General features: G+C 46.8%; 1 protein-coding gene across 1 annotated transcript; it reads right to left on the bottom strand.

Annotated features, from left to right (window-relative positions):
- Positions 1-18,474: 18,474 nt before the first annotated feature.
- LOC142764939 (R.appendiculatus Kunitz/BPTI-like protein) lies at positions 18,475-52,774 on the bottom strand. Its single transcript, XM_075865479.1, has 3 exons — positions 52,618-52,774; positions 23,039-23,077; positions 18,475-18,699 (listed from the first exon to the last, which is right to left on the bottom strand). The coding sequence occupies exons 1-3, from the start codon at positions 52,730-52,732 to the stop codon at positions 18,536-18,538; spliced, it is 318 nt and encodes a 105-aa protein (XP_075721594.1). The 5' UTR covers positions 52,733-52,774; the 3' UTR covers positions 18,475-18,535.
- Between the last annotated feature and the right edge of the window lie 19,315 nt (positions 52,775-72,089).

Raw genomic sequence — 72,089 nt, 5'->3', positions numbered from 1 at the left:
GCAGACATACGACGTCCCGCTGGGATAAAATAATTTAAAGTAGGTGAAGATAGCTTTTAAAATATTTAGTTATGCTTGACCATCTTTAGTGCGCGCGCGGAACACGTTTCCGCGTGGATGACGCCAATACATCGTGGCACCGCCAAGTTAAAATAGGGTTGAAGGAGGCACTACATTTAAGAAACAATGGCCGGCTCTTACAGAAACTGCGCAATGTGTTTCCGGTTCTGATAGTAGCTCTGCTTGCTTTTATGCACCGCCTATGATCGCGGTGCCACGAGCGGCGTTCGCCCTTGCCGTGAGCGGCATTCGAAGGCAAGCCCATGGCGGCGAAGATCCACGGAACGCACTTATGCTTCGTAGGTCGTATAGACTGCACCATTGTAGAGGAATTAGACAGATTTAACGCATTTGCTGCAGGCCGGTTGTTCTTTATCAGCCTCGTATTTCTCGTCTTCATCGAGGCATGCGTTCTTCCGGGCGTATACAAAACTAACCCAGCCGTAGTATGCAGATCACCTCGCTCTCAACGGCTGATGTAAATCTGTTGCAGTTTCTGTTATATCCACCTGGACGGCACTGATTTGTCCTGCCATTGAAGAGTGAGTGAGTGAAACAACTTTATTCGGTCCACAATAGACGCGAGTAAACTCAGCGTCACCTGGCTAGGCCCAGTCGGGGACCATCAGGTTAGACCTGACGGCCCACGCGCGGGCCCTCTGGACGGCCAGGATTTGAGAGGTCTGGTCCTGGGCCTTAATGAGTCGCTTCATTTCCTCTTGGGTGAAAGAGGGACCGGCAGGGGCGCAGCCCCACAGTACGTGCTCAAAGTCCGCATAACCACCACACAGGGGGCAGTCCGGGCTTGGAAACCGTTCAGGGTACATTGTGTGCAGTGCCGCAGGGCTCGGGTAAGTGTTTGTTTGTAGCAGTCGGAGAGTAACAGCTTGGGCCCTGCATAGCGAGGAGTGTGGTAGAGGCAGCAGTCTTCTTGACAGATAGTGGTGCTTGCATACCTCGTTGTACGAGCAGAGAGGCTCAGGTCGCCCAGGAGATGACGCGTTACCCGGCACACGGTCAGTCAAACCTCGTGCAGCCGAGTGCGCCTCCTCGTTGGGATTGAGCGAGGCACCCTCAATGGTTCCAAGGTGCACAGGAAACCAGACCAATGAGTGATCTTTGAGGTCTTTGACTTTTTGAATAATCTGTAGGACCTGGGGAGCCACCATGCCCATCTGGAAGGCCTTGATAGCGGCCTTGGAGTCTGAATAAATTGTATTCAATAAACAGCTATTGTAGAGAAAATAGTTTCGAGGATGCATTCCAAAACGAAGTGTCGGATTGCATCCACGGGCTGCCATGTAAAAACATTCTAGAAAAAAATTCTTTTACAAGACTGCGCCTAAGCGCGTTGGTAACACAATCAGAAAAGATAAATGACGACACATTGGCATAATGACCACATCCCATATGTTACCAGCCGGCCACCGCACTTCTCAAAAAAAAATCCAAACTCCTTTTTTTGTCACTTCCACTAATTTTGGTGTTGGTAAATTTTTTTCCGTCTTCTCAGAGTTCCAAGACTGACCATTACCATATGAAACCGCTGCGTATGGCTCATGTAGATAAAAAAACAGGTGGTTCTCACTCTTACTACTGCCAACATTTATTCGGAACTCGTACACGATAATGCGCGAATATTTTCATTTAGCTCATGTGCTCCCTCGTACAGTACTGAGCTGCAGAAGTTTCGTTGAATAATAGACTGCTGTAGTGTCCATGCGAAATGTAATGATAATTTTAGTACATGCATGTTTCCTCTTCATACAGCCTTTTATTTATATCTGAAGCAAATTCTTAGGCCAGCGGCCTCTGTTTCAGTTCAGCCCCACCGCGGTGGTCTAGTGGCTAAAGTACTCGGCTGCTGACCCGCAGGTCGCGGGATCAAGTCCTGGCTGTGGCGGCTGCATTTCCGATGGAGGCGGAAATGGTGTAGGCCCGTGTACTCAGATTTGGGTGCACGTTAAGGAACCCTAAGTGGTCGAAATTTCCGGAGCCCTCCACTACGGCGTCTCTCATAATCATATGGTGGTTTTGGGACGTTAAACTCCACAAATCAATCAATTAAATCATCAATCTGTTTCAGTTCATGAACGAAGAGATTTGTCACCCCTGTTCTAGGCTCAGTGGCTACTTTTGTATTGTCTTTTTTATCCCCAAGCCTCCTGTTCAGGTGTAAATAAATCTCTCAGTGACCTATTCTATGGACATTTACGCACAAGTACCATGACCTTTTTTCGTTGCTCTCTTCCTGAGAAGATTTTGCTAGCACACAAATTCGAGCTAATGGTGTTTAACAATCAAAAGGCATGGAGCGAACAATATTTATATGTATTTTTAATATTTGTACTTCGTAGTTGATGAAGTGTTAGGTCTCGGGTGAAATATGTAGCGCAGACACTAAAATAATCAACGAATTCGAGCACGATGCACACAAGCTTCATAGATGGCGCCCTCAGTTGTCATGTTCAGGATTGAAAAGAAAAAAATGTAAAAAAAATGACTGGTAAACTACCCCTTGCGGAAGCATGGAATCTAAGGTCCAGTGGACGCTTCGTGCAAAACTGCGGGTGAACTGATGTTCAAAAGTATTTTCAAATGTGTGTGCAAACATGTTTATTGGAGTTACTATTGTTTTTCTTGCTCAGCGATGACTGCTTAACGAAAAAAAGTGGAGTTGTTTATTTTTTGTGAGTGTATATTTCATTAGATCCTAGATGTAGATGTTTTAAGAAGTGGTTACCTCTGTGATCCCCTCCTGCAAAAATACGTACGTAAAGAAACTTCGCATTGCTTGAATACGGTATGCTGTATTTTTCGAGGCTGCAAAAACTTGTTCTGCCTTTTCTCCATATGCAAAAACACTCCACATGAAGAGTAGGGCGCAGCAAACGTTTAGCATATATTTTATCTCAATTACATGGAGTACCTCAATGCTCATTCTCCCGTTCGAGACCGATCGCTAGCGCGCCCAATACTGACGTAGCTCAAGAGTAAGTGCAGCGAAAGTTGTAGTGACGTCACACCAGATCTGTATAGTGATTGATGTGAGGGACCTCCAGAACTTCGCAACGTACGCACCGGCAAGGCATCGTTTGCTACACCGCTCGCGGCGGCTGCAGCTAGCCTTGACAACTTTGTTTAGCTGGCGCTTGTGTTATGTTTTGCTGGTGCTCATGTGGCACGCCGCATGGTGTGTGCGAAAGCAGACATTACACAGCACGACGTGCGTCGCAGCCTAGTGGGGTCTCGTGACAAAGCCACCTTAATTGTGCGTCACTGCCCTGCTCAACGCCCAGTAACTAAAACCCAGTGTTTCCCGCAAAAAGAGGGTGATAATAAAATATTTAGTGAGAATACTAGAGTCATGGTGCGTGTACCATGCTTTTTTGGAGCAATAAAAGACTATTGCACCAAAGGTAGCAATTTAGGTGCACTACTCCTTCACAGAGATGTGTTTCAACCTTCTGCAGAATATTCTCTGTAAAAGAGCCTCACAATTCTTTGAAAATGCGTGTTTTACAACAAGCAAAGCAAAAAAAAATAAAGGCTGTATATCCACGGGTTGAATGATGTAGAGAGGGGCGAAGCATCCGTCCGTCCACTCGTTCTTGCTTCCGTCCGTCCATGCGTCCATCTGTGTGACCGTCGGTGCATCCATCCGCCCGTCCGTGCGTGCGTCTGTTCGTGCGTCCGTCTCTGTGTTCGTCCACGCATCCGCCCCTGCGTCCGTCCATGCGTCCATCCGTCGGTGCAGCCATCGGTGAGTGCATCCATGCATCTGTCTGTGCGTCCATTCGTCCATCTATTCAACACTCCAAGTACCACCATCTCGTATCTTTTTATAATATATTCCGCACATGCACCGTCATCCACCCGACATTCCAAGGACTAAACGAGAGGTGGCACTAGCACACTTTATTATGGCTTGCGCTTCGTGTCAGCTTCCCACCTTTAACCACCTCGAGTTCATGGTATATACTAGTTCTTTGTATTCGTGGCACTGCGGCCCAACGCTCGCTAAACCTTTTTAAAACCAAGGAGGTTACGCCCAGCGAGTATAACGTAGCAAACATTTCTTGTTAGATAGTGCGCCATGTACATGCCAATGGCTGCTAATGGGGAATCAGAGACAAAAGAATTAGGCTTTTTGTTAACGCTCACGCTGCGAATTTTTCATTGCTCAACAACGCACAGGAGAAATCTCCCACCGGCACCATCTTGCAGGTCAAAGCGTAAGACATGTTACGTACTACGACGAAGGACGAACGGGTGCCGCTTTGAAGAGCTTCGCCCTTACAGAATAAGTGTCCCCAATGGTGGAACAATCAGGGCCAAGTAACATGAATGCCAACAAGTGCGTACCTTCGGAATAAATGCACACGCCATGACTTCTTTTGCACTCTGTAAAGTAATTTACTGTTATTTAGCAAGTTAGTCATTCGTTTATTCATTTATTCATTTAATTACCTCTAATGCCTAAAGGCCTTTCAGAATAATAGCTGTGAAAAACACAGATGTCCAATGATGATAAAAACTCATGGTAAGAGAAAATAAAAAGCGACAGCTAGTGGCTAATATGCACACTAATGATTCTCGACATGGGACTTGTATGGAGATACATTAAGAGTACTGATGTTGGAGGTGGACATGTGGTTCCGCTTTTTGGCTCTATGCGGCATAAGTGAAGGACTAATAACGTTAGTGTGACATCTTATAAAATAACTTGACCGTTGTGTCGTTCATTAGGATGACGTGCTAACTAGATGGCTCACGAACACTTTAACCTTCCATCTGGGCAATTAGAAAAATCTTGGGGAAAAGCAATAGACTAGCCATTTTCACTACACAAACAGTGAATGCACTTTGAAAAGTGAGTTCAATCTATCATGCATTCTAAAAGATGGATTAGTTCAACAGAATTCAGCGCGAACATTGGAATCATGTGTTTCTAGTCAATAAAGGGGTTAGTTACTTTCGAGCCTTAAAGCGTATGCATATTTGAAATGAAGCCGCCCTGTTGCTTTCTGTAATGTTGACTCAAAGGAACCTACGAATGGCCAGCACGAGTGATTATACCCTAGTGTAAATTAAAGTACGATGCAATGTAGAAACGCCTTCAAGTGCTCTTTTTCCGTCGTGACAAAAACTTATATTTTTAAACGCTGCTTCAAGATAAGAAGAACCATGATGTCGGGCAGCTTTGACGAAGAATCTTGAAGATTTCATATAATATTAGGTCACAATGCTGCGCGTAGTCTGGTAGCCTGATACTCCCATGTGAGCCAGCCTTCAAAACTACAGTATCTACGACCAGTGTCAAATGATACCTGAACAATGGCAAGCCTTCGCTATGGCATAGTGCGCACCTTCCAGTTATCACCCTGGGCAAGCACGCATATATGCGCAGAGCTGGGTGCAAGAGTCAATGAGACAACTGGGCGCTGTTCACTATACTAGCAAATCAAATCAAATCAAAATGAGTTTATTAAGAGGTGTACACAAAAGATGCGTGCATAATAGGTGTACCAATAACCTACGTGGCTAGTAGCTGGTGCAATACAGAAAATACATAAAAGTTCGCAGCACAGATGATTGGTCATGAAAATGATCGATTTATAGGTTTCAACGATGTACAATCTGCGTATGAAAGGTTATTACAAATAACTAGACAAAAAAGGATTCGCAAGAAGTGTTGAAGTTACGCATAGCTTTTATTTACAGAGGTACAGTATTGCAGGTTTCAGCTCCGTGAATTCTATCAATCGTACACCAAAAACATTGTGGTGCGCTGGAAGAGTTTAACTGACTTGTGTGCCTGGAGTTTCCACGCGGGAAGTTGATTGATAGATTGGTACGTTCGGGTTAACATTCCAAAACCACCATATGTATATGAGAGACGCTGTAGGGAAAGGCTCCCGAAATTTCCACCACCTGGGGTTCTTTAACGTGCGCCCAAATCTGATCATACGGGCCTACACCATTTTCGCCTTCGTCGAAAATGCTGCCACCGCAGCCAGGATTAGATCCCGCGACCTGCGGGTCAGCAGCCGAGTACTTTAGCCACTAGAGCACCGCGGCAGGGCACGTGGGAAGTCGAAGCGACGTCAGACTCTGCCCAGGCAGCGCTGCGAAGAACGCCGCCACCAGTGGCCCATCACCACGCTGGCGTTAAATGGGTAGTGCAAAAAGGGCCGTTTACAAGCGAACGTACATAAGGCCCTCCTGGTTTAGTGGTATTGAGGCACGGTTTTTAAAAATAGAAGACCTGGCAAGTTTCTTACATCAATCCAACCTCGCTTTAGAAAAGTTGGGAGCGCATCGAAGATGCTTCTGCTATTTCGGTGTGCTGCAATTCAATTGCAAGCGAGCACTGCATGACATCAAGTTTGATACAAGCGCTCTGACGTGCGATATTTAACGCCTAAATGCGGTAAACTAGGGCATACACGTAAATCATGATGCCGAAACGATGCAGTGCCAATACGAGCAATCTGTCTTACTATCAGTGGTATGAAGCTCGCTTCATCTGGAAGGAATAGCCATGACTATTTTTGCCTTTCCAGTTGCATTCTCTATCCATATCTCGCTTCCCGTGCTTTGAACTGTTTGATCACGCATGCTAGAATCTTCTGTTGACATTTGTCTCCCGCTTTTATATACTGCGAATTGGGATACATGCGTGCCCACTTTTTCATCAACAAACGGCCAAACAAAGGTCTCCGTGATAGTTCCATCAATCGTGTAGACCAACGGCAAAAAAAACGTGATTGTGGTTGCGCTAATTTTTCGATTAACCTGCATGACGTATGTGTATCGCATTTCCTTGTTAAAGCGCGAACCTATAGCCTTCAAAGCCCTACGTGCGTAATACTGTGTGACGACGAGTTGAGATTATCGGTGGTCACGGCATGTACGATGCTCATCGTGCGCCTCACCTGTGTAGTGTTGCATGGCGCGCATTATCATCAGAGGCTTAATAATACAAGTTACCACGGTTCTCCGTCAAGACTACTGAGAATAATAACAGGAGACCTACATTATCGCGCTTTATGATGCGACCAGCTGTGGAGTACGCGAGCAATTCGCTTGCCCAACACGTTTACAACACCTCGTATCCAGCGCTTTTGCTGTTCTCATCAAGATATTTTTGAGATGGCTGCTGAATATCTGTGCGTTCAGATTTATACATGATCGTACGCCAACTTTCAGAAAAAAATTTCTCAGTGTGGATTTGCCGTATGCCCCAAAACGTAACATGCATACATTCTGGCGTGTGGCTAAGAGAGTACGCTATGGGCACCGCACACTGACCAGAGAGAGCTGCGTTGCTCACATTGCGCCGTCTAAAAGTCATTGACTTTAACCGTCAGGAACATGCAGAAAACAGAAGCGCGCTCGCGTCTCCCATGTATCCCGGCCACAATCCGCCGCCAGGTGCTGGGCACAAGAGGCACGTGCGGCGTTCCTTTTTTGTTCAGGCCGTCTCGAAGTTGCTTTTTTTATGTGCTAGGCTACGGATTCTGGCGCTGCAGTCAGACAGGAAAACTCAGGTGAACGGTGGCACCATTCAGTCGAGTTTTCCCGCCTGACTGCAGCGCAACAACACATAGCCTAGCGGATAATAAAAGCAGCCTTGAGATGGCATCGGTGAAAACTTGAACATGACGCGCGCGTCTCGCGCCCTGTATCTGTCAGCAAATTGTGGCCCAGATACACGGGGAACGCGCGCACACGTCTACTTTCTGCATGCCCCTGACGGTTAAAGTCAAAGACTTTTAGACGGCGCAATGTGAGCAACGCAGCTCTCTCTGGTCAGTGTACGGTGTCCATGTTATGTCACCATGAGAGTGTCGTAGCCCACGGCTGTATGGCGGAGGAGCATATAGCGACGTAGCGTTTCCTAATAGGCACCCGATAGTGGACCAGAGGGCGCGACAAAGCTTTTTGGGCCGCCTCAGCATTGTTGGTACCGACCGCCAGGGGCACTAAGAAAATGGAACGCTCGCTGAACACAGTGACAGGTTGAATTATCAGTGCCCTTTTTAGCACCTTTTTCAAACAACGCTTCTTGGGCACTTACATAATCAGCCGTGACCCCCTTGCTCACAACTCAAAAATGATATGCTCGTGTAAGTCCGATTTTGCTTCTTCTATTTGTTAGGCTACGCATTTGACTACTCGGTTTTACGGCGCCTACTCGCTAGGCTGTGTTCTGGCGCTACCATTAGATCTCGTAAACTGCATTGTCGGGTGCATATATACACTAGAGGGAACACTGGCACTAGTGTCTATGAAAGCTGCAACGCACGGCGCTTGAGCGAGCGAGGGAATGATGGGTAGTACACACATTTGTCTAATCTTCGAACTTCTCGCCTACTATTGCCTTTGTGTGTGCTCGTGTGGCTTGGAGCTGCTCTCTTATGAAACAAAAATCTGCAAATGTTCAGTGTTTGCGCTTCACCACCTTATTCTTTTAAACTTAGCTTTCCAATTCATGTCTTGAAGATTAAGATAGTTGAATCTTTTCTTTCAAAACAAAACCAAAACACAGCAATAAACGAAGCCGCAAGTACGAATTGGACCCACACGTACGAAGACTAGACAGATAGATAGATATGTGGGGTTTAACGTCCCAAAACCACCATCCCGCAAACCACCGTCCCGCAAGCCTCATCCGAAATCTATCAGTCTGTATGATAAAGGAAACTACGAGGCAATAAATAACGAACTTCAAAATTTTTTTCTGGACTTCGAAGCAGACTTTTGGAACAGATCAGTAAAGAACAACTGGACGATTTTCAAAAACAAAATATGGGAACTGACAACAAAGTACATACCGAAAACCACAATTCGCGCATCTTGTCAAAAACCATGGTTCACAAAAACCCTGAAAAAGCTATGTAATAAGAAGAAACAATTATTTTGGGCTGCCAAGATAAAACCTATAGCTCAGAACTGGGATAAATACTACGCGGCCGAAAAAGCGTATTTCCTCGCCATACGCAGCGCAAAACAATCGTTTTTTCACACTGATTTACCCAAGATTCTAACCAATAATCCCAGGAAATTTTGGAAAATCATTAACCTTCAGGAATCCCATACGGTTGCATTGAAAAATGAAGCTGGCGATGATATGAGTACCACTGACGTCGTTGAACTTTTCAATGCTGCCTTTTCATCTGTTTTTACCAACGAAACCCACATACCGTTTCCTGCGTTACCGAAATGTATCCAGTCTTTTATGTCGCCTATCACATTTATTTCATCGGGTGTTTTGTCTGTTATCAAAAAATGGAAACTGTCTTCCTCAGCAGGTGTGGACGAAATCAATACTAAAATTCTTAAAAACACGAAATCTATTTCTTCAGTGATTTTGTCATTAATATTCTCACAGTCACTTCGCACAGGCATCTTGCCAGACGACTGGAAGGTGGGGAAGGTCACTTCGGTCTTCAAATGAGGTAACAAAGACAGCCCCCTAAATTATCGCCCAATCTCTCTAACAAGCGTATCCTGTAAAATCATGGAACACGTCATCTACACCAAATTCATACACTTTCTTGATGCCAATAACTTCTTCCATCCTGCCCGGCACGGGTTCCATAAGGGTTACTCTTGCGAAACCCAATTAGCCCTTTTTGTCCAGGATCTGCACACAAGTCTAGATACTAACCTGCCGACTGACGTAATATTTCTGGATTTCTCGAAAGCGTTTGACAAGGTACCTCATAAGCAACTGCTAATAAAACTTAGATCTTCAAATTTACACCCCGATGTTTTAGCTTGGAATGAGGAATTTCTAACTAACCGCTCCCAGTTTGTTTCAATTGATGACGTGCCCTCTAACCCCCTTCCAGTAACATCAGGTGTCCCCCAAGGCTCCGTTCTCGGTGCCCTTCTGTTCTTAATTTATATTAATGATTTAGCTTCGGATATCTCCTTTAGTATCCATTTGTTTGCTGATGACTGTGTAATCTATCACTCAATCACTAACCCGACATATCAAACCGCTATTCAAGATGACCTTAACCACGTGCAGGACTGGTGTGAAAGCTGGCTTATGAAACTTGACGCTAAGAAATGTAAAATAGTCTCTTTCCCCCGCCGTAGCAACCCTTCTTTGTTCCCTTACTCAATCGCTAACGTCACCCTCGAACACGTGCAATCATATAAGTATCTCGGTGTCACCCTGTGCAATGATCTTAACTGGCACCTGCATACTACTAACATTATATCATCTGCAAACATATCCCTAGGTTTTCTGAAACGTCACCTTCGGCACGCCCCGCAGGACGTCAAGTTACAGGCCTACAAATTCCTTATTCGCTCTAAATTGGAATAGGCCTCTGCAATCCGGAACCCACACCAAGCATATCTCATCGACTCACTTGAGGCAGTTCAAAACCGTGCTACTAGGTTTATTCATTCTTCGTATTCGGATATTATTAGTGTATCAACCCTCAAAAAAGAATCTGCTCTTTTGAACCTTGACGTTCGCTGTCGCATTTCCAGCCTCTGCCTGTTTCAGAAAATTTTTCACAGCCCATTCCGTCATCCCTACATTGTTGCACCAGCCCGCATATCTAACCGAACTAGACATCCACTTCAAGTTGCCCGTCCACGCATTAGAACGACCACTTTTTCTATGTCCTTTTTTGTACGGACTGCAAACAACTGGAATAATCTTCCCCACGACGTCGTGGCCATTTCCTGTCCATCAACATTTTTTGACCAACTGTCTGCACGTCTTTCGCAGTGAAAACACGTGTCAATAAAAAAAATAACAGAACCTTATTTGTTAAGCCACCCCTTATGTAATACCCCCTCGGGGGTCTTTAAGGAAATAAAGTGAAGTGATATGACTATGAGAGACGCCATAGTGGAGGGCTCCGGAAATTTCAACCACCTGGGGTTCTTTAACGACAAAGACTAGACAAATGTGTGTACTATACCTGCCGTTTCCATGGTCGCTGAACGATCGCAACGACAGAGTCCCCTCTAGTTAATTTTAGGAAACTCACAACTTCTCAAGATGGGTGTCCACAACACGTGGCAAAAGCTCGTGGAGGCTCACAAGAACAGCCAGCCGGAACGACTCAAACTCACGCCAAATGGGAAGTCGGTACTCCGGTATCTCAACTACAATGAATCGTACATTGCGGATGCAGACCGGAAAATGTGCAACCCGGTGGACGATCGAGAGTCCCTGTTCATCACGCCTATTCCACGCTACATGCACGCCACACGAGCTTGGCATTCACAACACGCTCGAATAAATAGCAGAAGCCCAAGAGAGAGAGCACAGTTTGCAAGGTTATCTACAACAAGATCGGGTAGAATGATCCGGCAGGAGCTGGGCCAACACGCAATATCAATTAGACACAATTACAATGATGTCCCCGACAACATCAGGGAGAATATCACGGTGTCTTCTACACCACCAAGCAGGCATCCAAAACACAACATCGGAAGAAGAGTAGCGAGGGCCAGGACTATGTGAAGTCTCGAACGAGGAACTAGGGGTTATATTTGTTGACGTGGCTTCCTACGCCAATGGGAAAGCTTTTGTGGCAGTGGTGGTCCATGGGGCTGGCCGTGTCGTAAACTCAGCGACAGTCAGGACGAAAGACCCAATCATTGCGGAACAAGTGGCCATCGCATTAGCACTGATGATGGATAACATTGAAGTCGTCTACAGTGATTCCATGGCAGCACTACGGGCCTTCGCAAAGGGGACGGTCTCAGAACAAACGCTGAGAATACTACATGGCAAGGGAGGTCCCGCCTGCGGTTCTTACCTTGGGACCTCCCAGTGAATCTGTACCCATGCACTTTTCCATGTTCACGCTTGATGATGATGATAAATTGAAAAGAACATAACGCATCTTCTGAGTTGGTTCTCAGCTCACCTTGGACAAATCAACGACTCCCCTCCCAATCTCAATGAAGCAGCACACGAGGCGGCGCGAGACCTCTCCAACCGCGCCTCCCCGGGTATGCATTCTACCGGTGAAAGGGATAACCGAAAATTCATACAACATACAACGACCTTACTAAACATTTCTACCTGTCTAGAAGGATATCCCCTCCACCTCACAAAAATCTAACTTGGCCCCAAACACTTACAATAAGGCTTTTGCAAACGCGGATGGACCCTACTTTGAAAATGTTACACATCATGTACCCTGACCTATACCCAAGTAATCTTTGCCAACATTTTGGTGAAATAGAGTCATTAGAACATATGCTCCGGCAGTGTACCAAATTCGCTCATTTATTGAACATCACCTCTGCCAGATGAGAGGCGGCAATCCGCAGCTCATCTTTGGCAGATCAGCTCTGGACTGTCCACCAAGCCCGCGCGGCGGCTGAATCGGCATCTGAGTCCCCACGTGGGAGCTGCACGCAACACAGTGATCTGTGTTTTGGAGGACCAAATAGAAGTTTATCTAATTCAATACACGCACATTCCACAAACGTAGATGAAAGGCTAGAGCAGAAGCTTTTCAACGAAAGTTCAGGCAAGACCCGAACGCCCGCTATACCGACGCGGCCAAGTACCCCCGTAGAAACGCGTATGCTATCAGCGTCGTCGACTCTCAAGGCCGAGAGTTAGCGTCGTCCACAGTCAAGGCACGCAACTAAGACGCAGCGGCAGAAGCGACAATCGCTCTCGCCACCACCACATGTAAAGACGCCGTGGTTATTTTCACTGACTCGCAAGCCGCTTGCTGAAATTATGAGAAGGGCCGCGTCTCAGCCGACGCAATTCACACCCTGCAGTGGCGAAGCTCTTCACTTCCATATACCTGCGTAATCTGGGTTCCTGAACACGTGAGTCTACAGGGAAATGGAGCAGCTCATGTCACTGCCCGCGAGCACGTCAGCCGGGCTGCCCTGGGACCAAAAGATACCTGATTCGTGGCTGCAGAGATGGAGGTAGTAGAAAACACCTACTCGTCGCTACTTCTACACTACAAACTGGAGCGATCAGTGTACCCTCCACCCCACCGAAGACTGACCAAAGAAGAGAGCGTGATTTTCAGACGCCTACAAAGCAGTACTTACATACATGGCATATTAATGCGTCGTCTCAACCCGACGACATATGGCTACATGTGCCCGCTTTGCAGCGTACCGGACACCCTGGCACACTTGCTCCTGGAATGCCAGTGCCACGCTAACCACAGCGCACAACTTGAGTGAGACCAAGCCTCAAGAATAAACTACGACCACATAATGGAAACGTGGGAGGCCAAGCTCGTCCTCGAGGACCTGGAAGACCAGCGATAACACGTCGCCAGGGCCAAGAGGGCAGTCGAAGCCAATGGATTCCTGGACTAGGGAACCTTCCCACCTAAGGGTGACACCGGGTCTCGCTCGGAACACTGTATTCTAAATAAACGTTTATTTCTCTCTTTCTCTCTCTCTACGCATAGCGACGAGAGGACGCGCAGAGTAATGAAACGAGACGACGCTTACTGCAAAGTGTGTTCAGGGCATTTCTTGTATCGCGTTTTAAGGACAGAGTTTGAGGTGATTGGCCGATGCAGAGAGGTGTTACGCGGATCTCGGGATGTACAATCTAAGGCAAAAGGGTGTTAAAAGGGTGTGTGATTTGTTTTTTTTTTTTGGGGGGGGGGGACTAATGGAGCAGCCACAACCATTATACTTTTAAGGACTAACGGCACCGGGTCTAACAGTTAGTCTCCACAGACGAGCTCAAGGAACTAATATTTAGTCTTCACATTTACACTTTAATGAGTAACCATTAGTCTCACAATTCACCTCAAAGGATTAACATTTAGTCCTCACATTTGCACCTTATAGGGCAACTGTTAATTCCAACATTTACTTCTTACCGGGCAACCGTTAGTCCTCACATGCACCTCGCCGGACAAACGGTTGATTCACTCCAATACTCCAATCGGATGAACTTTTTATTCCCAGTTGAAACGTTGTTTTTTGTACACTATTTTCCGGTAGGCCTTATACTTTTTGCGCCTGTTTTCCTGCGCAGTGAGCAACAAATGGTGCAGAAAAGAACAAGCGAAAAAGTAGTTAGCCACCTACGTGTGACTGCTTTCGCAGTCACGGCAACAACGAAAGACAAAAGTGAGACATCGGAATCTTTTATTTTTCTACATACACATGAAGTTTCTCCGTTCTTTTGGGTGAATTCATTGTGAAGTGTACAAGTCCAGTCTCGTGCTCACATCTTGTTCACTTCTTGTGGAGCTCCTCCGACGGAAGTGATAGATGACAGGCATTGCAGACGCCAGCGCACGCAGCCTTCTGCCTGTAGTGTTCCCACGGCTGTAGGTACAATAATATAGTAAAAGTAGTTGGACACACGTGACAGAAGATGGCTATGCACGCATATGACAAGTACATGCAAGTTACTATAAAAACATGCGTCTAAAATAAGACACAAATAAATTTACCTTCACATCTCGCACAGTCCTTCTGAAGCTGCTCTGACGAAAAAGATGGATGACAGGCATCGCAGACGCCAGCGCGCAGAGCCTTTAAGCACGTTGTATGCCCACGGCCGCACAATAGGTATGTAAAATTGTGAGTTCCACGTGACAGAGGATGAATACGAATTCATATAGGAAATACGTGCAAGGTTAAATAAAAAAATTGGCAGATCCCACGTACAGTGGGAATCGATGATATGCGAAGCACGAATAAAAAAGGCTTACATGTCACTTTAAAATCAGCACAACGTTACGAGGTAGAGGTATATGATGCCGTACATGACTTCCGTGTCCTGAGTGTCATGTTTGGATGTGTCGTTCACCTTCGTCATCTATTCACGTCACGTGATACCAAATTTCGTAAATGTGGAGCTAGCGAAACGGCCGTGAGCACGCTATTAGCGTGGTACGTTGTCATCCTTTTACAAGACACGCGTGTCAGGATTGACACGTTCCTAGCAGTGATATATTTCGTCATCCACTGACGTCCCCTAACACCGAATTTAGTATATGTGGAGCAAGCAAAACGGCCGCGAGCGCATCATGAAGGACCAAATGTACTCCAATGTAGCGTTGACGCGCACGCTGGGCGCAGCGACGCTACGTTATCAAAACGTGACAACTCTATATTCTGACGCCCGGCGTAACCGGCGCTACCAGTGTGCGTGGGCGTGGCCCCATGGCAACCAGCGGGAAATTCGCGCCGATGCACTACCCAGACAACACTGCGTACCACTCTTTTCGTGACGGAGGGACGCCGGAGGAGGAGGATTGAAAGAGGAAGGACAGGGAGGTTAGCCGGGACGCCGGACGCGCTGAAACGCGCATGCGTCAAAGCAACGCAGCGTGGCGCACACCTACGAGTATATGGCAAAACCAGCGCCTGGCGACGCAACGCCAGTGTGACGCGACAAACTGAACGTCGGTAAGCACGCACAGCGCCTCACGTCGAAATGCATTGGCGTCTTTACTGTGGCAAGTAGTCATGTTCTCACATCACACGCATCTCATGATTATCATGTTTGCCCCAGTCACATACCTTCTTCATCCACTGATGTCACGTAATGTCAAATTTGGCATTCTGAAGCTAGCGAAATGGCCTCGAGCGCATCATGAGTGTGGCATGTAGTCATGTTGTAACATGACACGCATGTCGTGATTATCATGTTTGGATGTGTCATTTACCTATGTCATCTATGCGCGTCGCGTAATACCGAGTTTGTACATGGGAAGCTAGCGAAACGGCCGCGAGCGCACAATGAGCGTAGCATGTAGTCATGTTGGTACAAGACACGCATATCATGGTTATCATGTTTGCACCAGTATCATACCTTCATCATCCATTCACGTTCTGTAATACCGAATTCGTTATGAATTAATCTAGCGAAACAACCAAAGCACATCATGAGCGTGGCATGTAGACATGTTGTTACATGACTCGCATCTCATGATTATCATGCTTGCACCAGTCACATACCTTCGTCATCCATTCACGCACTGTAATACCAAATTAGGCATATGTGACGCTAGCGAAACGGCTGCGAGCGCATCATGAGCGTGGCATGTAGTTATGTTGTTACTTGACACGCATGCCATGATTTTTATGTTAGGGTCTGTCGCTTGTGTTTGCCATGCAATCATGTCATACCATACTAATTTTGCAACATGTCATGTGAACGAAACCACCGCAAGAGCTGCAGGACCATGAAATGTAAATAATGACATTCATGACATATATGTCATGATTTTCATGTTATGAATAGTCATATATGTTCTTCATACAGTCATGTTATGACATACCAAGTTTGGCATTAACACTATTATCGAAACGGCCAGGAGAGCTAAAAGTCGTAGGCGGCTAGATAGATAGATAGATAGATAGATAGATAGATAGATAGATAGATAGATAGATAGATAGATAGATAGATAGATAGATAGAAAGATAGATAGATAGATAGACAGACAGACAGACAGACAGACAGACAGATAGACAGATAGATAGATAGATAGATAGATAGATAGATAGATAGATAGATAGATAGATAGATAGATAGATAGATAGATAGATAGATAGATAGATAGATAGATAGATAGATAGATAGATAGATAGATAGATAGATAGATAGATAGATAGATAGATAGGATGGATGGATGGATGGATGGATGGATGGATGGATGGATGGATGGATGGATGGATGGATGGATGGATGGATGGATGGACGGATGGATGGATGGATGGATGGATGGATACGCTGAAAGTCGCCAAAGTTTGCTAAGAAATACTTCGCATTTAACATACGCGAGATATGACATGCTAATAATTTCACCGTGAACCACACGTCGTCAAAGACTCATTTTGATTCTCCGTAGCGCAACAGCTTAGGAGTGACGGCCGCAGCCACAGCTCTGTGAGCCACCGTGCCGCCAACAAGTCGGCAAGTCTTAAGCGAGCGACGTCGTTCAGCTCGAGCAAGCGAACGCGAGACCAAACACGGCGCTGCACGCGGAGTGTCTGCCGCCGGCGAACTTCGAACAGGAGAGCGAGCTTGCGCTAGGCCGCCGCCAGGAACAGCGCCGAGATGGTTTGGAGCTAGCGCCGAAGAAATCGACGGTAATGCGGCCCCTTTCCACAAACTCGAGCGAGTGCAGCGCGCAAACGCGAGTCCACCGCCGCGGCCAACGGACTGTGCCGAGCTGCTTGCTACCGACTGACGGGAAAGCCAACTGTAATGGCGGCCAATTTTCACTGAGTTCCGACGCTAGCGAAAGCCCCGCCAGCCCGTGCTGGTGCACTTACAGCGCGCGACATACCACAACCAAGCTCATTACGAGAACCCGCAATGTGTTCTCGACGACTCCCAACACAGCGACGAGGTCTCAGCCAAATATTGTGAGCCCGGAGCTCATCGCGGTGGCGAAGACAGGCGAGCACTCGATGAGCGAGCGTACGGGAGGCCGACGGCAATGGCAGCCAATTTCCAGGCGGTCGCAAAGCCGAACTGCAGACGCCCAAGTTCACCTTCGCGGGGCATTTCGTGCGTGCGATATACAACATCACCGAGCCCGTTGCAGGCAAACGCGATTCGTATCAAACACGTGACGAGTAGAGTAGAATAAAGAATGATAACCTACTTGCGAAAGAATGCCGCGCTGATTTCTGCCCTGAGTCGGACTGAAATATATATTCGATAGGCTTGCTGTCTTCTAAGCGGCCATGTGCTGTCGTGTGTTGGTTCTGACTGTCTTGAAGCCAGAGATACACAACGCGGCGTGGTGGCGTATCGAGACTTGCTCCAGACTTCATGGGTGCAGCGAAACGTAAAAGCAGCAGCCCACACTCATTCAAGCGTACACACAAGCACCACGTCCTAATTCCTATGTCGTCGAATCCAGGCGGCTGTGGTCGAGCACTCCGAGCACGACGCAACGCGAACCATCGCCAGCAAAATACGGGGAAAGACTGAGCCAGGAGAGAAGGAGGACGGCTAGTGACCTTGGCAACGCTTTTGCGAACTGCCTGCATTAAGGGGTGTTTCATCCCTTTGGAGCGTGTTTGGAGACTAAGTGCGTTGCACACGGCACGCTTCCCTCTGTGGTTGCTCCTCAATGGTCTATCCGTTCATCGTGCACGCCTATTGGGCTCCGTTACTCCTTTTTAGGGTAACTTTGCCTTAGAGTGTACGTGGACATGACTGCTTGCCTACAGAATTCAAAAAGGCACCAGATAGTGAAGACTTGGCTCAATCACGTTTCACTAAAGTGTAACACAAATGCGCTCGTTCATTTACAAAGCGCTAGGATTCGGCACGGAACAATTTTTCCTTACAACAACGTTATACTTACATAGCATCAATTGCGCAGCACCTTCTATAAGGTAATTCGCTTCAGCTATTTTCCGCCGCCGAAAGAACGAGTCTGGCGCAGACAATACTTGTATTCGCAAATAACAACTTTATTACCGCGTGTGATTCCGTACGTGCGATCCTACTCTCTTAACGCTGAAAACGTGAGCACCTCACCAGGCACTCGAACATAGTTGTAAAACTGTTGCAATTGCCGCTGTTCCCGCCGGGCAGACACTGGTTCAGCCTGCCATGATAATGGAACAGGCTCAGAGAGCGTCGTCCATAGCGAAGCCTGGGGTTGCAGCTGCAGGCTTCAATAAAAAAGGAAAAATAAATCATATAGACAAGGTAACGGTAAGATGAAACATCGTTGCTATATTACGATTTTCGATTAAAATCATTCCGATCACCCACACGGCAGCAATACATTTTATGTGAAGCAGTCAGCCAGCAGCAGCCACGCCAGCTTTTCGCTTGGAGTCAAGCGTTAAGAGCTGGCTGAACAACTTCGTTTAAAGGCCCCTAAATCACTTCGATTTCAATGGCAAGAGAGTAGTTTCGTTCTCGCCTTTACAACCCTTCCTGCAAGTGCTATAACCTCCTCGTCACGCATTCCTTCATAAAGCATGTGAAATATCCACACAAATCGTTGAGACAATCAGTATTTCGCGCTTCTCGACAAAGTGCTGCTCTTTCTGCTGGCGGCGCAGTCACAAGCGCAGAACGTGATAGGAAATCAGTTTATTGAGCACGATAGTCATGTAATACAACGCGGAACGGGCGCGCGACTCCATTGCAAAGCAGAGTATGAAACAATTCACAAAAGCTACCTCGTATATTCACCAATCAAGAGGTTGTTTCATGCTCACGCCGTGTCGGTAAACTGCCTACATCACGAAAGGTGCCGCAAGAACACGAAACACCGGAACAAAATGAAACGCCGTTCTTTCTTTTGTATTTTCAGAGGCTGTGTTTGGTTGGTTAGAAAATAAGAATAAATTCAAGCACCACTCCCAACACTGCGGATGACCTGTCATTCGTCTGCACAAGAGAGTCGTTGTACAAGTTTTCCGTGGCAACCATAAGTACGTTTTAGCTGGTAAGAGAAGTGCAATGCGCAATAGTAATCAAAAGCTTGTCGTCTCTAAGCTGAAACATTACGTTTTACGTGGGCAATGTCCAAATCTTTGCGGAAATCGCACCGAAAGTTAGCGTGTTTTTACCTAAAACCAGCGGCACCAACATGTCTCTTTGAATTAATCCCATATCTACAATATGGTTAGAACCTTCGCATCATACAAATGTGTAAATGTGGATTCTATGCAAGTGTTTGCGGGGTGGCACAGTTATGCTTGTGGGTGGAGCTTGAACTTATTCTTAGGCTGTAAACGACTATAGGGGCTCTTTAAACTGAGCAGTTCTGCACGTATCGAGCGCTTACAGGACACGCCGATGGTTCTGGCGTGTAAACCTATCATTCACGATCTGATGCAACGTCGGGACTCGCGTCAAGGCAGTAATCTCAGATTTATCCTGACAAAGTGCATGACATCGAGTGGTGATATTGTCACAACTAAAAGCCCTCAGGATTGCAGAGGACAACGAGGTCGCGAGTACGAGCAACAACCACCACTGAGATCTGAGGAAGAGGACGTTGAGTCTTTTGTTCTTGTTTGCAATCTGTAAATACAGACTTTGGTAGTTCCGACCATAGTCTTGTCTCCAGTTATTTCCGTGTCGCGGCATTGGTGGAGGTGCTGGACTTAAGCTCAACACTCCTCTATGGAGCGGCACTACCTTTCCGATCCCGCAACCCATCTCTTCAGTGCACACGCCTCCCCACGCCTACAGTCGCCGACTGCAAGGCCTTAGCCCCAAGGTAATCATAGTGTAGTCTCAGCAGCCAAGGACTTCATCTGGAGAAATGAGAACCACCAGCGCTTCGCAGTCGACCGTTGAGCCACCCTGGGTTCCAGAGATGTTCCACAGAGAAGCTTATGGAGGCGTCGAAGATTGGCTCAAGCAGTATGAGTCAGTCGCCAACTAGAATCATAAACCAATAGACCAGAAGCTCTCGCGTGCTTTCTTTACCCTGGCAGACAGCGCTGGTATGTAGTAAGAGAAAAGGGAAGCCACATTGACTTCCTGGCATGAGTTTCGTAAACAGCTCATCTAAACCGCCCAAACGCGATCGTCGTGATTTTGCTCAGCAGCTGATCCAGTCACGCATACAGATGCCTAATGAAAGTTTCGCCAAGTTGGCGGAGGATATAACCCACCTGTTCCGTCGAGCTGACCTTGAGATGCCTGAAGCTAAGTGCGGCGCCAAATGAGAGACGCCAAAGAACAAATGTATGCTGGCCTTCTTCGCAACCCACCAAAAGCTGTAGTGGAATTCATCAGAGAGATTTCAATTATCTAGTTGAAGCCCCCACGCTCGATCGAACAACGCATGCATCAGCGTTTCTGCTTTGACGGCCGGCAGTGAGTGCTCTTCCGTGAGCTAATTCATGAGGTCGTTCGTGAGGAGATCCGCAATTTGCTTGTTTTTCCACAAGAGCCCGCAGTGGATTCCGTAGCAGAAGGTGTGCGGCAAGAAGTCCTCCAGGGCTAGGCATTATCCCTGCCCGTATAACTACCAGACAAGCGGTCTGTAAGCTGCCCGTCAGCTGTTCGTCGCAATAGTGACACAAAATTCATCGCATCGTGCATGTTACAATGCTACCACTGGGACTTAACCCGAGCCATTGACCTCAGCCCACAATGCAGAGCTGCCAACTCCACGGCCTGTTCTGCCTACGGAACCACTATCGAAGCTCCACCCTCCGCCAACATCCGCAACTTGGTCGCATATAAGGCACACCAGAGGAGATGTCATTCGATAGACGATACGATGGACGACACGCTGGACGATATGACGTCACTGACTTCAAAGTAAATCGTAAGAGCAAACGTAGACGTTCACATAGACGAGTATCCAATAACAGCACTAGTAGATACTGGCGTGGAATATTTTACTATTAGCCGGAAACTCGCCGACTGCCCAAAATGAAGTAAAAACCTTACGGACCGAGCCCAACAGGAAAACCGCGGGGGGGGGGGGGGGCAATTGGTAATGCTGACAGGGAAATGCACCGCTCGAGTCAATATCGGCAGTTCGGATTTTGTTGCTACATTTGTAATTTTACCGCAGTGCGGCAAGGACCTGATCTTGAGGATTGATTTCTGCGTGAATACGGCACCATTATAAACAATAATGACCGATCATTTGCGTTTTGGATCACACCAGGTCCGGTTTTGAAAGTACCCTACAACGATCAGCAACGTAAACCTCTGCGTGTCTTCGAAGATGACGTGATGATCTCGCCACGCCCAAGCGCGCGCTTGAGGCCGTGAAATGTGACATGTCCGGTAGCTCTGAGAACCTCACCGAGCGAATTTCGACGGTTTTTCGTATTTCCTAGCCATGTACAGCTTCCGTTGTAAAATGTCGGGGCCGATTTACTGGCCCTTCAAACACTATATTTTGGTGCGGTAGCACGCATGCACTGCGGTTCTGTAGCCATTCCAGTGCTGTCAAGAAAATTGGACGTCGACTGTAGCACTGATCGCGCAACCAAGTCAGTCGCCAAGCGATCGACTGGTCGCAAATTCTCGTAGATGGCCGCATTTGTCTCATGCTACAGCCTGGTCGCTTGCTGCACTATTCTTCAGTTCCGCGACACACTCACAAGCCTCTGAACTAATTTGATGTGGCGGTACAGTTGTCGGCGTAGTTTGCGGAACAACATAAATGTGAACGTGCAAAAATGTTATTTGTTCACGAGGATCAGCCGCACGTTAGTGCGAACATTCATCGCGTAGAGTCGCCATTTGGTTGTAATTGGATTATGACCGGAAGCGCGGTGTTGGTCTCAAAGAGTTTTGTATACATACAGGCGAAGAAACTCTGGCGCTAGTGTCTGTAGGCGCTGCAACGCATGGCGCTTCACCTAGCGTGCGATTCATGACAGTGTGGAATTAAAGGAAGTTCATGGATTCGCTTAATCCTCGTACTTTGCGTTCCGTTTAGCTTCGTATTGCCTGCAGCTGTTTTTGTTTTTCCGAAGGAACAATCAGCAACAGTTTGTTAGTTACGCTTCACAACCTTAATCTTTTAGGCTCACCATAACAAATCAGGTCACATAGTTTCAAATGGTTTGTTCTTTTATTGGAAACAAAACCGAAACACAGCAATAAACGAAGCCACAACTACGTTCGAAGCCCGAAAGTATGAAGACTATGCGATTCCATATAATAAGCATCATTCTCATCATCGCCAGACGATCGCAGCGCCAGAGTCCTCTCTCGTTAATTTTAGGAAACTATATGGTTCGTCTCACATGTGAACGTTTTTTTTTCTGTGTTATCCCCCTCCCCATTTCATTTTATAAGTTCTGTCGTATTTTAGCTAAATAGCATGCACATGATAGAAGATAGTACACTGCTGCTAATCTTTTTAAATAACTATATTGACTTTTACGTGTCATTAATTGATCCACAGCCTATTTACTTTAAATCACGACACCACACCGCACGTGCAGACTAGAAAGGAGATTTGCCCAATGAACAACAAGTCATAAGTACCTTGTATGCAAAATAAGTGCCTACCTGTAGGATAACGACATCGGCCTTGTCTTCTGTCGCACTCTGAAAAAGAAAATCGGAGCATATCCACGGAGTGAATAATGATGAGTGGGGTGAAGCGCTGAAGGCTTCATTGCTAAGTAATGGACCATCTGCGAAGATCACCCACTACGTCAACAAAGACGTGACAAACACTGTATATAATTTTACAAAAACCATTATTATACGTAAGTGGTACCTATACGTCGCTTCCGTTCCCCCTTCAATATAACAGCTTTATGGCCAGTGAAGTGGTGGATCGGTGATGGGGCGTAGAGAGATGTTTGCAACGACAAACAAAGTAGAGAGAGGGAAGTTTGCAAAGGTTGCACTATAGGTGGTAAAATACAAACAAGGAATGGACACAGTCTGACAATCTATGGTTCTTTAACACGCACGGGGATACAAGTACACGACCATCTTGCATTTCATATTGGCTGCCTCTCAACTGTATTTGCTGTATGGTCCCAGTCTAGTGGTGGATTGGTGATGGGAGGTAGTGGGATGCTTGCAAGGACAAATTAGTGTGGGCAGGTGGCAAAGGAGGGACTATAGGCGGTCACATACATACATACATGCATGCATACATACATACATACATACATACATACATACATACATACATACATACATACATACATACATACATACATACATACATACATACATACATACATACATACGTACATACATACATACATACATACATACATACATACATACATACATACATACATACATACATACATACATACATACATACATACATACATACATACATACATACATACATACATACATACATACATACTTACATACATACATACATACATACATACATACATACATACATACATACATACATACATACATACATACATACATACATACATACATACATACATACATACATACATACAAGGGATGGACAGAACCACGCCTTTAAAAGCTTCGGCCCTAAAAGCTCACCCTTCGTAGTGTTTTTAGCTGCAATAGTAATTTCGAAAAGCTCGTAGTTATTTTATAAGCAGTATATTGTGATCTGAAATGCTTTAAACGCAAATTTATCTTTCCTACAGCAATGCGGAAAACTGATAGTGATTCCACCAGCCCTGTTAGTGTTTAGTGAAAGCTGTTGTCGTTCTCCTTTCGCAAGAGTTCTTGAAACTATGCTTGACCACCTTTATTTTTAGTTCAAATGTTGTTAAGATAACAAGCACTTACAATGGGATGTGATACACCTTCACTCTATTTATTCCACGTTGACTACGCCTGCACCTAAGGTTGATTGATTTGGTTTGTGGGATTTACCGTCCCAAAACCACCATATGCTTATGAGAGACGCTTTAGAGGAGGGCTCGAGAAAATGGGATCACCTGGGGTTCTTTAACGTGCACGAAAATCTGAGCACGCAGGCCGACATTTTCGCCTTCATCCGAGTTTCGCCAGCAGCCGAGTACCTTAGCGACTAGACCACCGTGGTGGGGCTGCACCTAATGTTTCTTGTGGTTCTGTCGCAGGTGGCTTGTCCCGGCGTCGTTACTCCCTGGACGCACGAGCCAAGCTAAGTAATCGAAAATATCACTATGCTTATGCACAGCCGTACCGAGTAGCGTATACGTCACTTAGGAGATAAGTTGTAGGTAGCAAAACTACTTCGCTCTAAAAGCTTAACGACGTCCAAACTGCGTCCACGGTTTCATGACACCCTGGAAAGTTGTTCAAGGCGCGCTGACGAGCATGGAACTATTACGATACTAACAAAACATCATCGACCACGTACAGCAATCGATAGTCACGTGGACAAGTACATCAAATCGTTCATTTTTTTTGCTGCCAGGGGCACCACGGTTCAATTTTCGTCACTTTCAAGGAAAAAGTGAAGTTATAAATCTACCTCTAACGATAAAAATAGGGTTGGTTTGAGTCAACACATCGAACAATCTTTCCATCAGCGAAGTCATCTCACTTCATGTTTCGGGCAGATTTTAGTCTCTTTAAGGGTCTGACGAAGGAAAGAAAGAAGCCCTCGAAACTTTCTTCCTTTATTCAAAAGCCCAAATGCGTATTTGGTATACATGCTCAGATGGATTCTTCTCTGAACAAGACTTGTATATCTGTTGAGTAAAATAACTGCACATTGACACGACGAAGTCCGAGTTTGCAGTAGTGGAACGTATTCTGCCTGTACATATCCTATCATGTCTTAAAAATTATTGTGGCCATCCCAACACCCCGCCACGGTGGTCTAGTGGCTAAGGTACTCGGCTGCTGACCCGCAGGGCGCGGGTTCGAATCCCGGCTGCGGCGGCTGCATTTCCGATGGAGGCGGAAATGTTGTAGGCCCGTGTGCTCAGATTTGGGTGCACGTTAACAACCCCAGGTGGTCTAAATTTCCGGAGCCCTCCACTACGGCGTCTCTCATAATCATATAGTGGTTTTGGGACGTTAAACCCCACATATCAATCAATCATCCCAACAGCGTAGCTGTTCAGCAAATTGTTCTTTGTTCACCCCTTGCCAAAAAATTATCGTCATCATAATCGCCCACGTGCTGCAGAAATTGGGCAAATGTCTCTAGTAGATTCTTGTCGAGTAAAATTGAACAAAGCAACAATTATCCAAAGAAAAAGGTATGTGTAACAGAAATATCTCTTGCCCATAAGAATGCTATTATTGTCATCATCAAAACGTAAGTGCCAAAAATGGGGTAAATGAATACTGCGTCACTTGTAATCATATCAGAATTTTTGAAAGTTAAAATGCAAGAATCATAATTATGATTGCGCGCGGTACGCATGTGCTCTAGTTCGTTCGGGAGCTTATGTGTGCACATGTAAGAACGAACATCAAAATGCTTTGCTTGTTCAAGAAGAACGTGACACGCGTTCAGAGTTAGCTGCATATAGTATGAAACAATGCGCGTTACATAGCAAAGAAAACTTGCACTATTTGGGTCGAAGCTCTTTAAGCCTTGGGTTTGTACATGCATCTCTCTCTTGGTAGGTGACCACCTAGTTCTATGACTCGCTCAGCGAGTGCGGACGGAGAGGTGAATAGACAGACAGACGGACGGACGAATGGACACAGTTTATCTCTATGACTCACTCAGCACTGAGATGATTGATTTATATGTGGGGTTTAACGTCCCAAAACCACAGTACGTTTATGAGAGACGCCGTAGTGAAGGGCTACGGAAATGTGGACCACATGGGGTTATTTAGCATGCAGCCAAATCTGAGCACACAGGCCTACAACATTTCCGCCTCCATCGGAAACGCAGCCACCGCCACCGGGATTCGATCCCGCACCATGCGGGTCACTCAGCACTGCGTGAGACGAACGATTGTATGAACGAGCGAACAGACGGACGGACCGACAAATTGGACGCGTGCACTAGATTCCGTGCCGACCGGTTGTGCCCTCGCGATCTCCGACGTCAGCGTCGCCCGACGCTGACGTCGGAGATCGGACGCCCTCTTGACGCTCCGACGCCCTCTCTTAGAATCACTTAGGACCAGAAAATGGACTGACAAACACACAAACAGACAGACAGCCGGACAGATGGCCGGACAGACAGCCAGACAGACGGTCCGACAGACGGCTGGATAGACAGTCGGTTATACAGACGAACAGACGGATGAACGGACAAACAAACAGACGGATGGACGGGACAGACGGACAAACAGATGGACACAATATAGGCTGTGTTCCAATTCTTAGACAGCACGTAGACAGTCTACGCATTGTTAGAAGACCGCACCAAGCCCATGCTGTCCGAGAATTGGAACACGTTTAGACAGCTTCTACGCGACGATGCGCCATCTCGCGTCAAAAAGAAAAAGCTGAGCTAAAAGAAACAAACGTAACAGTCATAATTTCTGGTTTATTTCATGTTGAAATCAAAAACAAATAAACGTTACTCACATTGAGCGTCTGGGGAAGCGTCTGATTGTGTGCAGACAGCCATTCTGGCGAGATTAGATCTATATGAGGGGTTCATCGAGTTGCCATCTTGTTTAGACAGTAAGGCAGCCGGCATCGTATTTGTCTACGATGCGGTGTTTTCGGAGCTGTTTTTTGCTGGCTACGTGAGAATTGTAATGGGACTGAAGGTGGCCGCCGTCCATTTAACTGTCTATTTAGCCGTCTACGGTGAGTATTGGAACACAGGCCTAGTTCTATGACTCATGGCTGAGTATTACGAACGGGCGGACGGATGGATGGACAGACAGACAGACAGACAGACAGACAGACATATAGACAGACAGACAGACAGACAGACAGACAGACAGACAGACAGACAGACAGACAGACAGACAGACAGACAGAGGATTCATTGTTTTCTGATAAAACCCTTCGGAGCTTCGCCCCGCTCATCATGCACCCCGTGTATATGCTGTAATTTTTTTCTTTCTTCTGTAGTTTGCGACAACGAATACTTTTCTTCAAAAATACGCCGTTCAGCTGCCTCTGCGACCCTTTGGTTTGGATCTAGTCGAGAGATTGATTGATATGTGGGGTTTAACGTCCCAAAACCACCATATGATTATGAGAGACTCCGTAAAGGAGGGCTCGGGAAATTACAACTTCCCGGGGTTCTTTAACGTGCACCCAAATCTGAGCACACGGGCCCACACCATTGCCGCCTCCGTCGAAAATGCAGCCGCCACAGCCGGGATTCGATTCCGCGACCTGCGGGTCAGAAGCCGTGTACCTTAGCCACTAGACCACCGCGGCGGGGCATCCAGTCGAGAGTATCGTAAATGAACATGATACGAGCATTGTCATTCTGATATCATAACATAATTAAAATGCAGATTACTAAAAGGGAGACGATGAGACTTCAGGCACTCTCACTGTGAAAGAAGTGTAGAGTAACTGTTGGTTGCCTAATCGAAGCCTTCTAGAATATTCCGGAACAATTACTTACCATTTTATTTGAGTGACACGGCCAGGGCACTGAATTATCTGAAGCGTGACTGTTCTTCGATTGACCACCTCATAAATATCCGTACGCAATAACATAGTAGAACAATGTGTCACAATATGGGGCTAATCTGATTAATTGAAGATAATTAGCCCAGTTTTCGCTCATACACATCTCAAGAAAACAGGAATGCTAGAATGCTTCTATAATTCTCAAATCCAGGTATTTCACACCGAGTCAAAACGAGCCGTAATGAAGAAGAAATTAATACTGCCAGAGACGAGTTGATACCTTTTTACAATGATCTATACCAGGAAAACTCAGCAGTTGTCAGTTTTTTTTTTTGAAATTTAGACTAAAGTAAAAAGAATAACAGAAAAATTCTTGTCTTCAGTGCAGTCATAAAGTTCTGGCGGTGATTCTTTCTCGTACACGAAAAAAAATATTCTTACTGAATAATCCCTTGCGCTCTGCTGTCTGCCGCGTTCTCCACTGCCGCCAGAATCCACAGTGCATGCATGCACCCTCCTACGGTAGACGGGTGTGAAAGGCAATGCTCGTTGGTTTGCGGGGGAGCACGGCGATTGGGACGCCAACAGAGAGCCCCGATGCGCACCCACCATCTCGGAGGCCAAGGGTACGTCATCTTTGACTGGTCATTTTGGAGCACTCTTCTAAGAGAGAGAAGTGCGTCTTTTCTTTCCTCAGCCTCCCTTTCTTTCCCAAAAGAGAACTCTAGACTGCTCCGAAACGACCAATCAAAGGTGGCAGTAGTAATATAAGGTCCCCGAGAATTAAGCCACCACGCGTCACATTTTCGCAGCTTGGCAGGCTCTAAACTGCTGGCGGGATCTACTGTGCAAGTCGCGCGTTTCTCTTATGCACTGGGTTGTGCTTATTAACGCTCGGGCGGGAATTACGGAGGTTTCCTACATCCATCACACCTCGGGATCTCCATCTAAAATAGTCGAGTTGGCGAGTGCGGAACCAAGAAAAATTTGTCAGTGGCTTGCAGAACCCCTGTGGAAGCCACTTAAAACCCTTGCCCTAATAAGTTCTTCTGAAAGTGAACTTATCTGCTGTGACCAAGAAGGCCAAAACTATTGAAATACTAGCAGAGATTATAATAAAATCGAGTGAGATTTGTCGCATATAGGCAAATTCAAGCAGGTAATCTTGGGCATAGGCATTCGCTTCTATAAATTAGGAAGGAATAAAACTACAAGTTTCAAAATGTGTAAAAGCATCTTAACATACAATTAGTGACAACATATCGGATATAATATTTGTGGCAGTATTTGCATAAGTATCTTCTATACGCCTTGCCCAACTATCTTGTATATCCTATTGCAATACAAGTTGAAAGTGCCCTTGCTCAGCCCTAACATCACACAGGCAAAACAAGATGTATCACAACCGCGCATACAAGTGGGCAGGGAATGATAATAAGGAGGAGCTGTTTTAGGATGAGGATATTGAGAAGCAAAAAAGGAGGGTAAAGCATAGAATGGCCAAGTATTGCGATAGGCGGGCATAACTTTATAAAGTATGCCTATGTGACGCTACTTGCGGGAGACGTGGCCTGGCTCATACGCCATGTTTATTCTCAAGCACTTCTTCTTCATCGACTTCTACCATGCCTTCATACGTCACATGATTCCCCCTCCCCCCCAAAAAAATGCGCGAGTTACAATCAACAAAACAACAAAAAGCATAAAGTGAAGAATGTCAAAATGCGCGGTAGTTCGATTTCAGGAGGGAGTTGCTTAACTCGCACAAAAGCTTCACAGTATAGGGCAGCAGTCCGGTCATATTTAGGGTGGTGGACGAGGCTGGCTGTTGTGCCCTGGATAGCATAACCCTGCCCTGCACATCTCCACTGATGATGACACGACTTGAGGTCTTGTGAAGAACAAACAAGGCTTGAAATCTGTGTAGCATTGGATTGATGGATGTCTTTGGCATCGGATCCAGCACCGTCGTGGCAATAGATGCTTTGCTTCTAGTCGGCGCGCGTGAGAACCGAGGACGATGGGACGATGTCTTTTTTTTTCCGTTGTATACGTAGTAGCTTCATGTCTCTTTCGTAACTTTCTGTGGCGTTCTCTCAGTTTGTTGGAACGCAGACATGGCTTTGAGAACTGGTGCAGAAAATTTTGTCGACGTTGCTTTCTGCGAAGATGGCTTAGGCATCGACTTTGTCTTTGCTTCTTTATTTGATGTTGTCTCTGATGACCTTTCAGCCACAAGTGTACTCGTGAGGCGGTTTCACTTGGTCGTTGTTCTTGTTCGAGTAGCCGTTGCAGTTCTTGGAGTTCGTGAAGTTGCCTTTGTTGAAATTGCTCGTCTTCTTGTGAAAGTTCGTCAGATGGGCCTCTTTCAGGAACATGAGTCTGCTTTTCTTTAGATGCTGATGTGATCAGTCGATTGTCGGTAGTCGATACTGTACTGCTGGGCTTGTCTTGCGATGAAAGCAGCGTGACAGGCTGATGAGAAAGCTTCCAAGATGGTTGTGAGTCATCCTTGATTGTAAATGCTTTTGTCAGTTGACAATGCGCGGGCGTTGGTGGATTCGAAATTCTTGGAGGGCTTTGACTCACTTGTGTGTTATCACTTGACGATCAGAGCACAACAGACATGGCTTCAGGTGGTTCTGATGGCGTATGTTTTTCTTTGTAGGTTGACGTGACCAGCAAATAGTTGATACTTGTTAGGGTGTCGCGATTTGTGCCAGGCAATGAAGATAGTGCGCCAGAATTGGCAGAAAAATCTGCTGAGGATCTTGCAACGCCTTTTTGATGGATGTTTCTGGTACAGGGCAGTGCTTGAAAGTTGATCCTTCTGAGCCTCCTGTGTCGGTTGGGCTCTCAGTTGGCAGGGAATTCGACAGCGACACTGCGGAAGGATTGGTTTGGTACATATTTTAATTGTGAATGACTGTCTTTCTGTGGAACGAACGATGCGAGCTCTTCTGGCACATGAAACTGAACCGTAGGTGACGGGCTTGACTGAGTACGCTCGGACCTTCTCCGCTCTATTCCGACCACAGTGAACGCGTGACACGCGAGGTGGGCGTTGTGAGCGACCGAAGATCCACGCTACGGAAAAGCAGGAGGTTGGTCAATGCGTGAAGGCTGCTTTTGACTGTGACGACTGGGTGCGGTTGTCTGTGGATGGTTTGAAGTTTTCGTTCGTCGTCGTCTTTTCTTGGTGTGGTGATGACGCTGAGAAAATTGTGGTTGGTCATCGTCGTTGAAGGAGGAGACGCTGTCGGTAGTCCCAGCGTTATTTACGAGTGCATTGCAAGCATCATTTGTGTCAAGGAAAGCAGTAGATGCATTTTCGTTTTTATCAACGAGACTTGCATTCAATGGTGACTCCATACTGTTTCGACTTTGGGTTGGTTCAGTTCCCGAGGATGACATCGCCGCAAGCATGGCTTGACGTTGATTGATATGCGGGGTTTAACGTCCTAAAACCACTATATGATTATGAGAGACGCCGTAGTGAAGGGCTCCGGAAATTTAGACCACCTAGGGTTCTTTAACGTGCACACAAATCTGAGCACACAGGCCTACAACATTTCCGCCTCCATCGGAAATGCAGCCGCCGCAGCCGGGATTCGAACCCGCGCCCTGCTGGTCAGCAGCCGAGTACCTTAGCCACTAGACCACCGCGGCGGGGCATGGCTTGACGTGGTTGCGATTCCGTATGTTTGTTTCTTTGCGGCAGAGTTGAGCTACGCGTTCCTGAAGTACAGTGGCTTTCGGAACGGCAGTGGCTTGACAAGGTATTTTCTCGATGCGCCAGGTCATCTACCATGAATACGGCGTCCTTATAAGGCAAGTGGTGAGTATTAGGAGTGCTTGAAGAACCGCGTGATGAAAACCTAGGTGGTGGACCACGCATGCGAGACGAACAGTGAAGGACATCAGGTGGTTGAGAAACGTCTCGTGTCAAGTGCTGGAGCGATGACTTCGAAAATGCCGATTTTCGTGCAGAAGGGAGTCCCGCTCGATGGTTTTGTTTTTCCCAAAATACGCATGGTCTTCTGTAAGTAAACTCATGTGCGACTTCGTCTTGTGGCAGTTGTCTATTCACGCTGGGCTTTCGAATGGTTGAGGACCGCTTAAAGAATTAACGGTAGTGTGCGGTTGTCTCTAGATGGTTGGCATTGAGCAGGTCTTGGTCATAGTCGTTAAAACAGATAAACATCTCCTCTTTGATTTTTCGCCATGACTCGTCGTTTTCGAATATGTGTATCAGGTAAAACATAAATGCCTCACCGGTGACGTAGTCGCCGAAGTTCGTAACCATCTCCCGTTCCGACCAAGATGCAGCGGTAGCGTGGAGTCCGAACAGGTTGAACCAGTCCTGTACGGGTCCGTCGTCCGCTGATCCGGTGTACTTGGGGATGTCGAGGTCAGCCGATGGTTCTGTCATGGTGCTGGTCGTTGTCCTCCTAAGCGATGATTCGGTAGTCAATGTACGGTCAGGGCGTCTTCTGGGGAACTGCGTCGATGATTAGTGACTGATGAAGGGGCAGGCAGGTCTACATCCTGTCGACTCGTGTGACGCTACATGCGGGAGACGTGCCCTGGCTCATACGCCATGTTTATTCTCAAGCACTTCTTCTTCATCGGCTTCTACCATGCCTTCATACGTCACACCTATATACAGCCGCGGCCTCGTCTGTGTAGAGCGCGTGAGGTGCCGGTTTTCGCTCAGTGGGGTGAAACCCCGAGGTAGTTTCAGGCTCTGATGCAGTGAGCCTGACAGCTAGGCCACACGTGCTTGTGATACAACACTTCAGAGCCCAAAACTGCCTCGAGGTTTCACCCCGCTGAGCGAAAACCGGCTCCTCAAGCCCTCTACACAGACATGACCGTGGCTGTACATCGTCATCATCATCATCATCAGCCTGGCTACGCCCACAGCAGCGCAAATGCCTTTCCGATGATCTGCCAATCAACCTGGTATTGGGCTTTCTGTTGCCACGTTATACCCGCAAACGTTTCATTCTCATCACCCCACTTAACTTTCGGTCTCCCCTTCGTGCGTCTGCCTTTTCTAGGGATCCAGTTAGTTACCTTCAATGACCGTTGGTTACCCTTAATGACGTGCTACGCGTCCTGCCCATTTCCATTCCTCTTTCTTGATTTTAACTATGATATCACTAATTCCGGTTTGTTCCCTGGCCCACTCTGCTCTCTTCTTTTGTCTTAAGGTTACACCTATCATTTTCCTTTCCATCGCTCACTGCGCCGTCCTCAGTTTAAGCTGAACCTTCTTCGTAAGCCTACCGGTTTCTGCTCCATAGGCAAGTACCGGCAAGATGCAGCTGTTATATACCTTCCTCACGAAGGAAAGTGGCAATATACCAGACATGATCTGAGAGTGCTTGCCAAATGTGCTTCCCCCATTCTTATTCTTCTAGTTACTTGAATGTCGTGGTACGGCTTCGCGGTTATTACCCGTTCTAAGTAGACATACTCCTTTACAACTTCCATCGTCTCTGCATGCACCATAATGTGCTGTTTTCTGCTGAGATTGTTGCACATTCCTTTAGCTTTGTGCATATTAGTTTTTTGACCTATTTTACTGATTTGAGTGTGTAGTTCAGTAATCATGAACTGTAATTTGTCCCCTGAGTCACTCATCAAGGCAATTTCATCAACACATCACAGGTTACTAAAGTACTCTTCATTAACTTTTATCCCTATCTCTTCCCAGTCTAGGGTCCTGAATACGCCCAGTAAACGCGCGGTGAATAGCATTTGAGAGATTGTGTCTCCCTGCCTTAGCCCCTTCTTTATTGGGATTCTGTCGCTTTCGTTATAGAGTACTGGGGTGGCAGTGGATGCTTTGCAGATTTTTTTCAGTGTGTTTATGAAGGATTCTTCGATGCCCTGATTCCGTAGTGCCTGAATCACTGCTGATGTCTCCACTGATTCAAATGGCTTCTCGTAATCTATGAAACCTATGTATAGGGGTTGGTTGTATTCAGCGCATTTTTCTATTACCTAATTGATAGTATGAATATGGTCTATTGTCGAGTAGCCGGTACAAAATGATACTTGATACTTATGCTGTTTAAACTCTATTGTAGTCTTAATTCAATAACTATTATTTTGTAAATAGTTTGTAGGCAACAGAGAGTAAGCTGATCGGCCTGTAACTTTTCAAGTCTTTGACGTCTCTTTTCTTATAAATTAAGATGATTTGGGCGTTCTTCCAAGATTCTGGTACCCTTTGCAAGGGACACTTTGTATATAAGGTGGCTAATTTTTCTAACGCAATTTCTCCGCCATCTTTCAGGAGGTCCACTGTTACTTTATTCTCACCAGAGGCTTGACCTCTTTGCATTACTTTTAGGGCTTTCCTTACTTCCTATGTCGTTACTGGTAGAATGTCCAATTTTTCTGGACAATTATATTTTCTCACAATACCATCCTAGTTCTTTTGACTTCTGTACAGCTCTCTGTAGAGCTCTTCCGCCATATCGACTATTCTATTCATATTAGTGATGACATTGCCTTCCTTGTTTCTCAATGCATACATTCGTTTTTTGCCTATGCATAAGTCTGCCTCAGCAGATTTTGGGCTTTTACTGCATTTTACACCCTGTTTAATTCTTTCCATGTTATACCTCCTGATGTCTGCTGCTTTACGCCTATGGAATAACTTCAAAAGCTCGATACATTTCCACTCAAATTTGTCATGCTGGATAGAAGACTTAGGACTTGAAATCGCTCCAGCAACATTTTGAAAAATTTGGCCGCTTATCACCGTGCTTCACTGCAAAGGACGTCCAAAGACGATAGTCGCCTGCTTGAAGGCGCTGCTTTAGGTAGAGCTTTATCTGGTAGTAATGAAAATAAACTAAAGTTGCTTTTTTAGAACGCAGAGCTACTCGTAGGTGGCAGACCCAGGTCATTTAAGTTTAGGTAAAGTTTAAGACCGCAACCAACGAGGAAAACAACCAGGGGACTCTTCCACAGGTGGCATAGGCAGTAGCAATTCCATAGTGGTACCAATATTTATCATTTTTATTTATTTATTTATTTTTTATTTTACAGATACTGCTGTCTCATGTTTGAGACATTGCAGGAGTGGTTACAATAAACGAACAAAAACGTCACAATTAAAAAAAATAAAAATATAAAAATTGCATAATTAGACACCTGTTCAACAAACAATAAATGATCAAGCAAAAAAAACCACGGCAGAATGAAGAACATCAATTTACATAATTGGACACTTGTTCAACAAACAGCGCATGCGGTAGACGTTTCAAAGTAGCGTCAAGATTATTCCAAGTGTCAACTGTGCACGGAAAAAAAGAGTATTTATAACAATCAATAACACATCTGAATGGCACAATATTCAACGGATTGTATCGGCGAGTCACCTGGGTGGGATTGGTGAACGAAATGGGTGTGGCTATGCAGACGAAATTGTGCACAATGTTATGTAGCATGGTAAGCCGATCACACATACGTCTGTGTTCTAAACAGTTTAGCGATAAAGCACGGTAGTGCTCAGAAGGGGAGAAATCACGGTCATAACGGTTAAAAATGAATCTTATCGCTTTTCGCTGGATGGCCTCAAGTTTGTTTATGTCAATTGCAAGATGTGGTGACCACACAACAGACGCATATTCAAGAAGAGGCCTGACCAGTGATTTGAAGGCTATAAGCTTGCATTCCCTTGTGGCGCCCTTTAGCGTTCTTCTTAAGTAACCTAATTTCTTTAGCGATTTTGCAGAAATAAGGTCGATGTGTCCGTGTCACTTCAAGTTTGGAGAGAATACAACACCAAGATACTTAAATTCCTGAACCTTTTCCAGTATGTGATTGGAGTCGCCATATCTAAATTGCAATGGCTCCTTTTTATTTGTAAAAGTTATTGTCACAGTTTTCGGAAAATTAAGCTCCATTTGCCAAGTTCTACTCCATTCGCAAAAGGAAGAAAACACATCATTCAACAAAACTTGGTCAGTGACGCTACGTACACTGGAATACAATACACAGTCATCGGCGTATAGGCGAAGCTTAACTGGAGTGTTAATGACAACCTGAGTGACATCATTAATGTAAATTATGAATAAAAGGGGTCCCAAGACAGAGCCTTGTGGAACACCTGAGGAAATATGAGCTTGTGACGACTGTTCATGGTTGTAGCGAACAAACTGACTCCTCAAATACAAATAATCTGTAATCCAATCAAGTAATTTGTCAGCATTTGGGCCTGTAAGAAGGTTACCAAGTTTGAGCAGAAGTTTTTTATGACATACCTTATCAAAAGCTTTGCAGTAATCAATAAAAATGGCATCGACTTGTTCGTGGTTATTAAGTGATGAGGCGATGTCATGTGTAAATTCGATCAATTGTGTGACAGTCGAAAAACCACTGCGGAAACCATGCTGATGCTCTGAAAGGATACTGTTGTCAGTTAGGTATTGAATAATGTGCTTGTGAATGATGTGGTCGAGTAGCTTGCAGCACGTAGAGTCCAGGGCAGAAATCGACGTAGCCACGAGAGGCGAGCCAATTCAGACGTAGGCTATATTGATATGCAGGGTGGCAGCAATAGGCTGAAGTGGGGACATATAGAAGAACAGCTAAGCGAGGAGAAGGTGATGGCGTATGGGTTTGTAGAAACACATCTTAGGGACATGGAACAACCACCTTAGAATCCGGACTGCGCATGTGAATACTGTAATAGAACAGAAGGCAGCAAAAGTACAGACTGGCAAAGGGTCAAGCAGGAGTGCAGGAAACATTGATGGCTAAAAAGGGAAGTGGCAGGGCAGATGACGCTTCTGGGTTTTGTATAATTGTGGACAGGGGCTAAAGCCAAAGAGGAAAATCGAGAAATGGAGCAGTGCGTAGAAAATGACATCGAGGAACTAAGAGAAGAGCGCGAGGTAACTATATTAGGGCGTATGAATGCGCACATACAAGATATGGATGTATATACGGACCCAACAGGCAGAATGCTATTGAATATGTGTGATAGGTAGGATTTATTCATTTGCAACAGCACCGAGAAATGTGAAGGGCAGATAACATAGCAGATGAGAAAGCTGCAGTTGACGATACATTGAGCATTGATGTCACATAGCATTTATGATCAGCTAAGGGTGATAAACATAGATGAAACGTATCAAGCTGAGTTCGGGAAAACAAATGAAAATGGAAAGGAGGCATTATAAGCCACCCTATATTGTAATATTTATTCAGAAAGGCAAATATAATTAGCAACTAAAAAGATTGAGAAAACAATCACCGAGGATACTTACTAAATCAGATTGGACGTACACCAACCTAACTCGATTGTTTGAGTGATAGCTTGCGAGTAAAATCAACCGGGAAAAGCAAACACAAATCGGAGAGCTGGTGGGATGAGGAAGTTTAGAGAGGCATAGTAAAACGTCAAGAAGCCTTCAGGGAACACAGGTATGCTAAGCAGAGGAGTGAACCAGAGGATGATGTCAAAAGAAAATAATTTAACTTTTTGGGCTGCAGAAGGGAAGCCTTCGATCTAATCAGTGAAAAGATTAGAAGAAAGGGGGTCCGATGGGTGGCGGAAGTAAACAAAAAGGATAGAAAGGCTGCTCCAAAGTTTTGGAACCATCTCAATTCCATGAGTATAAGACAAGCATGGAACAGAAGTTTATAAGTACAGTTCAAGGGGTTAGACTTGAAGGGGATGAGGCAATGTAACATATAAAAACAATAATGACAAACAAGTTTAAACACAAAGAAAGCGCTGCATGCGCCACACCAGATGAGGATTGATCAATTAGCGCAGTGGCTCCACTGGGATAAAAAGAAAGGGAAAGGACAGAGTGAAGAATTCCTAATAGCACATCGACAGGGCCAGATTGTATCCCAATTATGCTAATAAAGTAACTAGGATCAAACTCTATACCCGGCGACAACTTTCTGTGGCAGCACAGCCAAGGCTACGGAGCCGAAGCACGGTTGTCTTACTGCGCCACAGCATGTAGTCCCTCAACGAAAACGGTTGTATACTGTTCTGGGTAACTAAGATTTTGCCATTCGTCACTTACATTTTTCGCAGATTTATTTTTTAATTAGTGAATAAAAACGTTGCGTAGTAGAAAAAATTTTGTTCCACGCTCTCTCAGGTTTTTTGGGGGTTTTTCGGCTTCCGTCACCTTTTTACCTCACCGCATTCCTCACTGTCAAAGATGGCGTCCGCCGGTTACAGCTCGTCAACGTCGCTTACGAAGGAAACACCGCCGCGTGCTGCGAGTCTACCAGCTGCGCAGCCAAACCAGGCGTTGTCAAATCAAAAGCTGTCCGTACAGGCAAAGAAGGTGGCGTACAACGTTTACGCGCAAGTAAGGAAAAGCGACCCGCAGCTGTCTGTGAGAGCCGCATGTCGGAAAGTCAGCGAGTTCACTGGTATTAGCGAGCGCAGTGTCTTCCGGATTAAGCGGTACGTGCATGATGAGTTGTGTAACCATTACATGAATAATTGAATGTATCATTCACCCAGCAACCTGGGTCCACGCGTCCGTAAATCACGTCACATTATTATAAAAATTGCTCTCGAGTTCCCAAAGATGCGACTCGCGTTTCCTGGAGCGAAACGCGAGCAAACGCGAGCCGACGCGGACTGCGAGACGCGGACTGCGCTGGTGAAATCGAAACCGAAACACCCGTCGAAGCGGTCGGACTACTTGGCGCAGTAGCACATGTGCATAGGCTCCGCCCACGTAGCCTTGGCAGTGCTGCCACAGAAAGTTGTCGCCGGGTATAAGCAAACATCAAGAGAGGCAGCCAGCAAAGCAATAACAGATGGCGAAGCCCCTAATGGGTGGAAACTATGCAGGATGAGCATGATCAAAAAAGAAAGGGGGACGAAGCCTATATAAACAACTACTGTCCTAAAACAGTGACATCAGTAGTTTACAGGCTGTGGTACAGATTGTAAAGACTAAAGACATAGGTGGAGAATGAGAGGGTGCTTGGAGAATTACAAAATGGGTTTCGTAAATGAAGGAGGTTGGAGGTCAACCTGTTTTCATTGATGCAGTGTATTGAAATGGCGGAAAAAAGAACACGAGTCTCTGCGGCTGGCATTTCTGCTGCTGGAATTTTTAGATATCAAGGGAGCTTACAATAGTGTGATTCAAGGAGACTTGTGGGGAATACTCGACACACTAGATGTGGAAGACGGATTAACTAATTTTCTAAAGGATATTTTTAAAAGTACGAAGGAAGTTTTCAAATAGGAAGAACAGGTATTTGAATCTATATAAATGCAACACGGGCTTCGACAGGGATGTCCTTTGTCACCTTTGTTGTTTGTACTTTATCTAGAGACTAGGACCCATAATAGAGGGCAGTCGACTCAGATTCAGCCTCTATTTTGCCAAGGAAGGAAAACACATTGAACTGTCCTTAGCAGCATTGATGTATGCAGACAATATTGTATTATTAGTCGACAACAAGGAAGATCTGTAGGGACCTATAAACATCTGTGGTAATGAGGGAAGTAGGTTAAAGTTGAAGTTCAGCAGGAAAAAATAGGCAATCATGATTTTTATAGATAACAAAGGCTGTTAGCATAAGATACAGGAAGTCACGATATTATTAGTGGATAAATACAAATATTTTGGCGTATGTACAAATAACGGGACTGAGTACCTAAGAGCACGAAAAATACGTAATGAATAAGGGTAACAATGAAAAATACGGCACTGTGGAACTACAATAGGAATGACGTTGTGAGAAGGATTTGGAAAGTTGTTAGGGTCCCAGGTTTAACGTTCGGCAATGCGGTTTTGTGCATGAAATCAGAAGTTCAAGCAAGATTGGAAATTAAACAACGTGGTATATGTAGACTTGCTTTGGGAGCACACGGGAATACCCCGAAGGAGGAGGTGCAGGGTGACATAAAATGGACATCATTTGAGTGCAGGGAAGCTAGCAGCAAGATTGAATTTGAGGAGCTTTTGAGAAAAGTTGGAGAGGAGCATTGGACTAGAAATGTTTTCAGCTACTTGTACAAGAAAAATGTTGATTCCAAATGAAGAAAGCAAACTCAAAAATTGTCAAGCAAGTGTTTTTACAACAGCAGAATACCAAGCCAAAAGGAAACATTGGTTAAGAAGAAGGTGAAGTAAACAGAGAGAGACATGTGGAAGATTGCAACGCTAACTGAATCGTCACTGGAGACCTACCGAACTTTCGAACTGGAAATCGCAAAAGAAAAGGTCTGCGATAAGTTTCGTGGTACAGGAGCATTGCGGACCAAGACGTACCGAGCCAAATACGTACCGAGCGAATCAGTCACCGTGGACTAATAGGAGCTCTAGTCAAGTAATTTAAAAAAATGGCGGCCAAGCCCTACTCAATTGTCATGTCGCACTGCACGTAACCTAATGCTATATCCAACGGAAGTTTAACCCACTTTATGCCTACTTCACGTGCCTATTTCGTGGAAGAGGTGACTGAGCTTGTCGTTGGCGAGACCAAGCTTGTCCTGGTCTTGCAGAACAAGACGAACCCGCCAACGTCGCTGGCATCGGTGTTTTCTGCTCTTCATGCATTATTACAAGACAGCAATTTCTCGACAAAGTAAACAGTACTGCTTCTTGCTTCCTGCGGACGAGAATCATCGAAGTCCAGACCACCGGACAGTGTAGTGGCGTTTGCCAGCGGCGACAACAACTGGGTGACAGCCCATCCATCCTGCATTCGCCCGGTGGTAGATGGCATAGTTGGCGGCGCGGGGCACGTCAGTGCGAACGACGCTGCGTTTCGGTGGCAGGAGAATTTCGTTCGCTGTAGAAAGCGGAGGAAGAGGAGGAGGAGGAGGAGGAGGAGGAGGAGGAGGAGGAGGAGGAAGAGGAATAAATAAGGAAGGACAGGGAGGTTAGCCAGTTCTCAGACTGGCTGGCTACCCTGTACTGGGGAAGGGGGTAAAGGGGATAAAAGATGAGAGAAAAGAGACGTTGTAAAAAAAGGAGAGAAGGTAATCAGACGATCCACGACATTGTTTACAGTCTGTCTCTAAGACCACTTGCCCGCAGAAAGCGCAACAACGCTCTCAGTGCCTTGCGTGCAGAGGACGGTCTCGGCCAGTGTCCTAATACCCTTTCTTCCGACAATTGGCGATTGTCTATTCTATCTAAAGCTTTTGACAGTTCTTTTCTTGGCACGCTGAAGCGGGGACACTCGCAGAGAAGATGGGAGAAAGTTTCTGCGCTGCCACAGTTGTCACATGTCGGGCTTCTGGCCATTCCGATGCGAAACGAATAAGCATTCGTAAAGGCCACCCCAATCCACAGACGGCACAAAAGTGTCTCCTCTGCTCTGGTTATTACTGATGGAAGACGGAGCTGTAGGTGTGGGTCCAAATTATGAAGGCGGACGTTGGTGAATGTAGGTGAATTCCAATGAGCGAGTGTCAGTTCTCGTGCAAGTGATCGAAGCCTTGCAGCGGTGTCCATTCTTGATAATGGTATAGCTACACAAGGGGCATCATCATGAGAAGTTCGGGCTGCTTCATCTGCACGGTCGTTTCCATCAATGCTGCAGTGGCCTAGTATCCATTGATACGCTATGTCATGTTGTTTCTCTATAGCCCGGTGATGAAGCAGTCGTATTTCAGCAATAAGCTGTTCGTTTTGTCCATGACGATATGGCGAGGCAATGCCCTTGAGAGCTGCTTTGGAGTCGGAGAACATTGACCAGTCTGTTGCGGTGCTTCAACTAGGAACTCCAGAGCGGCACGAATGGCGGCGAGTTCTGCCGCCGTGGATGATGTCAGATGCGAGGTCCTGAACTTTATCGTGATGGATTGCTTCGAAATTACCACTGCGCCTGTTGAACTTGTTGAAGTGACCGACCCATCCGTGTAAATGTGAATGCGTCCACTGTGTTTCTCATGCAGAAACAGTAATGTTGTTTGTTTTAGAGCCAAATTTGACAAATGTTTCTTCTTTTGCATTCCGGGGATGGTTATCAGGGCTTCCCGTGAATGTAGACACCACAATGGTAACGACAGTCTTGCTGCGTGCGTGAAGTTTGTGGGAATCACCGTGCGATGTAGTGCAATAATAGAGCAGAACGCAGAGCATGGCCTGAAAGTTGGAAGGGAGGCGAGGTGATGCGAATGATTCCGGGTGGCATGTCTTATGTGCGTTCTTAAAGCATCGACACGAATGTAGGTTGCGATAGGGTGTTCATGAGCGATTGCGACAGTCGCTGCTGAGGATGCGCATCTCGGCAGCCCGAGGCATTTTCTCAGTGCTTGAGCTTGTAATGACTGGAGGACGTGTACTTTTGTTATGCGGGCCTTGCAGAGCACAGGTAGGCTGTAGCGCATGAAGCCAAGAAAAAGTGCAGCATACAGTTGAAGCATGGCTCGTACCGATGCACCCCGTGATTTTCCCGCAAGAAACCTTAGGACGTGGGTGATTATGGTCAGTTTCTTCTTCATGTAAGCGATATGAGGGCTCCAAGACAAATCACGATCTATTATTACTCCCAGGAAACGGTGAGTCTTTTGATGGCTGATTGTGTGTCCATTAATTCTGATGCGGTATGGCGTCATTGTCTTGCGCGGTAAACGCGACTACTGAGCATTTCTCATATGACAGCTCCAGTCCTCGTCCTTGAAGGTAGTTTGACGTCAGTGTAGCCGCTGTCTGAAGCCTGGCTCGTACGTGTAGACGCGTGACCCCTGATGTCCAGATGCAGATGTCGTCCGCGTATATCGACAAATGTATGGAGTGTGGCAGGACGTCAACGAGGTCGATGAGCGCAAGGTTGAAAAGTACGGGGCTTAGTACCCCACCTTAAGGTACGCCGCCATAAGTATGATGTTGCCTTGTTGCGCCATCTTCTGTCTGAACGAAGAAGGTTCTGTCCTTCAAATGGCTGTAATTCCATTAGTAAACGCAGCCTCCCAATCCAATACTGCCCAAGGCGTCCAGGATGGTTTCATGTAATACATTGTCATATGCAGCCTTATTATCCAAAAAAGTTCCGCTGATAATCTCTTTAGGCTCTTCTGCTGTTGTACAGACGTGACAAGATCAACAACATTGTCTATGGAAGACCATACACGTCGAAAGCAGGTCAAAGCATTGGGGTATATATTGTTATGTTCCAAGTACCACTCCAGGCGAGTCAGCACCATTCTCTCCATCACCTTTCCAAAACAGCTGGCAAGCGCGATGGGGCGATAGGAGGCCATGTCCAGAAATGATTTGCCTGGTTTGACCGGGGGCACAAGGCGGCTGCACTTCCACGAAGGAGGAACCAAACCGTTGCTCCACGAGTCATTGTATACATCTAGAAGGGCACGCCGAGCTGTTCGTCCTAGGTTAGCAAGGACCATGTAATGACTCCATCGGGTCTAAACGATGACGAGTGCTTGCATGCTACCAATGCTGCCTGAAGCTCCTCTAGAAAAAACATATTGTCCATCCGAGTGTCTCTGGACGCCGGCGCGTTTCGTAGGTTACTCAAGTTGATCCCGGACCCCTTGTTCCAACCCTGGCACAGAAGTCTTCCGCTATATCAATTTCACGCCAGCCTTGGTGGAGAGCAAGGCATTTGAACGGACGATTCTGTTGTGGCAATGTTCGTAGGCCGCGGATTATTCTCCATATTTGCGAAAGAGGTTTGTGGGAATCGAGTGACTCGCATAGTGACTTCCATCATTGCGACTGTAGTGCATTGATTCGACGTTGAATCTTCTTTTGTAGACGTCTCGCTTCCCTCAAGTCGTAGATGGATTTCGTGCGCCTATAACGTCGTTCGGCGCGACGACGTATTGCGCGAAGTCGCTCCAACTCCACCTCATATTTGCAAAAATCTGGCAAAGGTCGACAATTAAACGTTGCCTCTTGAATAGCGACCTTCATTATACCTTCTAGGCTTTCAAGAGAACCTGCTTGGTTTCTCTCGCATTGCTTCTCTGTGGATGATATATATTTTGACCAGTCTATCCGTGAAGTGGGCGCGATTTGCGACTTCCTCAGCCCCTTGATTTTTATATAGGTGGGGATGTGGTCACTGCCATGCGTTTCATTGTCCGCAAACCACTGCACCTTTGTGTTTAGGCTACTTGACACAAAAGTTAGGTCGAGACAGCTACTATATGTCATACCCCGTAAAAACGTGGGAGCGCCGTCATTTAAACAATATAGTTGGTGGTCAGATGCAAAGGAGGGCACATCTCATCCCCGACGGTCCATCTTCTGGCTTCCCCACAGGGGGTGATGAGCGTTAAATTCACCGGTAATAATCCATGGCCCAGGTGTCGCTGATATAATGGCGCTTAATCTTGCTGGGTCGAAGCGGCCTGAAGGCGAGATATATACTGCCACTAGCGTGAAGTTTGCGTTCTTACGCTTAACTGTCAGGCACACGTATTGGTTGCTGTCGTCCGGTGTTATTGGATGCTCAATATATGTGAGTTCGCACCTGATGTATGCAATGACCTTACTGCTTTCGTTATGGGTTGCAGATCTGAAAGCCTCGTATTTAGAAGTTTGTATAGCATTGTGAAGACGTGGTTCACAAATTACGATAATTGGAAACTGATTCTTGAAAACATATGGTCGAAAATCCGAAATGCGGGGTTTAAGCCCTCGGGCATTCCATTGAAAAATTGGTGCCTTTTGCACTTGTTTACGAAAGGGCTGCAGAGAAAGAGCCATGGTGCTTCTCTAGATTTGATAGCACCGGATTCAAAGCGTCCAATATTTGAAGAGCGCTGTGGGCAACCGGAGTCTGAATATTATTCAGGAGTACTCGAATTGTGTTCATGAGGGTCTTAATCACGTCTATTATTTCGTTATTTTGACTGTCATGACTTACTCGCCCTGAAGTAGCTTTCAGTGGGCGATGCAGCCGATACTGGCGGTGTCACTGACGGCAGCGCTGGCCACGCGTCAGGGTCAATGTTCCTTGCGTCTTTTTGAGGATGCTTGTTGTTGGCACTTATTGATGCTTGGGGTAGTGAGTGCGTGATATGGGGTAGCGGTGTATCCCTGGCGTTGGCAGAGGATGTCCTAGGAGGTTTCCTGAGGCGCGAACGCCAACGTCGCACTTTGGCAGCAGCCTCCCTGTGGATAGAACCGTCTCTGGCCATCTGCCTCAGCACTTGCATCTCCTTCTTCACATTTGGGCACTGCTTTGATGACGCCTCGTGAGGACCTTGGCAATTGCCGCATTTGCGATGTTTTGCCTGGCAGGCTTCCGTGTTGTGCGACTCCGAGTATTGGGAGCACACAGCAGAACTTGTGCAAGCAGCACTCACGTGTCCTATTTTACAGCACTTCCGACACTGAAGAGGTTTCGGCATGAACGGCCGTACTGTGTGTCGAAAATAACCAACTAGAAAGCGTATTCTTTAGTGCGAACTAGGGGTAAGAGTTGAACGTGATAGTGAAATCCGGCCCCTAGTGCGCCCTTCAACGGTTAAGTGCATACTTATTAATATGCATTGTTACATACATACGCCAAAACACAAGGAGGTAACGCCCAGCGAGTATAATGTAGCAGCCCTTTCTTGTCATTTAGTGTCCGATGTACATACAAATGGCTGCTAAGGGGGAAAGAGAGGCAGGAGAATTTGGCTTTTAGTTAACGCGCACGCTGCGAATTTTTTATTCGTCAACAACGCACAGAAGAAATCTCCCACCGGCATCACCTTGGAGATCAAAATGTAAGACTGGTTACACACTACTACTGCGACTATGAGGGACAAACGGGAGCCGCTATAAGGAGCTTCGCTCTGCGCTCGTGTACCCTCGTTGTCGTAGTTAGCGTCTCAGGGCGTCCCTGGGCTGGCGGACGCCCGTAATGGCAAGCCAGCCCCTGAAGAAGACGCTAGACTTCGACGTAGTCGTCCTCGAGGTGACTAGTCCCGAATACGTCGTTGACGCGACGTCTTCAATAGTAGGAATCGAAGAGGTCTACTGCGTACAGCACTTTGGAGGCCGGAATTACCAAGTCACCGTTAACAGTGAGGCCGGTCTGGCTCAAATCGTCGACGCGTCCCACCTCTTCATCAAAAGAGAGCGCGTTGCTGTCGTACCCTTGGGACCCCAAGTCACTCAAGTCACCGTTCTGTTCCTGCAATGCCGCGTCCCCAGCGAGGTCCTCGCGCAAGCACTGCCTCCCTATAGGAAGGTGCTGCACATCAGCAGAGGACTCATGGGGTTGCGTCCAACCGTGACCACTGGGACGCGATTTGTCCGGATGGAAATTAAGACATCGTCGCCGGTGCCCAACTACCTTAAGGTCGCTGGCCATCGAGTGAGCTTTGATTATAAAGAGATCCAGCGAGTGTGCCGTCGATGTGGAGACAGTGGGCACTTCCGCATGAATTACACGGCTTCGTTTTGTGGAAGCTGCGGCATTTACGGCCACGACGGGAAGGGCTGCTCGCTGCCGTGTCGCCGTTGTGGTGACCCGCATGCCACCGTCGCCTGCACCATCAGGCTGTCGTATTCCGAGGCGGCCTCCAAGAATTACCCGCAACTTCAATCAGGCAAGAATAAGGACGTCGTATTATTGACGCCAGGCCCGGATATTTGCCAGGACGAAGTTGGGTGCATCAGAACGCCACACCAGACGCCACACCAAACGCCCACACCATCTCCAGCCAGCCCCGACCAGGCAGCCCCTCAAGGTGCAGATGATCCATCTAGCAGCCCACGACCAGTGGTGGTTCCCACAGAACCACAGGTCGAGCCTTCACCAGAGGAGGCGCCACTCGGCGAACGCGTCGCAGATGCTGACGTGATATCTGTTGCTCACCCCATGGCTGCCCAGTCCTCTGTCAGTCCTCCTATCATTGAAGAGACTTTGTCCCAAGGTGACGAGGTTTCCATCAACTAGGACTCGAGCAGTACTAGGAGTGACACGGCCCTGCGGATAGACACCGACAGCACTCCAAGCGAGATCAGCCGGGACAGTTTTGACGAATTTGTGCCATCTTCACTCAAGAGCCTCGGCACCAAGCGCCACCGAATATCCAGCAGCGACTCGGAGGCCCCCAGCAGAGACAGAAGTCCCCTGCGGACTTCGATGCGGCCCCGGAAGCCCCACGCTTCTTGTGGGTCGCCTGGTCGTAAGACGTGATTAAGCTGCTTGCGGGGCACCCCCTCCCGCGTCTGTCAGAACTGTGAGTCTAGTATCTAAATTTGTCTTTATTGTTTGGGATGGCTACCGCATTGAATATTATTTCCTTCAATGTAAAAAGTTTTCGCAGTCCGGTAAAGCAGGCCGAGTTGATTAGTGTAGCCCGTGCTGCAAGCTGTGATGTTTTATGCCTGCAGGAAACTAATTTCTGTTCACTATCTGACGTTAGGGCTTTTAAACAAAAGTTTAACTTAGATTGCTATTTTTCTATCGCTACAACTCGTTTTACGGGAGTAGGCATTATTATGCTTAATCGGGCTTTATTGAGAGGTCACCACGTTGTTTATGACGGCGTTAGTAGAATTATTGCTCTAGATTGTACCTACTTTTCTTTTCGAATGAGGATACTATGTGTGTATGCGCCTGCACAAATAGGACAGTCTAATGATTTTTTTTTTCGAAATTTTGATGTTTTTTCCTAGACGGTCATGTAATTCTAATTGGAGACTTTAACTGTGTGCTAAATACGCGATGCGATGTAGAAGGTCCTGGCTGGGGTCGGTCTGCTTGGAAATCAAGTGAGCTTCGACGCCTCGTCCAGCATTTTTCATTGCTGGATGCGCCTAATATCATGCATGGGAATACTTTTGTTTGGACATGGCGCAGTGGACACTCCTCCAGCAGACTTGACCAGGCTTATATTCCACACGCTTTAGAGACGTTTGTCTCCGACTTACGTGTTCCGCCCGTACCACCTTCGCCTGTGTACATCTCGGACCATCGTCCGATTCTCTTAGAACTAAAAATTCCATTTTCTTTTTCGGAGAAACCATGGTGTCTTGATGTTCGCGTCCTCCAGGACGCGCACTCTCGGTCAAATTTGTCCCGTGCAATACGCGTGTCACTCGCTGCGTCTGATTCATTTTATTGGGATGCGCTTAAAACACAGTGGCGCCTGCACTGCTCAGTTGAAGGGCGTTCCCTTCGTCGTCGCGTTTCTGAGGAGCTGGCCGATACTGCAACGAAGTTACGCATCGCCTTGCGCGCTGAAACGCCGTCTCCCCTGATGCGAGCTTGGCAACATGAATTACGTGAACGCTTCTAGCGTTTGATTGCCGCCTCGTCTCTGGCAGCGGCTGCATGGCGTTGTCGGCACAACCCTTGTGCCCACCTTTAGGTGCTACGCTATGCCAGGAAATCGTGTTTTGGGCAGTCACAATCACCTGTTTTTACGACCACGCATACACCACCTACGCAACCGCTTTCTACGCGTGATCGATCTCTCTTTCTTGCGCATTTTGAAAATATGTCATGTTCGGCCATGCGGACAAACTGTGATATAATACCGCCTATGCTTAGAGTTTTGCCTCGCGTTCTTCGACAAGCTGCTGATTCTCTGCACGTCCCTCCATCAGTTGAAGAGGTGAAGGCAGCACTACAATCTATAAAACGGGGGACAGCCCCTGGGCCAGACGGTTTCCTAGTTGAATTTTGCTTGTCATTTTGGACCGCGGATATCTTAACCACGGATATCTGGCGATGTTTCGAAGATGGTGTCTTTCCATAAAGTTTTTAAGATGGACGCATTGTGCTTCTTCCGAAAGGTGGTGCTTCTTCTGTTAATCCTGAAGATTGGAGACCTATCACGCTTCTTAACGTTAACTATAAGATATTCGCGACGTTGATAGTTCAACGTTTGAAGGCTCTGTTGAACATCCTGGTGTGTCATTACCAGGCTTCATCTATGCCTGGACGGGAAATACACAGCTTGTCCTTTACCTCCCGGGATATCATAGCCTATACTCTGTCGCGATCTGCGCTTGGTCTCCTTGTGTCTTTAGACCAAGAGAAAGCATTTGACCGACTAGAGCACACGTATATCTTTAAAGTGCTCACAGCCCTTGGTTTTCCTGGTACTTTTTGTTGAATTAATTAGACATACTGACTCTGGCATTAAGAGCAAACTGGTTCTAGATGGTTGGGAGAGTGCTGCATTTTCTATTACACGTGGGGTCCGTCAAGGATGCCCCTTGTCTCCTGTTCTATTTGTCCTCAGCCTTGAGTCATTTTTGTGTGCTCTAGAAGCGGATTCGCATGACGGGGGTCTTGCGCTTCCCGACAGCAGTACCGTGAAAGTCACAGCTTTTGCTAACGACATAACCCTGTACCTTTCAGATGAAGCCTGTACCTTTCAGATGAAGATAGTCTTTCACATAGTCAGTCTGCATTTATTCTTCCAGTATGGGGACATTTCAGGTGCCGCGCTAAAAGCCTCTAAATCCCGGTATTCGTTCATCGGCTATCCCAACTCCACAGTTAGCTCCACATCTCTTCTTCAGCCGGCTGCGTCTCTTCGCATATTAGGAATTCTATACGACCACTACAGCGTTTGTAACTCCGTTTGGTCAAACGCCCTCGATGAAGTAAAACGAAAAATTGAGAACGCCCGGGAATTCGACTTCTCGCTTCTTGAGTGGAGGTACCATGTGTTCTGCGGTCGCATTGGTACCGGTACCTTTCTCACGTAGAACAGTCGCCTCTATGCATCGTGAGGTCATTGCAGTCGGCCTTGTGTTCCTTCTTTTGGTCTGGTGGCACTGAGTTGGTTTCCTATGCGGCGTTAGGACAGCAGCGTTCCCATAGAAGTTTTGCTTTCCCTTCATTATCAATACGCTGCTGGCTATGGGCTCTGCGCTTCCTGTTGCGCCTCGTACAAGGAGAGGAATTTCCCGCCCGAACTCTGGCATATTACTTTCTAGGCTCTCACCTTCAGTATTTATTGCCTAATGCGCGCCTTCATCGGTGCCCACAATCAGTAGTGTTTCCTTCGTTTTATGCAACAGCTGTCGCATTTTTTTCGTCATATCCAGTCGACTTGCCCTGAGTTAGATGTGTTAGACAATCCTATCGTTGACACAACAGCCGCTTTGTTGCTCCCGTTAGTTCCTCCAGCACGCCGCACCTGCTCTAGTCGTGTGTCTTGCAGCACGCTGATGGCATCATTTCTACCTGGCCACCTCCGGCACTTCATGTGGCGGCTGGGGTGGGGCGTTCTTCCTACCCTTGACCACCTAGAAAGGTGGAGAATGGTCCAGTCATCAACATGTCCGAACTGCTTCATACGGAAAACAAATCAGCATGTTTTAAGACAATGCGTCGTTGCTCGCGTCTTCTGGAGAGCTGTGCATGCAGGATTTCGTGGTGGCCTGGGAGTAAACCGCTTTGTTTCATCTGAACGTTGTTCTCGAGGCCGCTTTGCCAGCCTTCTCGTTGTTGCTGGTGCCTCTTGTCTTTGGCGTAACCGTTGTGAAACTGTTGCAGAAGGTCGTCACCGCCGGGCTCTCTTCCCGATTTTGGAGCGACTGTACAAAGAAATACTATCTGTTTTGTCGTAGGAACTCTTCTTTCTGGGTGAGGAGGAATTTCTTCGACACTGGTCCTGTCGTTTTGTGTTCTTCTGTGAGAGACGTGTAAGGCTTGTTTTCAGGCCTGCCTGGTATTGGTAGGTTAATCTTTGTTTAGTACTCGTACAAATACCTTGTAAATATTATGTAAATATCTGACATGCAGATCTCTACATTTCATTTGTGTGTTCTTTGTTTACCATGTATTGTGCATATGTAGACATTGTTTTTGTAACAATTCCTGTGTAGTTGTGTATGTTGTGTTCCCTTTACATATGCACACATATCATTTTGTAACAACTTTTGGTGTGTCTGTGGATGTTGTGTTCTGTCGCAATGTTCTGTTGGATTGTAATTGATGTTCACTGCCTGTGAGAATAAATTTCTCTAAACACTAAAAATCATGGCTTTGTGGTAGGACACCTGCTTGCCACACGAACGGCCAGGGTATGATCCTCAAGAGAACCGAAACTTTTTTTAGGGGCGAAGCTCCTTAGGGCGTGGGCTGTGCGTCCCCTGTATGTAGCCACCTCTAGTTTAGTTCTTGCAGTGTTCACTAGATGGCGGTACCGTCTCCTGTATGTAGCCACCTCTCGTTTAGTTCTTGTAGTGTTTACTAGATGGTGGTACTTGTAGCTGATGATGAAAAGATGCAAGATGTTATAAACTAGAAAGCGGTACTTGTAGTTGATGAAAGACGCGAGATCCTATAAAATAGGTATGATGCCACATATGGCGCGTGTCATTGGTTGAAGGCAATCGTTCGATTTAGTGCGGCGACGTACGCTAGTGGGAGCGATGTAATAAAATCGAGTGGGCAAAATGTACAGAGGATTCATGGTTTACCAGGTTTACCTCTGGAGCTTCGCCCACTCATCATCATTCACTTCGTGGATATGGCGGAATTTTTTTCTTTCTTATATTTGCTTCTTGCTGGATATTTTGCTCACGGGCGATTCTTCGCTCACAACCAATGGGGCCGACGCCAACGGCGGAATTTCTGGGACATGAGCTTTCTAACGCTGTCGCGTTAATATGCCCAGACCCGAGCATGAAACTCTTTCCCAGATTCCTTTCTGTTTCTCGTACAGAAGCGCCATCAGTGTCGATCTTATGGTCGTGCTTCTCACATTTCTCTGCAACAGTGCAGCAAGAGTGGGCTTGAGTTCCCTTTGGTGTGTCTTTCACAGATGGCTCTCCTCGTTATAGTGGTTGTCCATTCAAAAGAAAAACCATTGTACCGTGTTTCGCTGCCTCGAACAGAAGAATTATCCCTGACGCGATGATAGCGTTCACAGGAAAGCAAGCGCTGGTGTTTCACTGCCACAGCCAGCTCAGCCTATGTGCATCAAACGTAGACCCTCTACGTAGCAAACGGAACATAACACTGTGCGCGTGCAACGTGAGACGTAAGACAACGACCTAAACAGATGACCGAAAGTTCCACGATTTAAGTAAATACAATTTGTATTTGTAAGTGCTGTAGTGTATGTGTTTTAACGGTTATCACTCAAGTGCTGTTCGAAAGGAATTTGGTTGGCACCAAGCTTATTGATGAATACGTTTGGTTCACGCTGTATATTTATTCTCAAAAAAAGTTTAAAATTTATTATTCTAGCTTTTCTGCATGTACAACGAGCAATGCAAGCACCATTATCTCTCAAGAATAGTACTGCCTCTGCCACATTTCTCACTGCTCAGGACCCAAGGCGTCTTTCTCACACAGCTACAAATCGGCACCTACCAGATCTCCGCGACACTGCACGCAATATACTACGAATGGTTAGCAAGACTCCGACTGCATGGTAGTTATGCGGATTTCGAACATGTCCTCTGGGGCAGCGCATATACTGGCCCCCCATTCTCTAAAGAGGAAAAGAAGTTCATTAAAGCAAAAGACCTCATCTCTCAAATCCGGGCTACCTAGAGGGCCCATGCGAGGACAGTTAGATTTTACCGGACCATCCGCGAGTGGGCCTAGCCTGCAGGTGACGTTGACTTTACTCGTGTTTATTGTGGAAAGAATGAGGTTTTTTTCACTCACTCACTCACTCACTCACGCGTTCACCTATTTACTCTACTCACCTAGCTCATCCCTCCTTTCTTCCACATCTCCTGTTGCAAGAGCCCCGTGTAGACAGAGCAAAGTAGTTAGCAGCAGCATGATCAGTACTGTATCTGCTGAAAGCACTACTGGCATTGATGCTTTGGTGGAAGACGTTAAGCATCGGCTGGAGTGTGTCTCGTGTACTATACGTCAACGATGCAAGCTTATAACAGTTGGAGACATAATCCGCTAAAAGCAGACTGTCTTTATTTCTAGCCACTTCGCCATACCCAATCACATGTTCCAAAGTAAGTGCCATGTGCGAATGCTTGCCTATGGTTTCAGTAGCAGGGACCTATGACTGATGACAGACTTCTGTACCATTGTTGTCTTGGTATTTCATGGTGATTGATGGAAACTATATTGCTACCCTGAAGAAAAGGTATCGGTGCTAAATAGGGCCAACCTAGAATTTCTTTGTCGCTGAACTCTCTCCTTAGGTTTAGAACTTTGTGTCTTGTGCGCTTTAGCACATCTTGATGGAGTTCGCCTATAAGCACGCCGATGCGAATATGTTTCAGAGAAGGTAATGGTACTTAAAAATATTCAAGATTTCGTTTCCGCTTGGAAAGTTAGTTCACCATTAGTGTGAGTAGAAGAATAATTGGACACACAAGCTCTCATAATCAAAATTTTGAAACAATGCAACAATGTGTAAAACTTACTATGAAGCTGCAGCAAAAGTAATAGTGTCATATCAGGCAGGCTTAGGAAAAAATTCACATCATCTTTCCAAAGGGGATTTTGATAGGATACGAAGCAGCAGAGTAGCGCGCAGGTGGCGTCACGAGTTGAACAGTGCTAACACGAGTGCTGCGGTGAGCGCTCGAAGAATCGTTTGAAGCGAGGGCTGGTTTCAGTCTTGCGACACGTGCAGACATGTTTCAACGCGTACGTTAGGTGCGCGTCAGGTCTATTGCGCGTGAACCAATCAGTTGGCGGTGTAGCGCGCGATGGTCGCCGTAGCGGAGCGAGCAGTGGTAGCGGCAATTGTTGCTGGCGAACGCACAAGGGGGCCGCTGTGGGCGCTGCCGAGTGCAAGCAGCCGGTGGGGGAGAGTGTGATATCAGCGCACACTACGAAGGGAGTGTGACGTCATCGCGCAGATGCGGCGTCATGCTCCCCTCGCGAAGAGAACGCGATGTGGTGAACGCGATGTGGCGTTGCGTTTCCCTCGCCGCAGTAGGGGGGCAATAGAGAGTTTTAGTACTTGGTACCTAAGCTCTTGGGGTGCTGCGGGCTTGGGGGCGCGCGGCGTTGCGTACCCAACCCATACCCTACTGAAATGTCTTATAGAGGCGTGCACGGGGTGCTCGCAAACGCGAGCGGCACGAAGTTTTTTGATTGATTGATTGATCGATCGAGCGATTAATAATTAATTGTTTATTAGTTATTAATAAATATTTATTTAAATAAATTCTTGATTGATATGGCTGTGCCCTTTAGATCGGGCGGTGCCTAGTGCCACCTAGCCGTAATACTTAATCAACCAAAAAAGATTTTTTCCCTTAACTAGTGAGGCTGAGGATTCGTGCTTTGCAGTGAACGGTTTAATTTTCACTCGTGCCTTGACTTCAGCCACCTATAAGATAACCTCCTTCTAGTTAATTCTACCCGCTTAAAGTCTATTTTGCCCTCCCTGTCCCTAAACCGCAGCGCTTTAAAAAACTCTGCGCCATCAACCTGAACTATAGGGTGAAGCCCTTTACAGAACATTGTCAAGTGCTTGGCAGTTTCTTATTCCTCTCCACACGCACTGCATACCATGTCTACCCCTTCGTATTTGGAACGATATGTCTTGGTTCACAATACTCCTGTCCTGGCCACAAACAGTAGAAAACTACCCTAAGTATCATCATAGATCCTTTTCTTGGCCATTTCCTGCCTAAAAGTTCGATAGACCTCTAGTGCGGACTTCTTAATCATGCCAATTCTCCACATATCGGTCCCAGCTTTCTTCACCTTCTTCTTAACCAATAATTCTTCTTGGTTTGGCCCCCTGCTGTTTTCTAAGTATTTACCAGTCAATGTTCTGGTTCGCTTCCTCCATTTTGTATCGACATCTTTCACGTACAAGTAGCTGAATACCTTCCTAGCCCAACGCTCCTCCCCCATTTCTCTTAATCGCTTCTCAAATTTTATCTTGCTGCTAGCTTCCATGCCCTCAAATGATGTCCATCCCATATCACCTTATACTCCCTGATTTGGTGTATTCCCGTGAGCTCCTAAGGCAAGCCTACCTATTCCACTTTGCTTAATTTCTAATCTTGCTTGAACTTCTGATCTCATGCACAAGACCGCATTGCCGAACGTCAGACCAGAAGCATAACCCCTTTCCGTATCCCTCTCACAACATCATACCTATTGTAATTCCACAGTGCCCTGTTTTTCATTAGCGCTACATTCCTGTTAGCTTTAGTCGACACGTATAATTCGTGTTCCCTTAGGTACTCGGCCCCATTGCTTATTCATGCGCCCAGATATTTGTATTTATCTGTTATCTCTAGCGTGACCTCCTGTATTCTAAGCTCACTACCTTCATTGTCATTAGAAATCATGACTGCTGATTTTTCCTACTGAATCTGAAATCTAACCTATCTCCCTTACTACCGCAGATGTCCACCAGTCTCTGCAAATCTTCCTTGTTGTCGGCCATTAGCTCTATATCATCTGCGTACATCAATGCAGGTAGAGCCTGTTCAATAGGTTTTTCTTGTTTGACGAAAGAGAGGTTGAAGCCCTGTCCACTTACCTCTAGTTTGACCTCTAATCTTTGCAGGTACATCACGAATAACAGGGGTGACAAGGGACACCACTGCCTAAGCCTCCGTTTTACCTCTGCAGGCTTGGATACCTGTTTTCCCCACTTTTTAATTACCTTGTTACCTTTATAGATATCCTTTCAAAAATTTGTGACTACATCTTCCACGCCTAGTGTGTCCAGTATTCCCCACAATTCCTCTTGAGCCACGCTGTTGTACGCTCCCTTGACATCCACAAATGCTAGCCACAGAGGCCTGTGTTCCATTTCTGCTATTTCGATGCACTACATCATTGAGAAAAGATTGTCTTCCAACCTCCTGTGTTTCCGAAATCCATTCCGCAGTTTCCCCAGCACCCTCTTATTCTCTATTCATGCCTGCAGTCTTTCCTTTATAATCTGCATCGCCAGCCTGTAGACAACTTGTCTCACTGTTTTAGGACGGTAGTTGTTTATGTCAGCTTTGTCCCCCTTTCCTTTAAGATCAAGCTCATCCTGCTAAGTTTCCATCCATGGGGGGCTTCACCATCGATTATTATTTTGCTCACTGCCTCTTTCAAAACCTGCTGAGACTTCGGACCTAATGTCTTTATCAGCATAATGAGCACCGGCATATCAGCACCGGCCCACCCGACACCACCACCCAAAGGCCTTGATCCCATATTTTGCTCGCACAGACCTACTGAAGTATTCGTACTTTCCAAGAACCATATGTGAATGGAACTGTCTTACTAATACATGTGATGAATGAACTAGCCTACCAAACAACCTTCTTCGCCCTTTATTGTTTCGTTTCGCAATCATTTTATTTGTATGTGTATTACCACCCTGCTTGGACCTCGAGTCTGCAGTATTGAATAAATAAATAAATATCAATTGGAATGTCATCTGGGACTCTTTACTACTAGGAACCCTTTTCTTAGCCCTTTCCCACTCTTGTTGTGAAAATGGAGCCATTGCGCCACTTGATTCATCCTTGTCTATTGTGGCGCATAAAGCACTTTTTTGTTGAAATTTTTCTGTCAACCTTATTCTTATATAATCAATAGCTTCGCCCCCTTCTAGCCTAGAACCTTGAGCTGTAGCTATAAACCTCTCCTCTAGGCTCGTCTCAATTCTTAGGGAATTTAGAAGGTTGCAAACTTTCGCAGCTGCCTTTCAATCTTTTTTATGTACTTCTACCAGCCACTGAGCTCCCTTTCTTCTAATCTTTTCATTGATCAAAAGGGATGCATCCCTTCTACAGCTTAGAAAGATTTCCCATTTTCTCTCGACATCATCTGTCGGTTCACCCCACAGCTTAGCATGTCTGTGTTCCCTAGATGCTTTCTGACGTTTTGCTATGGTTCTCTTAACTTCCTCATCCCACCATCTTTTCGGTTTGTGTCTTCCTTTCTGGGGTGACTTGTCACGTGCCTTATCAAGTTCTAGCTCAAACAGTCTAATTAAATTCGTGTATGTCCCCACTGTTTTGTTATCCTCAGTGATTACATTCTCAATTTCGTTAGTGGCTATTTCAGTGTGCCTTTCTGAATAAAATTTTCCTATAGTTGCTCATCTTGTCTCCTTCCCACTTTCACTGCTCTTCCAAAACTTAGCTTGATACGTTTGTGATCACCACCCGGACTTCTGGAGCCACCTTCATCTATGTGCGTTCCCCTGAGCTTATCATACATCCTATGTGACATCAGTGCGTAATATATCATCGACTGCAGCCTTCCTACCTCCCATGTTATTTGCCCTTCACACTTCTCGGTACTGTTGCAAATGATCAAATCAAGCCTTTCACACATATCCATGATCATTTTGCCTGTCGGGTCAGTATACCAATCTAATCTTATATGTGCGCATTCATATCTCCTAGTATAATTATCTCGCACTCTCTTCCTAACTCCTGGATGTCCTTTGATATACACTCTACCATTGCCTGGTTTTCTTCTCTTGCCTTTGCTCCCGTCCACAAGTACACGAAACCAAGGAGTGTCATTTGACCTGCCACTTTCCCTTTTAGCCATAAATGTTCCTTGCACTCCTGCTTGACCCTTTGCCAGTCTGTACTTTTATGAATGAATGTCCCAATACCATCCCTCTTTCTGCTGCCTTCTGTTCTATTACAATATTCCAACGTGTAGTCCGGATTGTTCGGAGGCTGTTTCATGTCCCTGAGATTACAAAACCTTATACCATCGGTCTCTCTTCCCTTAGCTGTTCATCTATCTGTTCCCACTTCAGCCTGTTCCAACCACCCTGCATGTTCATATACACTATGGCTGAATTGGCTCGGCGCTCGTGGCTACGTATATTTCTGCCCCGGACTCTACCTAACTTAGATACTGGTGACACTTTGGAATCGTATCTGTCCATACTACCTGTCAAAGAGTCTCTCTGGTTGTTTTCCTCGTTACTAGCTATCCTGCACCCTGAAGGGCCCGCTTGCCCCCCCCCCCTCCACAAAAAAACTATGGCCACGCTAGATAGCGCCACCTATTCAGCTGTTCGGGGGCTGGTATTTTTTTTCTATGTTTCAGGCCATTCTAGCTTTGGTGATCTGGCTGAAACAATGTAGTCGCTATTAGAGCTCGCACTTTGGATTATTTTAACTCGATTGTAAGAGTATCCCCAGTGCGGATACCGTGAGTTCCTGCGAAACTGGACCTTACAAGGTGGCCGATTAATGCTGTCGGAGATTTGGCACCTTTGTGTCATGATATTTGTATAGTGACTAGCCACTATAATATTTGTACTTAAATTTTAAAAGTCAAAGTGGTGGTGCTGGCCAGCCTAGGCTTTGCTCACCGTGAAGGTGGGTGACGTCACGGGTAACATGATGCGCCAGCATGTGCGCCAAGGCAGCTTATCTCCGCTAGGAGGCCAGTGGTGGCAGCGTTGTTTATGGCCGCGCGGACGCATGGCCCCATCGCCCCAGCGATCTTGCGACGCATCTGTTTGGGGTTTTGCGCATGCGCAATACCACCGCCCCAACGTCCTGGGTACGCAAGCCGCTTGGGTACCCAGCACTAAAACTCGCTTATGCCACCGTGACTACCTAACCACTTCAGACGTGCGGCGAGGGGAACGCGTTGCAGCGCGTTCATATGGATGCATGTACTTAAGGCATTACACTTGTGTGTCACAGCGGTGCTTCGCATCTAAAATTTCAATATCTTGTAAACGGTAAAGTTTGTTCGGCGAAATGCTGTTCTGATTGAGACTGCATTGGTCCAAATATGAGACGATATAAGACGAAGGTCACGTTGGCAACAATGTCGTTACAGTAGGAAAGCGCGACTGCTCCTACGTTCACCACGAGAGGCGTCCGTTGGCCGGCCCCAGGGGCCACCGGACACCATGTTAGGGCACAGATAGATAGATGGACGGACGTCAGCATGAGACATTAACGGCTTTCGCCCTAAAGGGGTGGTGACACCAAATTTCGAAATTATTTCAAGCCTGTTGTGGGTTTCCTTTGTATGCGAGGACTCTCCACACCAGGAGTCGGACACAACAAATGCGTAGAATTGACCATTTGCGGGAAAACCACTGCGCATGAGCAGTAGCCGCACAGGTAGCGTTCCTGTGCAGGCGTTTTGGTTTTGGTTGGATAACATCAGCCTGGCGTTCCATCAATATGACCCGTAGTAACGGCGAACACTGCCGTTTTCACGCAAACACCGTACCTCACAGACGGTGCACAAGATGTTTTCCAACCAAACGCGAAGCTTTCCTGTTTACACGACAGGGGGCGCTCACTTTTCAGCAAATGTAGTTCAGTTCGGGCTGTCAAGGTGGATGGACGTGTTTTTTGAGCGCTCCGGATCGACTGCGCAGATAAGTGTTTTTGCATGTTTTGAGCTTGTCTTTATAATTATAAGGCAGCGGTTGAAATCTTCGTAGCACTTATTTTATGGTACGGCTTTTTCGGGGGCCAGACACCAGGTATTTATTAGATAGTGCGGGTGTGTGTGTTTGAAATTTTTTTGTTGTTTTTTTTTGCCACCCCGTGGGGGAGGTGCGCGTACACTGAACACGCAAATTTTTGTAGTAGAGCATAGACTTTCCTTTTTTTTTCGAAGTGCAGGGCTCGAGTTTAGTAATTATCGAGTATAGGGACAATTGGTGTCAGGAAGGCATGGTTAAAAAGACTGTAAAGTTTTCAGGATGTGGAGTGGGTTTGAAGGTGGACCCAAGCGTAGAAGCGGATGCAGAAGAGGCTCACGCGAATTGTAGGCAATGTGAGGTCGAGGAAAAAATGGAGAAAATGTTGGTTGCCCAGAGTGAACTGCTGGTGAAAATCGCCGAGCTTGAGACAGCGTTGGCGACAGAGCAAGAGAAAACGAGGGCAATGGGAGAAAGACTGAAGTCTGCCGAGAAAGTGCTAGCGAAGCTGAACAAAGAAGCGACCTACCGAGAGAACAGTGGGGAACCGGCAACCAGAACGGTGGAGAAGGAAAAGCGAACAAGTTAGGAAAAAGCAGGTTTAGCCGGTTCAACTGTCGCAAGGCCCAGCTTCAGCGAGGTAGTGGTGGGGCAGGGAGGGAACAAAGCAGCCGGCGTCACAGGTGCAAGTAGCCCCCAGGTGCAGAACGATCCAGCTGAAAAGTCACAGCATGTGATAATCGCCGGGGACTCGAATTTAAATCGATGCACAGAAGCCATCAAAGAGAGGGTAAGAGGTGACAAGAGGGTTGCAGTAGGGGCGTTCCCAGGACGCAAGCTGGAAGCAGTCATGAGGCAAGCGAGCGCAAAGCTCAAAACGACAGCTGATAGATGAAACCTCGTGATAATTTCAGGCGGTTTAAACGATGTCCTCAATGAAGATGCAGCAGGACTAGCAGCCACACTGGCGAAAGGCGTCGATGACATGCGCGCCACTTCTCCTAAGGTACAGGTAGTGATATGCACGATACCGGAGGTACCGGTGTGTGATAGCAACCTGCAAAGAGCGGTGGTTAACGCAAACCAAGAGATATGGCGGATGAGTCGTGAGAAAGGCTTTGAGGTGGTGAAAATAAACAGAGAGGTGCATAGGTGGGGGGGTTTTCAACGAGACAGAATTCACTTCGATGGGCGGCTAGGTCATGAGGTGGGTTGGCGACTTGCAGGACGCGCAGTAGCTTTTTTGGGGCGCAAGCGAGCCCTTCGGGGTGCAGGATGCCTAGTAACGAGGAAAACAACCAGGGAGACTCTTCGACAGGTGGTATGGACAGATACGATTCCAAAGTGGCACCAATATGTAAGAAAGGTAGAGTCAGGGGCATAAACAGACGTAGCCACGAGCGCCGAGCCAATTCAGACATAGGGTATATTAACATGCAGGGTGGTAGGAACAGGCTGAAGTGGGAAGAGATAGAAGAACAGCTAAGGGAAGAGAGGCCGATGGTATACGGTTTTGTAGAAACACATCTCAGGGACATGGAACAACCTCCGAACAATCCGGAATACGCGTGAGAATATTGTAATAGAACAGAAGGCAGCAGAAAGGGGGGTGGTATTGGGGCATTCATTCATAAAAGTACAGACTGGCAAAGGGTCAAGCAGGAGTGCAAGGAACATTTATGGCTAAAAGGTAAAGTGGCAGGTCAAATGACACTCCTTGGTTTCGTGTACTTGTGGACGGGAGCAAAGGCCAGAGAGGAAAACCAGGCAATGGTAGAGTGTATATCAAAGGACATTCAGGAGTTAGGAAGAGAGTGCGAGATAATTATACTAGGAGACATGAATGCGCACATAGAAGATATAGATGGGTATACTGACCCGACAGGCAAAATGATCATGGATATGTGTGAAAGGCTAGATTTGATCATTTGCAACAGTACCGAGAAGTGCGAAGGGCAAATAACATGGGAGGTAGGAAGGCTTCAGTCGACGATAGATTATGCACTGATGTCACATAGGATGTATGATAAGCTCAGGGGAATGCACATAGATGAAGGTGGCTCCAGAAGTCTGGGTAGCGATCACAAACGTATCAAGCTAAGTTTTGGAAGAGCAGTGAAAGTGGGAAGGAAACAAGAGGAGCAACTACAGGAAAATTTTTATTCAGAAAGGCAAATTGAAATAGCCACTAAACAAATTGAGAAAGTAATCACGGAGGATATTAAGACAGTGTGGACATACACGAATCTAATTAGACTCTTTGAGCTAGAGCTTGCTAAGACGTGTGAGAAGTCACCCCGGAAAATAAGACACAAACCCAAAAGTTGGTGGGATGAGGAAGTTAAGAGAGCCATAGCAAAACGTCAGAAAGCCTCTAGGGAACACAGACATGCTAAGCAACGGGGTGAACCGACAGATGATGTTGAAAGAAAATGGGCAACCTTTCTAAGCTGTAGAAGGGATGCATCCCTTCTGATCAATGAAAAGATTAGAAGGAAGGGAGCTCAGTGGCTGGCAGAAGTACATAAAAAAAGATAGAAAGGCAGCTACGAAATTTGGGAACCATCTAAACTCCCTAAGAATTGAGACGAGCCTAGAGCAGAGTTTTATAACTACAGCCCAAGGTGCTAGGCTAGAAGAGGACGAAGGTATTGAATATATAAGAACAAGGGTGACAGAAAAATTTCAACAAAGTACTTTATGCACCACAATAGACAAGGACGAATCAAGTGGTGCAATGGCTCCATTTTCACAACAAGAGTGGGAAAGGGCTGAGAAAAGGGTTCTTAGTAGTACATCAACAGGCCCAGATGGCATCCCAATTAGGCTGATAAAGACATTAGGTCCGAAGTCTAAGCAGGCTTTGAGAGAGGCAGTGAGCACAATAATAATCGATGGTGAAGTTCCCGATGGATGGAAACTTAGCAGGATGAGCATGATCTACAAAGGAAAGGGGGACAAAGCTGACATAAACAACTACCGTCGTATAACAGTGACATCAGTGGTCTACAGGCTGGCGATGCAGATTATAAAGGAAAAACTGCAGGCGTGGATAGATGATGAGGGGGTGCTGGAGGAACTGCAGAATGGGTTTCGGAAACACAGGAGGTTGGAAGACAATTTGTTCTCACTGACGCAGTGCATCGAAATAGCAGAAAAGGAACACAGGCCTCTGTGGCTAGCATTTTTGGATATCAAGGGAGCGTATGATAGCGTGGTTCAAGAGGAATTGTGGGGAATACTGGACACACTAGGCGTGGAACATGTAGTCACTAATCTTTTAAAGGGTATCTATAAAGGTAACAAGGCAGTTATAAAGTGGGAAAAACAGGTATCCAAGCCTGCAGAGGTAAAACGGGGGCTTACGGAGGGGTGCCCCCTGTCACCCTTATTATTCATGATGTACCTACAAGGATTGGAGGCAAAATTAGAGGGAAGTGGACTGGGCTTCAACCTCTCTTTAGTAAAACAAGGAAAACTTATTGATCAGGCACTACCAGCATTAATGTACGCAGATGATATAGTGCTAATGGCCAACAACAAGGAAGATTTGCCGAGATTGATGGACATCTGCGGTAATGAGGGAGACAGGTTACATTTTAGATTCAGTAAGGAAGCATCAGCAGTCATGATTTTCAATGACAACGAAGGTAGTGAGCTTAAAATACAGGTCACGCTAGAGATAACAGATAAATACAAATATCTGGGCTTATGGATAAGCAATGGGACCGAGTATCTGAGGGAACACGAAATATACGTGACGACTAAAGGTAACAGGAATGCAGCAGTCATGAAAAATAGGGCACTGTGGAATTACAATAGGTATGATGTTGTGAGAGGAATATGGAAAGGGGTCATGGTTCCTGGGCTGACGTTCGGCAATGCGGTCTTGTGCATGAGATCAGAAGTTCAAGCAAGATTAGAAATTAAGCAACGTGGAATAGGTAGGCTTGCTTTAGGAGCTCACGGGAATACACCAAATCAGGGAGTACAAGGTGATATGGGATGGACATCATTTGAGGGCAGGGAAACTAGCAGCAAGATAAAATTTGAGAAACGATTGAGAGAAATGGGGGAAGAGCGTTAGGCTAGGAAGGTTTTCAGCTACTTGTACATGAAGAATGTTGATACAAAATGGAGGAAGCGAATTAGGAAGTTGACTGGTAAATACTTAGAAAACAGCAGGTGGCCAAACCAAAAAAAAACTATCGGTTAAGAAGAAAGTGAAGGAAACTGAGACTGACATGTGGAGAATGGGCATGATTAAGAAGTCCGCACTAGAGACCTATGGAACCTTTAAGCAGGAAATTGCCAAGGAAAGGATCTATGATAATACTCAGGGTAGTTCTCTACTGTTTGAGGCCCGGACGGAAGTACTGCGAACCAAGACATATCGGGCCAAATACGAAGGGGTAGACACAGTATGCAGTGCGTGTGGAGAGGAAGAAGAAACTGCCGAACACTTGATAATGTTCTGTAAAGGGCTTCACCCTATAGTTCAGGATGATGGCGCTGCGTTTTTCAAAGCACTGGGGTTTAGAAACCGGGAGGGCAAAATAGACTTTAAGCGGGTAGAGTTAACTAGAAGGAGGTTATCTGATTGGTGGCTAAAGTCATGGCACGAGTGAAAATTAAACTCTTCACTGCAAAGTACGAATCCTCAAACTCACTTTTTAAGGAAAAAAATATAGTATTTGGTTCATTAGGTATTATGGCTTGGTGGCGCTAGCCACCGCCCGATCTAAAGGGTACAGCCATATCCATCCATCATCCATCCATCCATGGTCAATTTATTTTATTCAACTTCTAAAAGTTTAGCTGACTGCTCACTTTCGCGATTTAAACAGATCGCGTGCGCAGCAACACTGACGTTTTAGAACAGGAGAAGCAACGGCAGCTTTCGTGACGTCACGCCAGATTTATAGTGACATGAGTGACCTCCACATGGAGAGAACTAGCATGCCTGCTTTTACGAGTTTGCTGGCGTCGCTTGCAGAGACACTGGTGCATCCGTCAAGGACTCTGAGTGCTTTCGGAAAGACACTCGACGCGTCGTTCTAATACGCTGCGCGTGTCCAACAGCGGGGCTGTCTCATCCTCCATCAGCATCGCGGCCCCTAAAAAAGACCGGTGCATCGAGCGTCGGGTGGCTTCCTCATCAACGTTTTGTGCTTGCGTTGTATATATGCACGCTTTGTTTCCTTCTTGATGCCTTTTACCTTGCCACTGATCGATGGTCATGGCGACTGTCAGCGAGTTTTGCTGGCGCTTGGTGTGGCCCGGGTGTATTGCCTACTTCACACTGAAACATCCGCTTTCTACAGCGACCGAAATTTCCCTGCCGCCGCAACACGGCGTCGTTCGCACTGGACGCGCCCCGCGCCACCAAATATGCCGTCTACTACGGGGCGAACGCGAGATGGATGTGCTGTCACCCGGTTGTTGTCGCGGCTCGCAAACGCTATTACGCCATCCAGTGGTGTATACTTCGACGATTCTCGTACGCAAGAAGCAAGAAAAGACAGTACTGCTTACTTTGCTGTCAAGTGGCTGTCTTGTAATGCACGAAGAGCAGAAAAACAACCGACGCAAGCGGCGTTGGTGGGTTCGTTTTGCTCTGCCAGACCACAACAAGCTTGGTCACGCCAACAGCAAGCTCGGTCACCTCTTTCACGAAATACGGAGGCGAAGTAGGCACAGAGTAGGTTAAACTCCCGTTGGTTTCAACATCCAGTTACGTGCACTGCAGCATAACAAGTGAGTAGGGCTTGGCCGCCATTTTTCAAAATTCCTTGACTAGCGCTCCTATTGGTACGCGGTGACCGATTCGGCGGCAGACGCCGCAAAAATTGGTCCGAGAGCGATCGGCGCGGAAAAGGCCCTTTCGGCGGATCTCGCCACCGCCAAACCGGATTCGGAGCCCTTTCGGCGGCCGGAATGCTCAGTGTGAACGCCGCCTATGAGAGCAGACGAAACTCAACGCGATGTGCGTCACTGCCTTGTCTGATCACGTGACCAAGCCACCTATGCATCGACGTCCCTGCCCGATTCGGCACCATGAAACCGAAACCGATAATGGTCCACAGTAGTAGAGCAATATTAACTTATTTATCGAAAATACACGAATCTTGGTGTGTGTATCATGCTTTCTGGAGCTGAAGGAAACGCTTACAGCAAAAATACACATGCCACAAATTTTGTGGCACCGCTGCTATTGAATAAAAAGCAAATTTTCTGAAGCAGTCGCACACGCTTAAAGCATGACCTTGCAGGCAAGTTCTCCTGTGGGTCATCGATACGAGAACGTTTAGCCGAGCCCATCAAAAAAGCAAAATGTGCTGCATGCGTATTCCTCCTTGCGTGAGTGGGCCAATTGTATCCGGGCTACACGGGGGACGCTTCTACGCATATTTTCTTCCTTTCCCTAAAGAATAATATCCGGGAACTTTCTAATGCTAAGGAAAATTGCGAGAAGCATGCTACCCCTTGTCTGTGGGTGACGCCTATACACTGCTCAAATGAAGCAAACGCCCTGCGAAGTCTCTACACTTGTGCTTAAGCGCGAGATTTTTAACGGTATTTTCAACGTGTGGTTCCATCCGCCCTCCGGCTCAGAGGTGAACGAATCCGGCGTTGCCCGAACTCTGAGGCAGAGTACAAACGCTCTGGCCGGACATTAAACTCTTTGACGCAAGAGAACTGGCACAGAACGAACGAACCACGCAACTACAGTGACAACCACTTTTCTAATAAAAGTTGCGTCGAAAGCTTAGCCGAAGCTTCCCATGCTTTCGAACAATGTGGCCGACACGCGGTTGAAACAAGCCGTGAACAAGGGAACGCTAAGCTAAGCGAATTACTCGTCATGGGCATGGCTTATACGTCATCATCGCCTTCGTTACCTGCACCGCGGCTCACTGGATAGGCTAACAAAGGAGATGGCATTAGCTCAGCGCTTTAAACAGGTTCCACCTGACATGTTGACAAAGTTGCGCAGATACCACATGAAGTGGTGATTTCATGTGATGCCACCCTAACCACCACAATGCTTGCAATCACTTGGCCGGAAGCAGTCGCACTGCTCCGTCGAATGAGCTCGAAGCAGCTCAGAGTGCTCGACGACATAGGAGAACGATCGAGAAGAACCATCCAAGTGTGAAGCGCACGCTCCCTTTCAACTATAGCCGAACACGATGGCGCTCGTGAGAGTTCTCCAAAACAATCTGTCGAGGATGCATAATACCGTGCCATAGACATAGCTGAAGATGCATTCATGGAGTTGTGGTGCCATCATCACCATCATCATTTCTTGATCACCGCGCCGCGCCTCTCGCGCAGCTGATGCTAGCTCGAGCTGCGCGAGGATTAGAACAAGCTAGCGCACTTGGTGTGTTGGACGTGGACAGCCACCGCGGCTCCGTTTGAGGCGTGGAATAAAGTGGTGAGAGAAGACACGACCACATTGCCCGCCGTCCCTTCTTCCTCTCTCGCTACATAGGTGACTCGGAGAACACGCCCTTCGCCGAGCGGCCCGCTGCCATGTTCCCGCAACCCGCCCGCCAGTGCCGCCGTTCCGATCGACCTACCCCAAGGTATGGTTCATGCAGCTCGATGCCGTTCTTGCGTTGAATGGCATCACGGACCAGCTGCTGATGCACGCCATTCTTCTCGACGCCCTTCCGGTAGAGTTGCGTCATCTCTCTGGCACTTCAACCTCCAGCCAGCAGCCTTACGATGACCTCTGCTCTGCGGTGCTTGCCAGCTATGGCCTCACCTACCACCCGCTGCCGTTTACCCGCGACTTTCAGGTTTTCCCTGCGTCGCAGCGTGCTGGACCCTCCGGCCCGAAGCTCTCATCTGACCGCAACCTAACTTCCCCGACAACGTCTCCCTCCACCTTGGTTCCGGCCACTAGCGAGGTGAGTCTCGCACCCGGTCACAGATTCGACGAGGTTCTTGAAGTCGTTCCTGCTGCCGACAACCTGTCCACCACGAAGGGCGTTTTTTCGAAGTCCTCGGCCGATGGTCCTTCTGGCACGCTGGCTACATGCACGTTTTCCACGAAAGCGACGGCACGCGACACCGTGGCCCCACCAGACTCCATGACGACCTCAGCTGGGCCAGCTGGCCTTCCTGCAGACTCCCCGCCTGTCCCGGCACCTGTGGAGGCCCGCGACACCACTCACACTATGGACCCAGAGCCCGCTGTGACACTCCACGCCATCAGTTTCCCCTGCACACCGGTGCCTGCTGCTCAAAACCTCGTGGACTGCCATCACCTACTAACATCATCCTCGATGTATCCTACAGAAGTTCAAGCCCCTGAGCATGCACTGCTGAACGTGCATGATGCCATGACGATGTCAGGAAATCCTGAGGGCCGCACGCCTGGCTCACCACAGGTGGAGCACACCGTGCATGCCCCAACAGATGCGCAGTTAAACCTTCCGCCTACCACTACGTACGCGTGGTTGAGCATTTCAACGCCGTCGACGGCCCATGACAACTGTGACGCCACATACCCGCCACTCGATCTCGCATCACCAAACGTCGGGTTTAGCTCGAACAACGCGACGACTCATCGGCGTACGCCTACGCGTCACACGTCGTCAAAGGTCGGAAAAAGCAATCTATCAGTGCCATCTGAGCCGGCTCGTTATCACTTTAAACCACGTCGCACTTCATCGGTCCAAAGCGCACCGTTTCCAACTTATCTGGACCCTACTCGGCCGACCAGGCGGCCGCCGCAGCCGGTAATGTGCCACCGGAAGCGACGGTACCAGCACGGTAAACACACTACCAGGGTTGACCGCACTCCCCGTCGACGTTCCCACCAGCTGCAACAAGGAAGTAACACTAGACCCTCTGGACTGGCCGTACTACGCTCATGCTACAGTCCATCTTTTAAGCATCAGTGTCCGAGTGCGCGCGACAATCGACCGCACCGAAACGGCCCGTGTGTGTTCTCGGCCCTTGACCATTTTTCGCCTTGTCGTTGGTACTCGCTATCGACAAAAGTGTCCCTTCATCACGACCCTCGACCACTCCTTCCAACAGCGTACCTGCGTAGCCACCCTCGTCCGCTGCGCCATTCCCAATGTCGCCCACCAGAGACCCGCTGCTTACCGATGGCCCATCAACGTTGACAACCTGGACTTTCCAAATGAACACTTTATGGATTGTCGTTCATGTATAAAGCTTTTGTCACTATCTTTCTTTTTTTCATATGCCTTCAAATCGCGCAAAGCGCTAGGGGGGGGAGCCCTGTGGTGCCATCATCACCATCATCATTTCTTGATCACCGCGCCGCGCCTCTCGCGCAGCTGATGCTAGCTCGAGCTGCGCGAGGATTAGAAAAAGCTAGCGCACTTGGTGTGTTGGACGTGGACAGCCACCGCGGCTCCATTTGAGGCGTGGAATAAAGTGGCGAGAGAAGACACGACCACATTGGCCGCCGTCTCGTCTTCCTCTCTCGCTACAGAGTATTAAAGACGATAGTCTTTTGGGGACCTTCGACCAAGAAATTTTGGCCTGTCTGTCTGTCTGTCTGTCTGTCTGTCTGTCTGTCTGTCTGTCTGTCTGTCTGTCTGTCTGTCTGTCTGTCTGTACATTTGTCTGTTTGTCCGCCCGTACCGATACCTCAAACGGCACCAAAGGGCCAACCCCATCTGCAACGCCCACCAATATTGCTCAAGCTTCAGCGCTCATACTTCTGCGATTGTCAATCGAAAAGCAATTATCGCGCATACCTGAGGCACCATAACAACACGTCGATGTTTTGTATGTGTGCGTATACACTAGAGAAGGCACACACAACTAATTCTAGGGACGCTGCGCTGCGCTGACATTGCAACGTGATGCGCTGATAGCGCAACGCGATGCTCAAAAAGGTAAGCGCTTCCAACGCTTTTTCAAGACGACACTGTGGTGGCACGTGCCCGTAGCTTCGCATTCTACACCTTATCACCTCCAAGACACGCGCGCATCTTTCTCCGCGGGCGCGCACACCTTCCTTCGTTTTCGAAGATAACTGCCAGATGTTGCTCGTGTCTAACTTGCCTCGATGCGCTATAGTTTACCTCCGCGACACGCTCGAGGCACTAACGCAGCACCTCCAGAATAACATTCACAAATTTTCTTGCGCAGAACATCAAATGAACGTTTTGTTCACTCTCTCCAGACGCAAGACTATCGTCTTTCGACGACATAAGCAGTCTAACATGCAGATTCGGGGCCAATATTTCGTGCCGTTTTAGATGCGAAGCATCTTATACTCGCGCCTTGTAGTGCGCCGTCCGCACCGCTTCTCGAACATTCGACAGCTGACGCGCGCGCATGCGCCGTCGCGCCGTCGCCCACCATCTGTGCCGCGCGCTCGCTGAAACGCGCAACGCACGACGACTGCAAACACCACCAGCCGACCACCATTCGCGGAACCTGTATCGACCACGTCTTTGCAAATTTCGACCTACGACCGATGCAACCCGATCCACTCACTCTTTACTTTACCGACCACAAAGCCATCGTCCTCAAAGTTCGTCGCAATAAATAAAACACCGCCCTTTCGCATACGTGCCGTACGTGTTCACTCATTTAACACCCCATTTCACAACCACGTTAACTAATTTAGCCATCGACCCAAGTAAGTCGCAATTTAACACCCGTTAACCAATTACATGCTTCCGCATCCTCCTCAGTGTTCCCGCGAGGGAAGCTGCGGGCAATTTTTTTGCCACAGAGATAAAAAGAAAAAAGGGTAAAAATATTTTCTCGTGGCTCGGCGAAACCTGCGTATCCAAACAGCTCAAATGCATCATACTGCCACAGGGGCTTCGTCATGACCACAATAAAGATCCTAAAAAAACCACATTGAAGTGATTTTATTGCAGCAGACCACCAGACACCATAAAGTTTCCTATATTACGCTAGACAGAACTCTGGCGCGCTAGTGGCTGCCATGCATGCTGATTCAGCGATCATGGCAATAATAAGTAGCACGCAAATTTTCTAATCTTTCTAATTTCGGCTTCGTTTGGCGTCGCGTTTGGCTTCACAAGAGAACAACCAGCCAATGCTCAGCAGTTGCACTTTACTACCTGAACCTTATAAGCTCATCAAATAAAATCAGATCGCGAAGTTCAAAACACTCTGTTTTTTTTTTTTTTTGAAGCAAAACCGAAGCACAGCACTAAACAAAACAAAGCCAAAAGTGCATTCAAAGCCCACAACAATGAGCAAACTTGTGCACTACTCATCATTTCCATGGTGTCTGAACGATCGGAGCACCAGAGAGCCGCCTCTGAAAAATTTCAAAAAACTCTGTAACAGGCATCCACACTCAATCAACTCCTATCATGTTGTCATACTTACTACGTAGAATCACACAGACGCAGGAACGCACACGCACACACACACGTGCACACACATAATGAATCGTAAAAACCTATTATACCAATGTAATGTATACATTACATTAAACCTAAAAAAGGAAGGATAGTAAACGCAATCGTAAATGGCTTGTAAGATAATGCACTAAGCATAACTCGAATATTGCGTGCATCAGTTCCTATTTCTAGGTCTCAAGTCAATGAAGACAAAACGGGATCAGGAATTTTTGTACATCAAAGATATTGAGAAAGATGTTTGGCGTGCTACATTATAAAGACACGTTTAGCCGTTCTTCCAAGTGATACACTTGATGAGTCATCCAAGTGCATAAAAACGATGTAGCTGGTAATAATAGCCCTTCTTGCACATACCCACTTCATAATTTCACCTCCACGACGACGACGGAGACGGCAATATGCCTGCAGTATGATATGATGGTGATAAAAAAACAGTTTGACATTTTTGCCAGATATTTTTTTTTCATTTTCACTGTACACGCAGGTATCTCTGAAATGACGGGTTGCTTTTAGGTCACCAAAACAAGCTCTTCAGTTCGTCTTAACCCAAGAAAAAGTTTCTCGTGGTTGCCCCGCCGTGGTGGTCCTGTGGCTAAGGTACTCGGCTGCTGACCCGCAGGTCGCGGGATCGAATCCCGGCTGCGGCGGCTGCATTTCCGATGGAGGCGGAAATGTTGTAGGCCCCTGTGCTCAGATTTGGGTGCACGTTAAAGAACCCGAGGTGGTCAAAATTTCCGGAGCCCTCCACTACGGCGTCTCTCATAATCACATGGTGGTTTTGGGACGTTAAACCTGACAAATCAATCAATCAACCACAACGTGCTTATGCAGAGCGACCGTCTCAAAAACATATTTTTGTAATCGCCATGTGTAGTCTATCGCTGGTCGAGAAAATTGCACAATATGCTGACTTCATCAGTACTAACTCATCCTGCCTATTCAGGTTGCCACCCTTGCAAACCACGTTGCAAGGTTTGCGTACACATGACCACCTCTATTTCAGCTTACAGTTTGGCATCAAATTTCTCAATGAAAATTAATGGTCATTATGATTGCGATACAAGTAACTGTGTGTACCTACTTGAGTGCTCAGTCTGTAAGCTTCAGTACTTAGGCCAGACAGCGACACCATTCAGACTGCGGTTTAATAACCACAAGGCGCATGACACAACTTTTCCTAACCTACCCCTATCTAAGCACCTGAATGCGACTGGACATTCACTCGATAACCTAACAGCAACCATATTAGAATCTGGTTTTAAATCTTACCACGAACGGGAAGCACGCGAATCATTTCTCATCTACAAATTTAAAGCACTGTCATTCGGCATTAACGAAAGTGCAGGAAAGCTCATGTTCCTGGGCGCACGTTCAGCAACGGGATCACTATGTCACGGACAAGGCTAAA

Source organism: Rhipicephalus microplus, chromosome 6 (assembly GCF_043290135.1).
Source record: "Rhipicephalus microplus isolate Deutch F79 chromosome 6, USDA_Rmic, whole genome shotgun sequence".
NCBI classification, from domain to species: domain Eukaryota; kingdom Metazoa; phylum Arthropoda; class Arachnida; order Ixodida; family Ixodidae; genus Rhipicephalus; species Rhipicephalus microplus.
The sequence above is the reverse complement of the archived record's forward strand: the minus strand, read 5'-3'. Positions and strand labels throughout refer to the sequence as shown.

Excerpts from the sequence above, each read along its gene's own strand:
- LOC142764939 (XM_075865479.1), bottom strand. The coding sequence starts at position 52,732 with ATGCCAGTAGTGCTTTCAGCAGATACAGTACTGATCATGCTGCTGCTA. Across the intron at positions 23,078-52,617 it reads AGAAAGGAGGGATGAGCTAG|AGTGCGACAGAAGACAAGGC; the intron begins GTGAGTAGAGTA and ends TTTCTTTTTCAG. Across the intron at positions 18,700-23,038 it reads CCGATGTCGTTATCCTACAG|CCTGCAGCTGCAACCCCAGG; the intron begins GTAGGCACTTAT and ends TTTTTATTGAAG.